The sequence below is a fragment of the Cydia strobilella genome, chromosome 11 (genome assembly GCF_947568885.1).
Source record: "Cydia strobilella chromosome 11, ilCydStro3.1, whole genome shotgun sequence".
In the NCBI taxonomy this organism is placed as follows: domain Eukaryota; kingdom Metazoa; phylum Arthropoda; class Insecta; order Lepidoptera; family Tortricidae; genus Cydia; species Cydia strobilella.
In genome coordinates, this window is record NC_086051.1 from 6,873,076 (window position 1) to 6,935,215 (window position 62,140).

Below are 62,140 nucleotides of genomic sequence, written 5' to 3' on the forward strand. Positions count from 1 at the left end.
TGGGCGATTAATCAAGTCAAGTGAAGGGGGGAGGGAGAGAGTCAGAGAGATGTGTGAAAGAAAATGTAGTGGCTGCTCGTAGTTGCGGGGATGTAGATTTTATAAAAATATAGCGTTATAGTATTGACATAATTATCAATACACAAAAAGTGAATTATAGTGTAGCATTTCACAAATATATTTACAGCAAGTGTCCCTCTTTATATTAATATTTTCGTTGATTTTCTAATACGCTTTGCCCGGGTTATTGACGTTTCAATAGAGGTATCTACTTGGAAAATTAAGCTTCGAATGCTGTTTGTGTACAATATTTGTGGGCGTGTGAGAAGTCAATAAGAAAATCGGATACCGGAGAATTATAATTTACGTTGTGATTGATTAGAGTTTATTAATTTTAAGTGAATTTAGTGTTTCTGATGTGGCAAACCGGATTACCACAGTGATGTGGTGAAAATGTGACGCTGGTATAATTTAAGGTCAGTGTTAATTACGTTAAATCTTGCGGAAAACGATATATGCAATATAAGCATATGCACTTTTAGCTTTATATTTTTAGAGGTTAAAAATGTCAATTTACATGAACTTCTCTTTAATATGTTATGGAAATATATATACAATATTCAATGCAGATTAGTAATCTGTGTCTTTATCTAGCCACCTAGAAAAAAGTTATATATTTGGAGACAGCAAAGCTACCTACCTACAGGTATGAGTGATAAGGTTTTATTACACATTTAATTGTTTACTAGCCCAGTTATTGGGTTGGTGGTACTTTATTAATGTTGTAGACACAGGAACTCTTAAAAACCACGTCTTACCTATTTAGGGCCTCCATACTGGTTTTCCCTAGTTGTCCAACTTAAGAGCCCGTCCGGGAAGCATCTGGGCAGGGATTTAAAAAGATTCAAACTAAATAAGTTTTTGGCAAAATTTTCATTTTTGGTACAAGCTTTTATCACTGTACTTTTCTTTCCACCGGCAACTAATACTCATCGAGACAATTCTAACAACCTCAAACACAATTACGTTGCATAGTTTTATCAGTCCCTATGGCCACCTCCTTTCTCCATCATCAGATCAGCTCGATGGTACCATAATATTGCATTGTCACCCAACTTATATGTATGCAAATTTTCAGCTTAATCGGAAACCGGGAAGTGGGTCAAATGTAACTTGCAAGATTTGACCCGTACAAACAAAGTTACATTGTACATACATACTTACATAGGTCAGTGAACGTAAATATACATGGGTTGGACTAAAGCAAAGGGGGTGCAGACACTTAGACTTTTTTTTGCATCGGAGTGATGTTATTATGACACCTATTTTTTATTGTGTTATCGTAGAGAATACGCTAAAATAAGCATGTTTTGTAGGAAAAACTTTTCTCTAAAATCAAAAATTGCCGAGATATTTGACCCGCAAGTTGAAACCACTACTTGACAAATTAAAATCAATCATTTGGAACAGTAAATTTAAGTAACAGAGACAAGATAGGTGCGATGACGAGCGAAGCGAGGAGGTGTGTGTTAGGTTGACCGCGATGATCGCCAGAACAGACATGTTATTGTACCTACTAAAAAAAATCTGTCTTTTTTTGCACCCCCTTTGCTTTAGGCCAACCCACTATTGTATACAGCTAAGTGTAGATGAAATGCATATAATGTCAATAACTACCAATCAGCGACATTAATCCGCTAATAACCTTCTTGCTGTACATACTGGCAGCTAAGACTTTGCGGTTCATAACATGTTCATAAGTATTTATTTTGATTAAAATATGACTTGGACAGGGATAGGTTTATGCCATAAAGAACCAGTCAAATAATCCATGTATAAGAATATAATTATAAACTGAAATAATAACTGTAATATTTTCATAGAAAATAAATTAATTTGTTCTTAGAAGAATATAATTGTGCAGATTAAAAGATAACTAGTTAACATGTTGTTATGGAATGGCAAACTATCCCAACATAAGTAAATATTAAATATTCATTGTTGTGTAAAAACATTTTCCGCTATAATAAGTATTTTTTATGGCTAGATTTTATAAATCTGTATAGTAGTGACATTCAGGTACAGCCAGCAAAATTTACAAGGGTACATGAATCGGGTCAAAAATATTTGAACAGGCGGACTCACAATTAAGGCTCATCCCCACTTTCAGCTGCAACGGAAATATTTTCGTTGGAAATGGTGACCTCTGCGTGCACTGTGTAAATGCAAGACGGAGGAAAGATTTCTGGACAACTATAAGTGAAAATGCAGTGAAGAAAGATTCTACAAAAAGTTTGCCATACAGGGATATATATATAATATGTATGTATGTATGTGTATGTATGATTGGGATATGTATATAAAATAATAAATAATAAAATAGCCTTTATTTGCTGAACAAGGAATAGTTGCACATTATCTCTATTATCTCCCATCTTTTGAATTCCCTGCCTGCTTGCCCTTCGGCAAAGGCCTCCTCCAACCTTCTCCACTCTCTCCGGTCCGTTGCCACTCTGCTCCAGGTACGGCGAGCTACCTGCGCGATGTCGTCGCCCCATCTCATTATAGGTTTCTTCGCCTTTCTTTTACCTTCTCTTGGGTACCATTGGGTGACTCGCTTGCTCCATTTGTCTGTGCCTCGGATGATATGGCCAGCCCACCCTTCTATACATAGGGATATGTATAGAAGGTGGATTCAAATCAAACATTTTAAGATAATGTGTGTATTTGTGAAATTTATTAAGCTGCGTGAACCCTTTTTTTGACAAGTGGAAATCTTCATCTTTGAAATGAATAGAGCATATTCTAGATCACCTGCCAGGCATCCAATCAGTTTCTTGTCTCTCTAATTGAACAGCTTTTTTCCATAGTTCTCTGCGAATAAGATCTTGTGGGAATCTGAATGGAAAGAATAACAAATACTACAATGTAAAATGACAATACCAAATTTGATTGTTTATTTGAAATAACTAGGTAGTTTTTTATAGCTCCATCCCATGAAAGAGAAAAGAAAAATACAAATCTGTAAGAAGGAATTTATTACAATATAGAAAATATCTAAATCAAATATAAGTTAATAAAATAGTCTGCTTCATTTGGCATAATATCATTCCTATTATTCTCGTAATCTAAAAAGTCTTATGTTGTTATGAAAGTCATATGCAGTTACGACGTTTTAGCTTAGCACGGTACTCACGGTAGTATTGAAAACATGTCGGCATATTTATTTAAAATTTTACTGAAGTTATCTGTTTACTTACACGTGAAAAGTGCTTCCACTGTCCTTGGTATGAACAAAATAACTTCTGCACCACTTCACGACCCATGAAGACATTTTTAATTATAAACAAACGTTGTTTTTATAAACTGATTTAGCCATCCGTCACTAAGGTTGTCAATTGGATAGTTTGTAAGTACCACCCACCTTAGGGTAGCTTATTGGGCTACAATTGAGCGGGCAGAATGTTTCCATGTATATTTACGTTCAATGTTGTTTACATTTTTGTCTTATTACAAAGGAGTAAGAGTAAGATGCAAAAGGGTAAACATGTTTTTGATGTTGACTGTGCATCAAAAGTCAAACATTGTTAAACTAATTATCTAAATTCTAATGCAACAAAATAAAAAAAACCGGCCAAGTGCGAGTCGGACTCGCGCACCGAGGGTTCTGTACATTACACAATTTAAACAATGTATTTTTTATGTGAAACGTGAGTGCAAGGCAAATTGCGGTTTACGATTTATGACATATTAAAAAAAAACTACTTACTAGATCTCGTTCAAACCAATTTTCGGTGGAAGTTTGCATTGTAATGTATATTATATATTTTTTCAGTTTTATCTTTCTCTTATTTTAGAAGTTACAGGGGGACACACACACACACACACACACACACACACACATTTTACCACTTTGGAAGTGTCTCTCTCGCAAACTATTCAGTTTAGAAAAAAAAATATATTAGAAACCTCAATATCATTTTTGAAGACCTATCCATAGATATAGATACCCCACACGTATGGGTCTGATGAAAAAAAAATGAGTTTCAGTTCCAAGCATGGGGAACCCCCAGAATTTATTGTTTTTTTTGCTATTTTTGTATGAAAATCTTAATGCGGTTCACAGAATACATCTACTTACCAAGTTTCAACAGTATAGTTCTTATAGTTTCAGAGAAAAGTGGCTGTAACATACAGACGGACAGACAGACAGACATGAGGAATCTATAAGGGTTCCGTTTTTTGCCATTTGACTACGGAACCCTAAAAACCAACAATAACGACGTCGCACGCAATACAAAGGTAATCTCTATTTTCGTTAATTCCCCACCCCTAAGCGCGCATACAATTTAAGTGTCACGCCTATAAATATCGTTGCATTGCATGGGTCCACTAGGGTAAACGTTAGTAGGGTTACCACCCGTAGGCACTACAGACAGAGTTGTGTCTCGGCTCGCGTGAGAGGGGCCCGTGACGTGTCTAAGTGTAGGGCTGGGGAAGCCGCCCCTTCAATGGCCCTCGAGCGATCCACTAGTAGCCTCGTTAGCTTACTCAGCATCGAGCTTCGGTAATGTTGACGACCACTAAAAAGTTAGTTCTATTCTACAGTTCTACAGTTAGTTCTAGCACGTTCTAGTTAGTTGTATAGTGGCTACTCCGCACTTGTTCTATGGAACTGTAAAATTAACGTAGTACGAATAGTCGCATCTCCAAGGTCTGAATAATCAGCTGATCATTTTAGTGATTTGTTCAATTTTGTTGTTATAAATACTTAATTAAATTAAAACGTGCACTAATTACTAATTGCAAATTTACAATTTATCTTATTTTTTTTATCTAAGTACCTAGGATATCATGTAACATCAGCAAAAGAGGTAATAATTAAATAAATGAACTGTTCTCGTTGATCATATTCCGTTTCACTTATTCTGGTGTTTATCTAAGTATGTCATTTAATAAAGCCTAACAAGTTGAATTTAGGCAAATTGGCATTTCGCTGGGCTTTCGCTATGAGCTGCAAGCTATGTATTATTGTCATAGAGCTGGCCTGATGATGCTGTTAAAGCTGAATTGTGACTCCAGGAATTCCGTAATAAACCAATGGCACCCAATGATGCATTCACACTTGGTCGTTCGCCGGATCCATATAATGCCCGTTCGCATCGTCTGGATAAATTATCTATGATCAAGATTGAGGAGTAAAGAGAAATACGTCGGTTATAAACCTTATCTCATATAAAAGGTAATAAAAATGCTAAATCTGTTAGCAAATAATTTGCTAACCTTACTTTTCGTACAAAATGAACTCTTCTAGCGAGTTGTTGGCAGCAAAAATGTTAATATGCACTTTTTCAACTTACCTTGTGTGAAATTGCTTGGCGCCAATGGCCGAAAACTGCTGAATTGATAAAGGTAACCTATATCTTCGAGCGTCATACGATCTGCTTGAACAATACCGATGACTACAGATTTTTGTAGGTAGTTCAATACTCGAATAATACAGCCTGTTTGTAAACTGGGTAATCTAATGGGCTCCACAGACGTGCTGGATATTGCATGTGATTTTTGATCATTGGGGCATTTGATCGTTCAATTAAATCCATTGCACCTCACAGCCGGCCTCACCTGTAGCCGGCAATGTACCCATCGATGCGATATCGGTGAGGTTTAAAGAGAGTCCATAAGAGTTGCGACTTAAAAAAAAAACATTAATCTGTTTATTTCATTAAAAAGACATGCAATATTTACAGAACTTATATTAACAACGTACAAGCTAGTATTGTAGGAATCACGTGTTCACTTATAATTTTCCGATCAAATGTCTAGTGCCATTTGAATGACGAACCTTATTCGAGAAGCCGAAAAAAACCAAACCGAATCATCTACAATAGGCGTGTCTTGCTCGTGTACTACCCACGCAAATTAAATATCATTATATCCATATTCTATTCTAACAAATTTACAAGGTAAAGTATACCTATACTTATGATATGTCTATATTTTGTGGTCAACCAAGTAGTCCAGCAGAGGCCCTTTATATTGAGATTTATAATATTTAATTTATAGTGCGGATACTGCAGATAGGTAACCTGAAGCTACTTATTACGACGTAACAAATCATGAGGACTACATACTTATTTAAAATAATACCTAGACGTACATTCCATTCCATCACATCTCGCAAAAGTGTACCTACAAGTGTTTTGATTATATGAATGGCTACAATAAGGCTAAGTACATTTTTGAAAAAAAAAACCTTTAATCGAGTTAACTCGGTCACGCAGTCTCAGTACCTCGGTATTATGAAAACGAGTCACTCTATGCAATTTTTTTCTTCGGTTTTTATTATTGAAAAGTGTCAATGTGTACAGTAAATAAATATATATACATTTCCAGTTTCAAAAATATGTGTATGCTCTTACACCTTAGATAATAAAGTCGTGTTCACATTTTTGAACCATTTGTCTGGATCGATATTTTTGCCTTCGACTGTACCTACAGGTGGGTAGGCAAAGTCTAGATTATTTATTAGTTTCCACTAGGTATATCTTGTCAGATAACCTTGCGATTGAGGTTGTAACGGGTATATGTAATCACTGAATTGTTTTAGCGCTTACTGAGAATATCGCCAACAGAAAACCATTGTAATTGACAGCTGACACAACCTTTCAGTACTTCAATAGAACTGCTGGTGGTAGTGGGACTCATTTCCAGCATACATGTTCCCTGTAGGCTATAACTATTTTTATTAAGAGAGAACAGGCAGTAAGCAATGTATTGTAAGATTTGCCACATCTCGACCACATCGTCAGGCAAGATTATGGTAAAAGTGGTCATGTTTTAACTCAAGGAAACATTTATACTGGTTCACAAAGCGATACACTCAACAAGCGTCGGCAACAATGCCGTGCAGAGTGGTTAGTCGCTGTGGCAATGCCGCGACACTGGTAACACGAGCTAGTTGTTCCAGATGGGCGAACGCGCGCGGCGAGCGGGCGGCGCGCCCGCGTCGGGTGACACGGCGCTTGCATCCAACGAGCTCCCTGTTGACCGGTGAGTACCAACGAAACACGAGGTTCAGTGAAACTACAGCCAAAAGGCTTATATAAAGAAAACAACAGGCTTTACTTTATATTAGGAGGCAATGCAATGTATGGATGGTACCATCGAAGATGGAAGATGGCCGTAACGATTGCATTTTGTTATTCTTGAAATTGCCCCGATAGTTATTGACTGCAAGGAAATTCGATATTTTAACCCCGAATTGCATGATGTATATTTTTGAAAAAAATCCCCACTTTACTTGTTGATTTTACTTTTGATTTGATTTGCTCCATCTTGAGTTGATCTAATAGCATATTCTTGTTTGTAGAATATGTTTGAAGAACAATGCATGCGTGTAAAACTGCACAATATCGTCATGATCAAAAAATAAACATCTAAAGAGACGAGCACGAACTAAACATTAGAAATGCAATAAATAACGTTGATTCGATGCTTATTACAAGGCTGTTTTTATTGACATTGATAATATTTCGAAAATCGTTCATCTTTCCATGATTTGGAATACTTACCAAAAATTTGACATCGCTGGAGAAGGCAGAGTTGCGAGCGATTTCGCGAACTCCGATGACTCCGATGAGCAGTTTTTTTATTTTTATTGAACGCATGATCATGATCGCAAGTTTACCTAAATCGCAATGAATCCTATGCCAACATTATTTATGGAGTGCAATCGAGCGGGTAGCCGTCTGAGTCCACGCAGTACCGGTAGTCGCCGATGTTCTGCTGCGTCCTGTAGTTGCCGTTACTCTCGCACGTCTCCGCCACCGCCATCCCTGCGCCCGGGAAATATATGGACGTGTCGCGAGCACAATCTGAAATTGAAACATGTATGCGATCAAGTTTGATTACTAAGAAACTTCGTACGTTCGGGATGATACACCTACATATAATCCTAAATTCTTGATGTTATTTAATTACATAAAAGGCGGTAAATCAGGCACCTAATTAGATAGTGCACTTACTTATATTTTTTGGCCTTAATATGCTAAATGAGCTTAACCCTTTACCAGGCTAAGGGATATATATTTCCCACATACGGCACTTCAAACATGTGTCCTATTTTCGATAAGTAAGACTGACATTCGATTGTCATTTTTGAAATGTCATCCTGGTAAAGGGTTAACTATGAAATAGCAAAAAATACAGTTCCACGCAAAGCGTCAAAGGCCTAAAAATATTTTTTAAATATAATATTAATAAATCATGTCAATTCCTTCCTTCCTTTCTTACCTTAGCCGATTAGAAATAATGTTGTCGCGTGCTACCACTAGCACGCGTGCCATTGTTGGTTTGCCATCAAGCCTTTACTGACCTACATATATAATTCAAAAAATATTTGTATAGTAGCCATCATATATCGTACCGGCCAAGGTGCTCAAAAATATCTCAACATTAACTTAAACGTTTTGATAATAATAATTGTTAAAATGTTTTTACACCTGACGGCCGGATTATATATTAAAAAAATATAATAATAAATAAATATTTGGGGACAATCTTACACAGATCGACCTAGCCCCACACTAAGCAAAGCTTGTACTGTGGGTACTAGGCGACGATATACATACTTATATACATAAATACATACTTATATACATAGAAACTACCCATGAATCACGAAAAAATATCCGTGCTCATCACACAAATAAATAATCGAGAATCGAACCCGGGACCATCGGCTTCCCAGGCAGCCTGACGGCGATATCTGACGGCGACTTGACTAATATAATTATGTTTGAATGCACCTAATCTTACCACTTTAATACTAGAGCATTTTATAGTTGATCGTGCATTTGGCGTTACATATGTGGCTGTTGAGTGAGACCATAGAGTAACTTATACTAGACTAGAGCGGTACTGTCATAGTAAATTTTGTAACCCCAGTAAATTCACTGCCATCTGTCGACACACTTTAAAACTAAAAATGAAGATTTATAAAAATACGATAAAATGTATTTAAATATGGATAAATGATTTTTTTTATTTGCATTAATTATTTTTATGATTTTGACCCATGTTCTTTCACTGATATGCGTTTAAATTGTTAAATAACAAACGAAACCGTCAACGCCATCTATACGACAGTAAGCTAAAGCTAGTAGCGCCCTCTGAACGAGAATCAAATTTTCTTGATTTTCGAGGCGCGTTTTTTCCTTAGACTATCCATCTATTACGGAGTTATATCTATCTTATCTAAGTGGTCTAACGTTAATGTTTTTTCTTTAGCGTCACGGTAATCGTTTTACGTAGTGTTGTACATACTTACACTTGAATGATTCTAAACCTAGGGTGTTTATATTAGTCGCACCGACTTAGGAGCACAGATTCGGTTAGGTTAATAAATAGTACCATTTCACGAGGCTTGCGAATTGTGAAATCTGTGTTTCATAGAAATCTAATCTGCACTGCATAAAACCTGTGTCGAGTAAGACGATAACGTGGTGACTCATTTATTTCCTGCCTTTAAAATGTCATTGCACTAGTGCAATCACAGCTAGATTATCTGGAAATAAAATCTGGCTTGCCTAACAAACCGTGTCACCAAAGCGTTCCAATTTCCAATATTATTCACTGTTGACTTCTCCTACGAGGTAAACGTTCATCTAGCAAGACTATCATCTACAATCTACAGTATTCTAACTGTAACAGTATTTAATTGTCACTGTCATGTCATCTCGTGAAGTTCTGTAGCAGTAATAAGTTTCCGATGCGATTTAATACCGTTGCAGACCCGTCAACTACTTTAATAAGAAACTGGTGCACCCCAGGAGTTCCGAACCGAACGCTGTCCTACGCTTTTAGTGGCAGATATCTATTCGTCATATACCATATAGGCCCGGTTCACTGAATTCCATCCATCTAATAGCATCCATCGAATAGCATTTACCAAACAAAGATTTTCTCAAAAAAGTACGAATGTCCTCTTTTCGGCCGATCTAGCCCACAGTGCGGTTGGTTAGTCGTCTAGCGTATAGTGCGACATAAAATAGTAGAAATGAAATAAAATGGAACTAAAAAAAAACCATACTAAATTGTTGACATGTTTAAGCATTTTACGTCAAAAATGTGACAGTTACGTAGGAAGTGGCGCCCTCAATAATTTTCTACAATTTCTTGTCGGACTATATAAGTGTCCCTAGTGGGATGAAATTGAGTAAGCTCTGCAAGGACTAATAGTGCCGGGACTATAGTCAAGTAATTCGTACGGCGCCACCTCCGTATTCCGTCCGCGGGATGGGTGGAGGGTGGAGAACCGTACCACGGATTGGGGACAGGGTCACGGCCGACCGGTCGCCGCGCGCCCGGCGACGTCACGCCCCGGTCTAAGTTGAACCAGATCATTTATGCAAAAGCTTCCAATTGAACCTCGATAATACGGAATGTGGAATTGCTGCAGTGCGCCGCCGCGCTAATACGCACTTTCTTGTTAAACATACGTATCGTAACATCATTGGTTGAAAAATAACAAAACCAAAGTGTTACCCGGACTTCTGAATCTATCTTTATTTTTCCGGCATGGCAGTCGGTTAAGAAATAGGTTCTCCAAGATACTTTCCGCATTGGATGCGTTCCTTGTTGTTTATTAATGGCATTGTCTACATTATTTACTTAAGTATAGGCAATGAACATGCAATCCTGTCATAAATATCAACTACACGTGGTTTGTATGATGACATTACCCGACATATAAATGTTCATAACCTGAATGCCTAGAAACCTGAACTTAACATACTATAACAAAAAACTATAACTCACTACAATTCATTCCGGCTACCTTGCTTGATTCGACCGACCATGCTCCTAGAATGGCACCGTCTCGGCCCGTACAGTAAGCACTGAAAACAAAGGTAGCAATTAAGAAAATATATAAGAATAATAATTATTTGTATAAAACAAGTTACGTAACTTCGATAGTGGATAAGGGTTAAGATTTTGGTTTCACTGAGGTAAGAATCAAGAATCAACCAATTAGGTAATTTTGTTGTGATTGGCCGATTCCTGATTTTTAGGGTTCCGTACCCAAAGGGTAAAAACGGGACCCTATTACTAAGACTCCGCTGTCCGTCTGTCCGTCTGTCTGTCCGTCTGTCCGTCTGTCTGTCCGTCTGTCTGTCTGTCACCAGGCTGTATCTCATGAACGGTGATAGCTAGACAGTTGAAATTTTCACAGATGATGTATATATCTGTTGCCGCTATAACAACAAATACTAAAAACAGAATAATATAGATATTTAAATGGGGCTCCCATACAACAAACGTGATTTTTTTGCTGTTTTTTTCCGTAATGGTACCCTTCGTGCGCGAGTCCGACTCGCACTTGGCCGGTGTTTTTTTACAATGTTTAGTTCTTTAGTGGAACTAACTTTTGTCCGTTCAACTAAGGAGCGCGGTATGCATCTCTCCATCTTGATGGACTCGATGAAATAATGCTACGTATGGAAAATTGAACTTTACCTTGTGCCTTGAATTTTATAAGCCCCATAAGTTCCGTCGTAATCGCAGTGTTAAGGACTTGGTCAAGTATTTAGTTCCATGTTCTGATTGCTCCTTGTGTATCTCATTCAAAGCTTGAACCGCGCTTTCACATCTTCTTAGGTAACTTTCACCCATGCCGACTGCATTGTCTGAATTAAATAATTTTGAATTAAAAAAGGAGCTTCATAGCATTTTGTAACAATCGGTATTTTTTTTACACTTTTCCCTGGTTTTTAGGGTGCCGTACCCAAAGGGCAAAAACGGGACCCTATTACTAAGAACACTGTCCGTCTGTCACCAGGCTGTATCTCATAAACCGTGATAGCTAGACAGTTGAAATTTTCACAGATGATGTATTTCTGTTGCCGCTATAACAAACAAATACTAAAAACAAAATAAAATAAATATTTTAGTGGGGCTCCCATACAAGAAACGTGATTTTTTTACCGTTTTTTTTGCGTAATGGTACGGAACCATTCGTGCGCAAGTCCGACTCGCACTTGGCCGGTTTTTTATATGTATAACTTATTTATATTATACATACTTATTGTAGTTCAATAACATTCAGAACAATAAGAGCTATGTACCAACTACTATCATAATGACTGTATCTATATATGCGTGTCGAGTCAAGAAAAAGAATCCTTGAAGTTTGGTCGTGCATATGATATGACAAAGACAGTATTATTTGAACAAGTGCATAGCGCTCTTTGTCACGATTGTAAGATTTGTTACATCTTATGAACTAAATTAGAATTCGGGAGTTTTTTATCTCAAGTGCCATAATAGATTACAACATACAACGCTACTAATTCTACTCTATGGTGTATGTGAGGTTGTATTCCTGGTAGTAACAAATTTCACCAGATATCCGAAGGATGCAGTGTGCTGTGTCATTACTCATTGGTTCTTAAGCTGAGCTTAGTGTGATTGCTAATAAAAGAAGGCAGCAATGTAATGCAAGCGCCATTACTCTATTACGATGGCCGCTTTCTACCACTCGGGTCAACATTTAGAAATGAAAAAAAAAAACTAGGTAGATGCTAACGTACAGCACTGAAGCAGTTTTATGATCTCCCGAAGCAAAGGTTAAACTGTAGGTTGGTCAGTACGTGATTACGCATACGTTTTAGACCCAGAAACCTCACAAAGCACTGGCGGTCCCAGACAGCATCGCCATGGGGCCAATTTGCGAAAGGTATTAGAATGGTATTTAGACTAATATTATGTATGGGTTACCGTGGCAACACACTAACAATAGTCTAGTATACCGTTCGAGAAACGGGCCCCATACAGGGGCCTATCTCTCGAACGGTAGGTATTATTAGTCTAATATTATTAGTGTGATGCCATGGTAAGCCATACGACTTGACAGTTCGTAGACTAGTAATAACAGTCTAATACCTTATATTGTCTTCGGTTACCGCGATAGTTACTCATGAAATAAAACTATAAAAACGGATTATATCGCGTATATTGAATTTATAATCAGTGATTATACAAATTGAACCGTAAACTGTAACCGTCCGTTACAGTTTACGGTTCAATTTGTACTGGTTAGTTAATTGCAATTAACGTTTTGCCAACACTGTTTATAATACATCCCGACTGACCCGACTGACCCGAATATTATTAGTGCGTCGCCATGGCAACCCATACGATTTGACAGTTCGTGGACTAATAATATTAGTCTGATGCCGTTCGATAAATAGGCCCCTGGCGTCCTTTATTACACACTAGTAGCAGAGTAGGGGTACCGGCTTACAGTTGCTCGCTTTTGCTTAAATTCTCGGTCGCTTCCATTTCGGTTGCTTTCCTAATAAAATAACAACTGAAATAAAATAAGTAATTTGTGACGTACAGCAAGGAAGCAGTTTCATGTTTGCCCGAAGCACAGGTACAACCGTGGGTTGGCCACTCTTCAGTTGCGCACACCAGCAGAGTCCGTTGTCGCACTGTAGCGGCTCGTAGTCGCCAGTGGGTGTGCAGTGGAGCGTAACAGCTCGTTTCTTGGATGCTTCCAATTCTGCTCTTCGCCTACTACACGCTAGAAAAAGTAAATAATAATTCAGCCTATATACGTCCCACTGCAGGGCACAGGCCTCCTCATGCGCGAGAAGAGTTGGGCTATAGTCCCCACGCTAGCCCAATGCGAATTGGGGACTTCACATACACCTTTGAATTTCTTCGCAGATGCATGTAGGTTTCCTCACGATGAAAAAGTAATCCATTTAAATAGATACAACATCTGCACTTGCTATCGATGCATGATATCATTCCAAATTCAATTCCAGTTGGCTGTTAATGTCAAAAAAGGAACGCTCAGTTGAGAACCTGGCAAGTCAGTTATGCGAACACGAAAGAGTTCTAGCTGCAAGTACTTACACCTACTCTATTAGGTACTATCTTGTATACCAATTTGAAAGAAATAAATTCTTTTAAAACATGTTCTACATAATATTTTTTTGTTTGATTTCTTGTAACCAGAAAGTTTCTTTTTACAAGAAACCAAACAAAAAGTTAACTTATAAACCGACCAAGTATTAGACCTAATATTATGTAAGACGAAAGTACACGTACGGATGCATATGTAGATGTGCACGCACACAAATACATACTTAGTTTCCGAATAAAATCAAAGATGGCGCTTTCAAATTAGTTTCTATAAAATGCTTCAAGAGGGCTCTCTTTACCTAATATACTTAATTTACTCTTTGCTGCAAGTTTTAAAAAAGTTTGTATAAGTGGTATTGTATAAAAAGATAAGATTTCTCTTTGGAAATACTGTCTCATACATATGTATACGGAATAGTAGATTGTGTCACAAGGGAGCAAAATGACATATTTACGGCGAGGGCGTACAATTGAATCCTAAACGAAGCGAAGGATTCTATAATAGAATCCTGAGCGTAGCGAGGGATTCTAACATAGAATCCTGAGCGTAGTGAGGGATTCAAGTGTTAACGCCCAAGGTGAAAATGATTTTGCTACCATGTGACACATACTGCTTTTCACATCACCTATGAGGAAATTACATACTAACATTAGGTTTCAAAACATTATTATTTTAAGCAAAGATCGATACGGACAAAGTGCCAAAAATATGTGTACACGACCTTAGTATAGGTACATACTTCTGGCACTTTGTCCGTATCTATATTTTCAGACGTGACTATAGTGACAAATTAAAAGTACCTACAGCTCATAATGATGTACCTAATATCTTTTCAAAAACAGCAACATACAACTAAAATGATACAATGAAAATCAAGTACATTATTTTTGTAGATTTTTCTGATAACAAATTAGCTCTTACCCCTTTGAACCAAATCTTCGGAAGAACACTATGAAGACTGATATCACTTATATTTATTATTAAATATTAGTGTCGTTACCGGGATGCTGCTTAAAACATCTGACACAGATGAAAAGGCCTATTATTATTGATTTAAACTAAGTATTTACAAATTTATACAGAATACAGAACCGCATAATGCTTTGTGAAATATTTGTACAATTTTTTTTTAATATAAACTTTTTAAATTGCATAGACAAGTATGGCTGCGTTTAAGGAGACCTAAAATGTCAATGTGAAAATTAAATTATTAAACTAAAGTTTTTTTACGTTTCTTTGTAAATATTACGCTAATTAATTAATTTACTTAATTTAAATATGATATTAATTAATTTAAAATACGTTAATTACATAATTACATTTTTTGTTTACAATTACGTTTGTAATAATTGAACCATAATTTACTTTCTGTTCATAGTGTTCGTTTGTCTATCTTGATCTGTTTATTGTTTCATTCTCAATTGCTCAAAGGTTGACTGGAAGAGATCCCTTATAGGGATAAGTCCGCCTTTGTACATTGTATATATTTATGTTCTTTTATTGTGTTTGTAATCTGTCTTATGTACAATAAAGTGTTTACATACATACATACATACATACATACAACAAAATATTATTTAAGTTAGAAAAATTGTATGCACGTAATCGATTATAAAGAAATTGTAATCGATTATCTGCATACTAATTTCATATGTCTTTGTGTCAATATTTCATACTGGCAACAAAATGTCCTTGAACAGAAAAGTGCCACTTTGATCCCTCCTAGCAGGGAAGAAAAGTTCCCTTTTCGAATAGGTGATGTGAAAAAAATAAGCTCATGTATCTCTTTACGAAGTTTACGACATTTATAGTCATTTTTTTTATTCCGTAGACTAAAATTACATTTCATGTGTTGCTAGTTTTTTACGTCTTATAAATATAATAAAAAAATAGACTACTTTGTCTGACAGTGAACAACAGTTGCTAGGTAACCAGATTATAAATAAAGAAAGGTATTGACAAACTAGGTATATGCAACCTTCTCAATGTTGTATTCATGCCTTAAAATTGTATCAATTTTATAGTGACATCGGTGACGTAGTTTGCATAATCAAAAGCATGGAGACTGTATAAAGGAGCCAAATCTCTATGTATGAAAAGTGTCCATCAAAAAACAGTAATTAGGCGGCGCCACCATACACCGAAATACTACCAAAAACAACCTACGTAATTTGGTCGGGTTATTTGTTGCCTTATATGGTTCATGTTATACTCATGTCCCAGAGCCTAACTAGCGCCACCGGAGAGATTAGGAACTATTATTTAAAGCTTAACGCGGTCACTTTTACAACAATTCTTTCTGCCATAAGAGATTGCGATCCTTTCTATACCATCCATAATCAAAAGTAAATTTTACGAAATTTTTCTTTCTTTCTTTCAAATCTATTCCATCATCCATCTGCACTGACGTTAACTATATTCCTAGTGTCCACTTGCAGTGACGAATAATGACATACGTCTGTCATATTTATTTTGACTAACGTTTACGGAATGGGTGATATTAAATTATTGTAATTTATTTTATATTTGCATGTGATTTACTTAATAGCTTTTTGTTATAAGCATACCTTTTCCGATAAATTCATTATATCCCCTTTCTAATAGATGAGTTAGAAAGGGTGACACAAAAATATTAAATAACAAAAAAATGTATACCACTGTAGTAGGAGCGCCCCCGTTTCAAAACCACACCATGGCTCAAATGAAGGTAGGAATTCTATAAAGATACTAAACGGCGATTAATAAGGATGCTTAGTCCTACCATTTCTCTCTCTTTAATATAAAGTAGCTTATGATAAGCATATCTACTTTTTAAAGAGCTTGTTTGACAAAATATTTTGAGCTAGAGAAAAGCTACCTTATTCTCGATTTGAGTCGATAGCAAACCATGCTACTTAGACCGCTATAGATACGAGCTTCTTAAAAATTCTACGCGTTTGTGTCGCTTAGTTAGTAGATATGTTTTTTTTTTTTTTTTTTTTTTTTTTTTATACCACGTCGGTGGCAATCAAGCATACGGCCCGCCTGATGGTAAGCAGTTACCGTAGCCTATGAACGCCTGCAACACCGGAGATATTACACGCGCGTTGCCGACCCTTTAAAAACCTGTACACTCCTTTTTTGAAGAACCCCATACTGTAGCCCCTCGGGAAAACCCCGGCAGGGAGCTCATTCCACAGCCGAAGCGTACGCGGGAGGAAATTCCTCTTAAACCGCACAGTACGCGACCATTTAGGTGCTAGGGTGTGAGGATGAACACCCTGCCGATGGCGAGCGGTGCGGTAATAGAAAGCGGCCGTTGGCATCATGTCAAACAATTCTTCAGAGCACAGCCCATTGTACAAGCGGTAGAACACACACAAGGAGGCGAAGTCTCTCCTTAGACTTAAAGGTTCGATACCGCTTGTGAGTAGATATGTAGTAGCTTTATGAATTAAAGTAGTGATACTAGGTAGTATTTAGAAGGGCTGGTGGCCTAGCGGTAAGAGTGTGCGACTTTCAATCCGGAGGTCGCGGGTTCGAACCCGGGCTTGTACCAATGAGTTTACTAGTCGCTTTTCGGTTAAGGAAAACATCGTGAGGAAACCCGACTAATCCCACTAAGGTCTAGTTTACCCTCTGGGTTGGAAGGTCAGATGGCAGTCGCTTTCGTAAAAACTAGTGCCTACGTCAATTCTCGGGATTAGTTGCAAGCGGACCCCAGGCTCCCATGAGCCGTGGGAAAAGCCTGGACAACGCGAGGAAGATGATACTTAGGTATTAGGTATAGTACTTAGTTTAACCTACCGCACGAAATGGTCTTTGCTTGGCATCTCCACATTTGTCCAAATATTCTGTTCCCGCTTTGGTCAGAGCAGAAACATCTGTGTAATTAATTCAAAGCGTTACAGACGCCTAACAGACGTGTCACAGAAAAATCAAACACAGAATATATACACAATTACACATCATAATATGAATATTATGATTTATAGTATTATGAATCTGACATAAAGGTTCAGCATATCCATGAAATATTCAAAGGGATTTAATTAAATAATTTTGCAAGACTAAAAATGGCCATTGTAATGTCACATTTATTAAGTAAAAATGTTAATAACGGATAACCAATAAAATACATGTGTGTACAATATCTAATGAGAAGGAAAACTTATTCGTCGTATTGTCTAATATTTAGAGTAGGTATTTCGTCCACATTCTCGTGTAGGCACTGGAGAAACAAAACCAATTGCATGCAGTATGAATTGAAATGCACCTGCAGATAGTAGGACCTGCAGGTGGTAGGATAGTAGGACCTATGAATGAATATTTTAGAGTATTCGCTTTGCACCTTTGCATACAAACTTAAGGGGCATCAGGGGGGTCACTTTTCTCTGCAGCTGACTGTACACGGCGCTCTAAAGAGGTGGGTTGAAAGCGAAAATATTGGAATCGTAATGAATCACACCTACCTCCCCGTGAACAAATCTCCCTTGCATTGCACCGGTGCGTAACTCCCGTCAGCCAGACAGCTGGCGGGGGGCCTGCACTTGCCAGGTACGGGTATGCCTATAACAGACAATGTAAAAGTTGAAGAGCAAACGGAAAACTTTATCGTTTCTATAGGTATGGTTTACGAAATACCCGTTACCGTTACTGCTTCACTATTTTTTGCACTGAAAATATTCTCTAGCTAGTTTCTACGGATCTGTTTTATTAGGGTTCCGTACCCAAAGGGTATTAAAACGGGACCCTATTACTAATACTCCTCTGTCCGTCTGTCTGTCTGTCTGTTACCAGGCTGTATCTCATGAACCGTGATAGCTAGACAGTTCAAATTTTGACAGATGATTTATTTCTGTTGCCGCTATAACAAATACTGAAAGGTACGAAAAGCTCGGTGGGCGAGTCCGACTCGCACTTGTTTTGATTATATTACCGTGATATTACCTATATCACAGGCCAAGTGATACATACTATCACTTGCCCTTTAGACGATTAGACAAATCCAAATATGTCGTAATGTTTTTGAACCATTACTACGAAAATAAAAGGCATAAAAACAATTATTTAAGTATGTAGGACCCCCGCCGCTTTCCGACAGTATCACCTATTCGTATCACAATTCACAAGGAAATTTTCCATCTACTCTTTGGTTTGTTTACATTATTATTCTAATAACCATGTTTTGTTTTTAATTTTATTTATTGTAATAATAATAGAGACAAAACATAATGCCTTGTTTTATTTATAGTTTTTTAGTGTTCTGATTGACACGCAACGAATCACATTTCATTTATTTATACCATTATCAAATGAACGAATTCACATTACATATGGCACACACCCTTGTTATGCAAACACAGCCAATCAAAGATGAATTTCAATACCGTCAAGCGGTAAGAATGTGAAATGCGAATGTTGCTTTGATATTAAATAATATTTGCTGACATGCTTCGTAGGTGACTTGTGACTTCGCAGATGTTTGCAAGTAGCCGGAAGTATTATGCTAATAAAGAAAGTAGGTAGGCGCTTCGCAGTTCTATTTGTAGATGAGACTTGTGTATTTTTGAATTCATCTTACTAACATATTTTTTATTCTTAGTAGGTAGGTGAGCGACCTCCGATAAAATGAGTTTTCCGTCAAAATTTATTGTTTCTCGTTACTTCTAACCTCTGAAGAGTCTGAACTACCTACATATTATTTAAACGTAAATTCCACATAAATATCGTTTCGTCAGAGCCGTTTTCTAAAGCGAAAGAACCGAAAGGTTACATTCGAATACAAAATAAATATCGCTTTTGAAAATTCTACATGTAGCTGGCTTTCGTCGATTACAATCGAAACTTAATTGCGACATTCGTAACCTATCTTACATTAGCGAAATAATAATGAGTACAGCCGGTTCCCCTGCGGCAATATATTGGCAGGTCCTTTCCGGGAGATTGCGTTCGGCGATCGTAATGAACAGATCGGCGAACTTCCGATGACCGTGCTATGTATTCGGAAGTATGTATAGCAATAATGTATAATTGCATGCGGGAAATATCTAGACTATACTAGACATACGCGGTAACCTGCCAAGTTCTAACAAAAAGACTGCACACGACACGAGCATTCCCGGCCACTATCATGGGCTTTGCATTTTGTAACAAAAAATTGTTTGACTGTCGTCTATTTAGTTAGTAGGTTTAATGCCTGTAACTATAGCCTTTCAGTACTTAACTTACCAATGGTAGTGCGACAAAAATATTCGTTAACAAGCTTTTTTCATGGGCCGCAGGAAACATTCTCAAATGTCTCAAAATTAGGCAAACCGGTGGGATTGATTTCTATGACGACTCCCGCTGCTTCGTCACTGTTGCGGGCCCGGATTTAGAGGCCTAGGGCCCCTAGGCACTAGGTATGACACTTAGAATTTAGGGGGCCCCTTCTCCATCTCAAAACCATTGCTAGGTTGCCTGAGGCCCTAGGCCCGGGCCTTCCGGCCCTGCACTGTTGCCTCGTAGAACTTGGCCTTTTATACACATGTTTTGTGTGGGTTTGCATTCAAACCAATCCTTATTACCGGATTAAAGAAATAATTATTCATACGTATATGAGAGCGACTAATCGGCCTAATTTATTACAAACTATCTTCTGCCCGCAACTTCGTCAGCGTATAGAATTAGTTCTTCAATAGTAAATCATACACCCCTGGCCACTCCCTTCAGGGATGTATCATTCATGGCCCTTATTTACTTATTTCCCTATGGTTATAGAGAAATAAATAAACCTAGTGTTCACGTTAATAATAAATTGTATGGGAATTGGAACGATTATAGGACTTACCTATTTCTCTATATTAACCGTAGAGAAATAAGTAGTGGACTATTTCTCTAGAATACAAATACATAAACTTAATATTATGAAATAACTATATGATTATGAATGAATGATGAGTACTGATGTTACCGGGACGACAAACTGGACAGCATCCGAATAACACTTCAGGATCGTACTGTAAAAATTCTCCTTTTGCACAATCGCTTTCCTTTAAGTCCGATACACAACCCGCGCATTTGGAATGTTGCGACGTCGTCGCCGAATTTACCAAACAAATTAGGGAAACGCTTGACAATAACAAATTAAACATGTTTTACGTTTTCAGTGTATCGGAATACACTGAATATTAACCTGAGTGCATAATTGCAAGCCGATTGAATTATATTTTATCTCAAGTGCACTGTTTGAAGTACCTCATTCGCCTATTATTATAATAATTCAGGAAACATCGCCGTAGTTTGTGTGTTTTAAATGTTAACATTCTTAAGTAGTTTTAGGGGTCGTTTTTACTTGTATTGAGATGATGAATATTTTGATTCGTAATACCACAATAATGATACAGCCAATTATCTCTTAGTTGAATAAACGAGTACAAAACCGTGTTAACTCTGAAGTCATTTCAATAAACTAAGAGTGGGGCGTTATCAGATCTGCGCTATCGCCATCCGAAGTTATTATGTAGCGAGCAATCGCGCTAGGTCGTGCGGCGAGCCTTCCACGCACCACCTGTACTCGCTTTACTATCGCATCCTCGTGCTGCGTCGTCGCGTTGCTTATCATAATTTTATCTGTTTCGGTTTATACAAACGCGGCCCAGTTGTGACTTCTTACTCCATGAGTTCTCACGAGCAACTCTTTATTTTCAGATTGGATTAAAACGAGCGTATCCGGCTAGCATGGAGGACTGCAGGAAGAGACATCAGACAGGCACTAAAGTTTCGAAAATTGCCCACTTATTTCAAGGTATGCCGTCGAGGGACGAGGAAGACATGCGCGGCGCCGAGATGACGGTCGTCCGGACCGAGAGCCATCTGTCTCGGTTCAATACCGCGCGAGCTCTTTTTGAAAAACTGGGCGAAGAGAACCGCGGCTTCCGCATCGAGAAGTCGCCATCGGCCGCAGCCAGTTTTGCTGGCACGCGCGGCGGAGCACCCTCACTGCCCTCGCGCTCACGCTCCAGCTCCGCGGGCTCCGTCAGCCCGCCGCGGCGCACTATCACGCCTTCGCCCGTCGCGCCTCCCGCACTTAACGGCGACCGCCTCCCCAATGGCTCCTCGCAGCCCGTACCCCCGCCGAAACCGGCCAAGCCCAGTGTTTTGCCAAAACCTGAGAAACCTGATAGGCGTTTTAATAAAGAACTCATAGAGAAACAAAGAAACTGGACTTCTCATTTTAGTAAACCGCGTCCGTCGTCGCGGTATGAGACACATGAACCTAGTGCGCGAGTGGACTCTAAATATCCTAGTGGTGTACCGGAAACAAAGTCACCGGAAGTTACCGAAAGAAGTGTTATTCCCTCTCGTGTATACTCGCCCCCTCTATCGCCATGCACCGGGGACTCTCAAGCGGAGCGTCCTACGACTCTCCCTTCTAGTTTAGTTCATAGAGGTGCGTCAGGTGTGAAATCTCCTAGTCCTGTGAAAACGATTGCGCCCGTATCGCCATCTACTATATCCAATAATATTATGTCTCCCACCTTTAGATCAGATGTAAGAAGTGATAATTTAAGTTCTTCCTCTAAAGAAAGTGTTGACGCAGGTTCTCAGCAAATAGGTTCGTCTGAAATTGTTTATCCTAAAACTCGTTCGACGCGAACTTCGGTATCTGCCAGTGATGAGGCTATCGCGGATAAGGATTCCGCGTCAGACAGAAGTCCTAGTTTGCAATCTTCTGATTCGTCATCGAGGTCCGCGCAAAGATCGTCCCACTCGCCTTCGAAATCCGCCGAGAGGTCATCCCATTCACCCGTCTCTCCGTCTGCAAGCCCTGCCGCAACAGCCCCGGCTTATTCTCCTAGGTATCCAAAATCGCCCCCTTCACCACCCATTCGATCTCCGAAATCACCTCCTCCATTGCCACACGAAAATGCTAAAATCACAGCGAGTGATCTAACAGAAAATCGAGTATCCGAAGAAAGAGAAGAATTTAAACAGGAAGATAGAACTGATGGAGAAGTTCCTGATATCTTATCACGAGCGCCTTCTTTGCCGAGCCTTAGATTACCGGTTTCACCTCCCCCTCAAGAAGACGATGAAAAGTTAAAGTACGAAAGAGACTCGACCGCTCCACAAAGTCCGGAACCCTACGATAGCGTAGCAGATTCACCAAAGTTACTTGATAAAAGCCTGGACGAGGATGGCTACGAGCACATAGAGTACAGTGTCATGAGGGACGAGAAGAGCAACCGGCGCTCGTCGACGCCGGAGTCGCCGGCGGGCGCTCCCCCCGCGACCGCGGCGCGCTCCCCGCTGGCGTCACCGCTCGCCTCGCCGATGCATCGGGAGTACTCTTCGCCCACCGTGTTGTCTTCACCCGTACCCCGTGAGTACTCTTTTATTTCGAAATAATAGGAATGGTTAACAATAGTTCAATAAGACACGAAGCTCCGGACTATATCCGATTTAATTAGTAATCATCTTTATAAGTAATTAGACAACAGTTGTTTAATATCAGTTACTGATAATGTGGTAATTTTTGCCTGATTATGGCTTACATATTTTGAACAGCTATGCGTGTCATTAGTACCAGCGTAGAGAAAACACCAATGGAAGTGAATATTTGGGACCGTTGTAGTTAATTGGTTTTGCCAAAATATGTTCTCGTAACATTAATTCGCATTAAAACTACAGGGGAGTTCTTACGTTGTTTTATAAATAAATAGGCTTGTGTTGTGGTTACAAGACGAATTATGTGGGTGTACCTATATTATAAAGGAAAAGAATTTGGTAAATGAATTCCAATCATAAATTGGGTAATATCTTTTGCAGCTTGACGTACATAAGAAAGAATTGTTTGAATACAAATTATTAACATTTATGACTCTCAGGTATAAAAATCCATGCTCATCACTCAAATAAATGCCTAAAGCAGGTAAAATACCGAGTTTCGATCCCAGGACCTTCAGCTTTGTAGGCAATTTAGAAGAGTAACCGATACACCGATAGTAACGACTAGGAGCTATGGAAGCCGTTTTATAATGATTTAATGATATAGAAAGTATTAGAAAGTTATTTCAATACATAATTTTTGTAGGTATCGATTTAAGATCTAGGATCAAGTTAAAGGTTTTCATCGTCGTGGGAAGTAAATATCCTTTATCATTAGTTAGTATAGTTCCGTAGGCGGCGATTGATGTACGTTTGGCGGTCTCGTGCGTCGTGGGTTCAATGTAATATTGAGGAAGTCAAGGTATTTGAGTCGTTCGAGTCAATCCCGATTTAGATGCTCCGGCGCCGCCTCCGCCGCGACGCGTCGCAGTTACCCGAGCGACGTCGGTCTGCGCGCTCGATCGTTCCCTTCACATCTTGCACGGGAACATCCGTTTTCCAATGCATTGTCTTATCTAGACCACCCTATTGCACTTACTGTGATTGTGACTAATGTGACTTTGTGACAACATGTTTATAACTTTGACTGTTCTTACTCATATAAACATTGTGATTGTTAACTAACATCAAAATAAACGTGCGATTACGTTGAAACTTTCTTGTTATCGGATATGTTGCATTTCGCCTTCAACGCGGTTTCGACTTGATATTCAGTTTACGATAAAGTTGCTCAGGAACTTCCCAGAAGCCTTAAAAGTTTTTATTGATTCCGTAGTCGTAAGTTCGCACAGTTACACAGACTCGGTTTTTGCTCGGCTCATTCGCGCCGCCTTGCCAGGAAATGTTCGAGCCCATCTTAATATTACATTCATTGAGGAACGTCTCGGACGCTGCGCTAAATATTAACTACACACATTACCTACACTTCTCCTTTTTTATTCAACGCGCTCCAAGATAAGTTATTGTTGTTGTTTGATTGTCTTCTCGCTTAATATTTAAGTAGATCTGTTATTAACTAACTAATACTACATACAAATAATGAACTGATTGATATGCTAGAAGTATGAACTTAGTACCTATTCTAGATAGGTACCTAAGTACTTACGGAAAAAGATACACGATGTGTATAGTTGTGAATCGAGCAAAAACTGAGCATGGGGCCACTTAGATACTAAATAAAAATAGTTATTTATTTACTACCTACTCAACATTTGAACTGAGGTCTTAAAAGTCATTTATTTTAAGATTTTTAAGATAACGCGCCAAGAATATTTATAATGTCTCCAACTCAGACCTTATTTCTCGAACTCGAAACTCATTTAAAATATATCTAATCCAATTTGAGGCCAGACGCAACAAAGTGACGTCTACACATATAATATATGATTGTTTGTATATAAAACAGTCTGGTCGTTGGGTACATTATGTCATTTTAATGTTGCCATTTCTTTGACCCTTGTATGTTTGCTAACTTTATTCGCCCTTTAGTAGTATCGCGGTTGACGGTTGCCAAAGCTTGTGCTTATCGGAGGTGGTGTTTGTTTACAAACCTGGGCGCCCCCGGTGTTCAATAACAGCAGCTCGTAAACTGCACGTTACTCGTCGTTAAGATCTTTTATCGTTCTCTTTGTCGTAATCTTCACCAACGTTTACTTTTCAAACAGACATGGCACTTTTACAGGAATACAGAATTTCGTTAAATAGATCTATCTCTATCATTTCCTTTACGATGAGCTCTAATAAAGCGAGCGAAGGACACTAAACTTCCACCTGCGAATGAGTTTTCGAGTATTAGTGCAGCACCTTAGCCAAAATACGGCGTATAGAGTTGAAAGTGCGCGTGAGTGTGCACGGCTTGGCTAGAGACCGCAAGACATGGCGCAGTGATGTTGCGGGCGGCGCGCGCGCTCGTCGCATGCGCCTCAATATGCGCCTATGCGGCTGCTGCCTCGGTTAGTCCTTCTTTCTCAACTGCTTCTACTACTATGCAGCCTAACATTTCATTACAACCTAAAAGTTCATCATCTTCAGCTTACTGCTCTGTTCTTCAAAAGTAATACGTTTCAGTTAACCTAACGTATATGCAAGCAAATTGCCTCAGGGACTGTTTGCAAAGTATTAACCTAATTGCATTGTCTATTAAGTTGCTTGACTAAACACGCAAAGAACTGGTCATATGACTATTCATAATATCTTACATGTGCAAACTGAGACATATAATTTTGACTAATGTTTAACAAATAAAACTGGAATAATATATATAGATTAGGCTAAGGATAGGCATTTTAAAAGCAGTTTTCCATTTTCGATTGTATCGTCATAAAATTTGGTAATTGGCATACCCGTGTCCTTGAGGCGGATTACTCGGAATATGGTATTTCTTTATAAGTAGAAGCAGCTAAGAGTGTGGGCGGCAGCCACTCTATAAGTTGTTGCATTTTATGCTGAGACGATCTTGTAACCTTTTAAGGAACTTTTTTAAACTTGTTTTGTTCATTTTAAGGCATATAATAACCATGTTGTTTTAAGGCATACAATAATCATGTTGACAATTCGATACCTGACGTTCCTTGAATTCATTTAAGTTATACAAACGCATAGAACGGCCCCATAAGTGAAAAACGTAGGTAAATAAATGTACATATATAAGTTATCGTACTGAGATATCAAAGAGGCGCTCATTGTTGATAATGATAACCGCGGGTCGCGGAAAATAAAAACCAATACCTAATTGTTCGCGTTCAGTTATGAAGATATCGTCCTGAGTGTTTCCGTATGTGCATGACGTTTTATTTATGCAGTAGCTCGGCGGCGGCGCGAACCTAATTTCGAATAACGTTCCAGCTGAATGTAGCCAGTTTAATTAGTAAATTGATCATGAGCATGAGCTCTCGCTGTCTCGTCGGCTACGGCTCGCGTGCCGGCTTATCGTTACCTCGCTTTCGCAATGTCGTATCTGGCTAGATTGTTTAATCACAAACGCGACCTTGCTGTGTGCGAAATAAAGTTTGCATTAAGAACTATTGCTAATCCATGATATGAGACTAAAAGTTGAAAGACTGCTGTAAACCACTCTGTTTTTATTTGTTCATCTCCTTGCATGTTAATTTACTACTTGATGATAAAATATCATCACTCCACTTCGTTGGCTTCAATGCTCTTATTGTGTCGTCTTTTTGCGTACGTTTAGCATCCGTGTGAAGGCTGAATGACCATTTGATAGAATAATTAAACACATAACAACCACTACTAACATTCATCTTATACCTATTACAAAATAAAGTTAGCTCATCAACCTCAAAATTAAATTGAACTCTGAATTAAACTTGTGGAAATCTCCCATTGTACAGTAAAGTTATCGTACCGTGTAATGTGAGATAAAATCATGTTATATTTTGCCTAGAGTACCGCCAGGCCCAGATTTTATGAAGGCGGAAAGAACCATTGTATCCATTGGGCCAACCATATATTTTTTATGGAAGACCCAAATCTACACGCGAATAGTTGTCCCACTTTAGTTCAGTATTCGCGGGTTCCTAGTCAATATGAATGAACTGTGTTTAGTGTGGCGTTTACTAGTGCCGTAGTTTGTTTGGGCTGTGACCTAGTTTCTATCGGCTAGGTATACTTACCTGCGGCGAACACCTGCGATCTGTGGAGCGGTAAAAATAGTTTCATTTCCTGACATAATTTATAAACTTCTCAACCTAAACGTATGTAGCCCGAAAATACAGACCTAATTGTATACGGAATAAAGGTTAATTAATTTTCTTTCGCTTGCTGTAGGTGCCTATTCAATTTCTGTCGATAGCAGTGATGAATTACTTAGGTTAGGTTAGTTAGGTATAGATATGCTCCTAAAAATATGTACTTATGCTATGGATTATTTGGGAAGGTAGGTACATTTTTAAGTAAAAATTTGTTTCCGATTTCGTGTCACGCTGGTTTTATTTTTAGTTCTTAACAATGAGATCTGATGTGGCGTTTTATCTTAACTTTACGTGTAGGTACAATTATTGCCAGAGATTTTTCCGATTTATTTAAAAATATGAATAACATAAATGTCACATATATCATTAAATCCAATTAAATTATAGAACAAGTGAAGTGCTTAATATATATGTTTTTAATTAAAACAATAATATTGCTTTTCTAGTCTGCAATGTGCATGTTTTAAATCTGATTGCTGATATAAATATGTAGTTTCATAACGAAGATTACCTATATAGTTACAGATCCTATATAAAACTTGTCCCAGAAAAAAGTGTCGTTTGTATTCGCACCGGTTGCACATCAGACTTCTGACCAAAAGGCTTAAGGAAACTGTTATATGTAAAAAAAGCCGGACAAGTGCGAGTCGGACTCGCCCACCGAGGGTTCCGTACTTTTTAGTATTTGTTGTTGTAGCGGCAACAGAAATACATCATCTGTGAAAATTTCAACTGTATAGCTATCATGGTTCATGAGATACAGCCTGGTGACAGACAGACGGACAGATGGACAGCGGAGTCTTAGTAATAGGGTCCCGTTTTTACCCTTTGGGTACGGAACCCCAAAAAAATACCTGTTTTCTTATTCTTTATAAAAATAAATCTCTTTCGTTTACATTTTCGAAGATATCGCTATCACAGAAAAGACTACATGAAAAAATGTTGTACAAACACAAAATCGAGGCATTTCCACGAAAAATTTGCAGGGAAGTTAATCTATGTAGTTAGTAAAACCTGTTCAAAGGGTGTTAAAACAATTCTAAGAAACTGATGGTAGACAATGGCGGACTGGAAATAGTCATGAGCCCGGGTTTTCTAATAAATAATATAATACAGAGAAGAACATGGCAGGCATTACAACAAAATTACGAAATTTCTGGATTTATAAAGTCAAAAATTTAAAACATGCGTACATACATGTTGAAAATTGTAACAAGAATTTACCATAAAACAGTTGGTTTTTAACTGTTGTGTCAGATATTCTGAATATTAAAATGCGTAATTTTTTTCTGGGACAAGCTTTAGATTCAACTCTGTTTAGTCGTTTATTAGGCAATCTTATTACTTAAAAACTATACTTAATTCTTATTGACATCGTGTTTAGGTAGATAAATGATTATAACTGACAATATACTAAAAATTAAGGTAAAGGGCCCGAGGCACAAGCCCAAGCAAGTGGTGTGTAATAGGTTATAACAATTCTAAGTAAAGATTAAAAAGGTAAAGATACAGTACTTAAGTCACAGATTTAAGGGTTACTTAGATGCTTCTACAAACTCCGCGCGGGGTAAATTTAGCTCCTTGTATTATCTGAGACTGATATTTGTTATACATATAGCCACATATGAGATAAGAGTCAATCTAATTGTAAGCACAGTAGTTATTGCGGGCCGACTAATATACCTAGACATAATAAGCATTTATCTGGATGTAAATCCCAGGACACCTAGCTCATTAGTCGCAAATGTTATTGTATTTGTAACTGTGAACACTGTGTTGAAAGCATTAAAATGAGCTGCTGTTGCATTCCAATTTGTAGTGTAGTTACCTACATTTTTAGAATAAGTTTGTTATCCAAACTGTCACGAACTTTTACGCAACATGGACATTTTCTGTAATAGCGGTCGGAGATCGCAAGTCATCGGAAGCGGAGGAAAGCGGGCGGCGCGGCGGCTCGCGCGCGTCCAGCGTGTCGGACGAAGGCGGCTTCAACGAGCCCTCGCCGGAGGTGGTGGCGCGTCTGCGCCCTGCCGACTACCGCGAGCCGTCCGCGCCCGCGCCCACGCCGCTCACGAGCGACCACCGCGACGCCGAGCGTGCGCGCTCCGACCCCGACACGCTGTCGGTACTGCAGCAGGTAATATCTACATCACATACTCGACTCTAACCCGAGGGGCCTATACTTATACCGCATGCTCCGAGCGCGTACGCTCAATGATGCAGACCGGCACTGGTTCGAATGACCAATTAAATGTAAGGCGGCCGTCGTCAGCATCAAGCGCGCTTTTCCTGACCGAGACAAATGCTAGTCCAAGTGTTATAGGTCCGAGCTTCAGAGTCGGTCGGGACGGTCGAACCTAAATGCGCTACTAATTTGGCTGCTACTATATAAACTCTAACGCGGCTTATACCGACCTAACTTTAGACAATAACTTAGATCAAATATAATAGCCTTATGCGTTACAATATATATTTTTCTTGTATACTTTTCAGGATTCGGGAGTAGTAGTGAGTGAAGCTAGTCAAGGCTCCATAGAAGTGCTCGACAAATCGACCACTAGCCAATGGAGCGTATCGGAAACGGAGCCGTCGGGTGACCGCGTCGCTGAAGCGGGCGCGGAGGCGGAGGCGGAGGCGGACGGCCGCTGGGATGACCCCGACGCGGGCAAGCAGCCCGACAGTATGACGCCCGACGAGGCTGAAATCTTGCTTAGCTCTAGGTAAATTGTCATGCACTTTACGCACTTTGTCGATGTCGTAGTAATTTCGAAATTTCTTGTACGCAATAGCTATTTAAAAAATCTATATACATAAATAAAGTATGGCTGACGAAAAACATGAAATTAGAATTTACAATGAATTACACGGCATACATTTTTATCAACAGTCTTGGCGCATATAGAATCAGGAATCTGCAACTCGATCAATAAAATATTAAATGTGATTATGACACCGTTAGCTGTCATTTCATAAATTATCACGTGTTGTTGTCCTAGGGCACCCCGGAGATGCATAGGGCTATCAAACTTAGTGTATGGTAAAAACATTAAGACAAAAAACTAACTTTAAATTATTTAAAAAAAAAGTTTTTTCTGGCCTACGACAACTGAACATTGAATACTCAAAAATATTACCGAGAGGGAAACCATCGGGGTCAGGTTACGGGAAAGTGGTACTACATTGTTCACTTTTATTTTGAAACTTCGGGAAAAGTGCGTATCAACCTTCTTTGAAGTGTAAAGTTTACTTTGATACATATAAGGTAAGGTGGGGTAAGACTAGCATAGTTTATTTTGCTCGTGACAAGACAAACAGTATGATGATTTCATACAAGTGAAGTGAAGTCCTTACCCCACCTTACCTTATGCCACTTCTGCTGATACATACATACATACTAATAACTTACAAAAGATATTAAGCTCCGATGGAATTCTTTATAAAAATGCATTATCAAACCTCAGCGACGCTATCGATTTGACTGAGTAAATCCAAGATGGCGCATCTGTCATGCGCTAGTGATGTGCGTATACTTCGGAGAATAGGGCTTGCCGTTGAATCGTTTTTCAATAGTTAACAATACATACATTACATATACATTTCTGCTGATATCTTAATGTATCAGCTATTATTCCATGTTTAAAGGACCCTATATATTAAGCTTGCGCAGCATTGCCAAGCCAAAAAAATGTTCTGTATTTCCCGGCGCTATGATCACAACTCGCAACGCCTTGAAGCATAATTGACGATGAAAGGGTTTGCATACGGGTCCGTTTCAGCCGTTATCGAGCGGGCTCGACACGCTTCACGCGAGTAACGGAATGCATACACAAACAGTTTCCAACTTCGTCCGTCACACTTCATTACTCATTCACGTGCACCACACGATCAATCATTATATAACACCTTTTTCAACGCCAGTAGCAGGGTTTATTTTTGTAAGCTAAGAAAATCGTATGTAATTGCTATTAAAAGTGCAGATAGATCTCGGTATTCCATAGGGATGGTCAATTTCTTCAGAACATGCCAGACATTTGGGGAGCTAGTCTGAATCTCTTAAAGTTTAGTTTTTCAATACAACACCTGTTATTGTAGCTACATACATGACCTCTTATGTTCTAACATCATATTATTATTAATGATCATTGTTTGCTACTGCGTAGTTACATTACAAGTAAAGTTACAAACACAATCTTTCTAAAGAAATTATACGCTGACGCGGCATTTACCCCAAACGGTATTAGCAAAGTTCTTTCGCGACCATTTTGCCGATAGTATAAAGGCACAGTCATACATTAAAGAGAGTTCTCTAGAATGGGATGATGAAGGGAATGACCATACCGACGGTTGACTACTCGTTCAACAAAATTTTGTTACAAGCGAAGGCTCGCAAGTCTGTCTGCACCTTAAAACTGTGGAATGTGTATGTTTCTGTTTATAATGAATCTTGATATATAGCACCACCATTTACTGAAAATGTCGACAGCTGCAATTCTCTATCTTTGCATGATGGCACTTTTCAGTTTCACTCTTTCTTATACTCCTTGCAATATGAATTGTGCTAATGTATTTTCATATTTATAACTTAGTTACACTGTTTATATTTCCTTGATGCAAAATTATATTTCGGGTGTTTCTGTTTTGCACTCTTTAAAAGTAATCGTTATTAAACGCGAGTCTTGTCTTGTTCACGAACCCTTGATTTGATTTAGTACCTCTGTAAAAGCTTTACGTAAAAAAACATTGATTCCTGCGAATTATGGAATACTTAGTAACTAAAGCGCGCGGTTGTTTTATGCGATAAATGCAATGCGTTTGCCGCACACCCATTTTACATCACATAATTTAATGATACTACATTGTTTTACGCGGTAAACGCAGAAGTAGTGCTTACTACTGACACTGCGCATTGTCGTTTTTCCAACATTCCGTTGACGCATGCGTTCAACGCTGCGTTTATCGCATAAAACAACCGCGCGGTTTAGTTTTTGTCAACCGGTATAATTTGACGGCACTGGTTTTCAGCCGCCTACTTTCATAATATTGAATCAGGGAAATAAAAACAGAGATAGGATGGATAGGCCAGTCAAATCCAAATTAGATCCAAAAAAGCGTTTTGAGCAATTAATTTCCAGCAAGCTGGATATAATTTAAATACTTTCATTTGGTTCTTAATGCGTATAATCCGAGTTTGCTCCATCCCATCCCAGGAGGTGTGGATAGATTTTGCGATGTAGAAGGAACCCACCATCAATTACAATGTCACTACTAGCAAGGTTGTTGTAGATCAGACACTGGTGAAAATATTTTTGTAATACAAAAAAAAAGTTCAAAGTGCCGGCCATTTTTTACAACCTTTGACTATGAATTCATATTAAGGTACCTTTCGGATCCTCAGATGTAAATTTTTATCATGATTAGAGCAAATTTTCCGTCGGACGTACCGTTTTTGAACTACGAACAAAAAGCTGAAAAAGGGCCAAAAATTTGCCACAACTCCTGGAATGGAGCAAACTCGGATTACACTTATTTAGAACCAAATTAACACGATTTCCAACTTGCTGGGAATTAATTCTTGGAAAAAATCTAATTTGAGTGGCCTACGGGTTGCCCTGTCGATCGGTACGACGGTACTATTTTGTTTATCTTCGCGTCTGATGTAGCGTGACATGCTTGAGTAATTAAATGTTGTATTTTTATTATTTGCATGCTGCCTGTGCGCACAACGCTTCTATTGCCTGATCAAATTCGCAGTATTCTGGAGAAAAAACTTAGGTAAGCGTGCCGTATTTGTATTGTTTTTATGTCCTTCTCTATATCTTATAGAATTATGTTTCTTCTTACTTGAAGTCTGATAGTTTTTTACTCGATGAAAGGTTTAGTGCATTCCAATTACCCTTTTCTGATGGAAAGGTCGTTATGCATATAAAGCATAAAGACCCTTCTCTGATGGAAAGCCACAATTTGTTGGAGAGATCGATGCAAGTTAGTCAACTACAACGTTGCGTACGAGTTCGTATTGAGTACAGATGTACAGAATTCATTGATAAAGTTTTGCAGCTAGGTGTGCAGTAGGTAGAGCTCAGAAATCAAAGTAAAAATTGTGTCATGAAAACGACAATTTTGCTAGATGACAATCTCAATACGCATTTCTATTCGCTGATGTGTATATTGTACACAAAGACGCCATTTATTGGCTAAGATTGTACATCCTTTATATATCATAGCTGTGTGCGTTTGGATGATTAGATTATGGGTTATATTACACCTACCTACCTACGTAGGTACCTTACGATTTAATCCGTTTTTCTGGACGAGATTCACATTCCTACGGCGGGATTCACATTGGATGCAGATCCTCATGCTACTCCGGTCTACTATATACGTGCATAGCGCTGTCTCGTTCACATACCTAAACGGCGTGTGGATCCGCATCAGTGTGATAATCGCTAAACGGAGTGTAACTTACCTTGTGTGGCACAGACAAGAGGCGCTGCTGTCGGACGAGCAGGCGCAGGAGATCGTGGCGATGCTGTCGCCGCACCCGCCGCAGGACAACGGCGTCTCGCTCAACGACAGCTACCAGTCCGTGCTCTCGTACGAGAGGTAACTTGATAGTTACTGTGTTACTATATAGGTTTACCTTTTAACTGAAACAGTTGGTAACAAGTTGTTATGGTCAGCTACGAACTGATTGAATAAAGTAATTTTATTCCCAAAATTTAGCTAGCTATATAATTTATCTAGTATCATAATTTCTTAAAAATAGGCAAATTAATGATGAAATGTGATGACATAGGATACACATAGTTATTTGGGATTTCTCAGACGTTTATGCTGACTTTGGAAGCCAATACCCCGTATTATGAAGTTGCTCGTCTTATTAATCTTCATCAATATATAATTGCAGCATGCAGTCAGTGGACGAGAGTTACGAGTTCGTGTCGCTAGAGGGCGAGGCAGCCTTAGCCGGCGGCGACCGCAAGACCTCCCCGCCGGAGCCCACCGTGTTCGACCACTACCCGCCGCAGGCGCTGCGCGAGCTGGGCGAGGACAACGGCATACACTACTTCGAGGACGGACACTTTTATACAGAGGTGAGGCCTCTACTACGGTATCGAGTTTTACCGCAATAGGACCGTAAATGGACCACAGTTCAATATGGTGTCAGCGTTTTTAAATCACATATATGAAATGACTTAGTGAAGCGGATATCGGACGGTTACATATGAAGATAGGTTTCGGTTTAAAGAATTTTATTACTCATAAGAATATTACAATTCACTTACACGAGTACTTTTTTTTTTCATAGCCTATATTGTGTCCCACTGCTGGGCAAAGGCCTCCCCTGTCTTCCGCCACTCATCACGGCTTTGTGCATGCTCCCGCCAGTCGCCACAAAAAGAGTCCAGGTCGTCTCGCCATCTCCTTTTTGGCCTGCCTCTGCCTCGGGTTATCTGTGGTGCCCATTCGGTCGCTATTTTGGCCCATCTGTCCGTGTGCATCCTACAGATGTGTCCCGCCCAATCCCACTTGAGCTTGGCGGCCTTCACACCCACATCCGCGATATCAGTTTAGGAGCGCAGCTCTGTGTTCCTTATCCGATCGGTTCTACGGACTCCGAGTATACTGCGCTCCATTGCTCGCTGGCAAATCTTGAGTCGGGACTTTTGGGCTTCTGTTAATGACCACGTTTGGGCGCCGTAGGTTAGGATAGGCAGGATACACATATCGACGAGTTTGCGTTTTAGTGCCAGTGGAAGATTGCCCTTCATTAAAGCCTTCATGGACCAGAAGCTCTTCCAGGCGTTTTCGATGCGTCGATCGATTTCCTTGGACTGCCTGTTATCGAAGGATGCTATCTGGCCCAGATAGGTGTACTCGTCAACATATTGTATGTCCTGCCCATCTACCGTGACCCCACGTTTCGCGCCATTAGTCATTAACTGTGTTTTTGTCCTGTTCATTTCTGTTCATGAGTACTTATACTAATAATTAATTATCTTGACGAGTACACTTTTATTTGCTATATTATATAATATTAAGTGCAAAATTAAGTTTTTGCAAAATAAACATTGAGACTTCTAGTATCCAAGTACAGGTTGATTCACGAAAGCTGGTATGAGTGACACCTGTATCGGTATACAGTCAGAGCCACCACTTTATTGCTTAATGTTATACACACCTAGATATTTTCATTCACTTATTCATTCCATTCGTGCCAGCTCTTGTGAATTGACCTGTAGTAATAGTGGTTGGGGTGAGAGTTGTTGTAAGTCGCCAAAAGATAACGTTAATCCGGCGACTTATTGATGTGAGTTATAAATTTATAATACAAAGAAACCTTTCAACTTAACAACAAATTTTCGGTTTTCCTATTTATAAGTTGACAGTTTTTCGTGATATTTTATACTACTGTTGTGAATGAAATACTCCAACAATTAATTGCCATATATTTCAGGTGGCTGGTCTTCCGCCTATGGAAGAAGATGAGGACGATGAATATTACACACCGCCTGTATTTGTTAAGATGAATAGAAAAGTTAAATTCAGGTAAAACACTTTTTTCTTTAATCTTTACCGATTTTTTTTTTGAAATTTCAAAATCTATGTGGTAATATGGTTGTGAACGGCTGTTGGTACAACTTTTTTTTATACGAAATTTTATATTTTTATTTGATCGGGATGTAAACATAGATCTTATTCCCACTGACGCTTTTAACCACACTCGGGCAGATAGTGTTCCCCTGCGCACGTAATTCTGATTAACGGGACTACGGTTGACTTTTACTATAGATATTGTCTAAAACTAGCGTATTTATATTCCAGTACGAACCCGATGCAAGTGTTCTCCACGCACTCGGTGCGCGAGTACGACCGCCGCAACGAGGACGTGGACCCGGTGGCCGCGTCCGCCGAGTACGAGCTCGAGAAACGCGTAGAGAAGATGCACGTGTTCCCGGTCGACCTGCTGAAGGGGGCTGACGGGCTGGGCCTCTCAATCATTGGTAATTTGAACCTTATCTCTTGTAACACAAGGTTGAAATCGCAATGAGGACGTATCTCTCTCGAGAATGACTGCAAGGAGGACGTGTGGTTTTCTACATTTGTATATTTAATTAATACTGATGTTTACAGGAATGGGTGTCGGCGCCGATGCGGGCTTAGAAAAATTGGGCATATTCGTTAAAACTATCACTGAGAGCGGAGCCGCCGCACGCGACGGACGCATACAAGTCAACGACCAGATCATCGAGGTCGACGGCAAGAGTCTGGTAATTAACATCACTATTCCTAAATTTACGACCTGACTGTCTAGCCTTAGGATACATTTACATGTGTTGAACATAAACGCCACCCGACTCGCCCCAGTGTTAGCCGCACGTCTGCTGATTCCAGACTTATATTTTGATAACACCTAATTGTGCCTTCCTGAATCCGAATTTACTAGTTGGCCACGCGAATTCTTGAAGTGAGATATTTACATAGCCGAAATTGGTCACTTAAAACTTATGGCCCGTTATTTGCCTCTTTCCGAGACGTAGCATTCGCCTCTTTCCGACACTATTTGTTGAGGGAGATGAATGTGTTTTTATAACCTAAACACAATTTAAGTCACTCGTGATGAAGTAAAAAAAACTATAGTAATGTTGATCGATTTACAGGTAGGTGTGACCCAAGCCTACGCCGCGTCAGTGCTACGAAATACGTCCGGACCAGTGAAGTTCCTCATCGGTCGCGAGAAGGACCCTGAAAACAGCGAAGTGGCCCATCTCATACGGCAATCTTTGGCAGCCGATAAAGAGAGGGAGGACAGGTATATTTTTGGTCCTCATTGGACCTTTTTGAGTTGGGTATGTGCGATTGTGCGCGGACGGGGCTTCGTTCAGGCCGCGTATATTGCTGGCACGCTGAACAAGCGAGCTGTGTCGCGTCGTGTGTCGTGTGAATCGTGTCCAGTCTCTACGGATGATCCGGCGCGGCGCGACCAGAGGGCATACACTCAACATCGATAAACGTTATCCACCTCTCTGTCGCTCGAATATGCAAGAGGTATAGATAATAGATAGCGGATCACGATTTTCGATGTCGGCGGGAGGGCCTCAGGTCCGAATTTTTCACGGGCCGTTTATCTCGGGCTCGTTTGTTTGGCGCGCCGGTCGAATATCTTCATGTGGACTATTCAATATTCATTATGGTTTTCTGAATGTTAGGTAGGGTAGTAATACGAGTATTGTGTATGTTGTCAGGGCGGGTCGCGAGCGTGCGCGGCGGCAGGCGGAGCGCGAGTCGCCGCCGCCCGCGCCGCCCGCCGAGCCGCCCGCGCCCGTCACCAGCATCCCGGAAGTGTCCGAGCTGCGCGCCCTGCTGCAAGAGGTATGTACCTACACTACAGGCGCCGGAGCGCGACTCGCCGCCCGCCGAGCCGCCCGCGCCCGTCACCAGCATCCCGGAAGTGTCCGAGCTGCGCGCCCTGCTGCAAGAGGTATGTACCTACACTACAGGCGCCGGAGCGCGACTCGCCGCCCGCCGAGCCGCCCGCGCCCGTCACCAGCATCCCGGAAGTGTCCGAGCTGCGCGCCCTGCTGCAAGAGGTATGTACCTACACTACAGGCGCCGGAGCGCGACTCGCCGCCCGCCGAGCCGCCCGCGCCCGTCACCAGCATCCCGGAAGTGTCCGAGCTGCGCGCCCTGCTGCAAGAGGTATGTACCTACACTACAGGCGCCGGAGCGCGACTCGCCGCCCGCCGAGCCGCCCGCGCCCGTCACCAGCATCCCGGAAGTGTCCGAGCTGCGCGCCCTGCTGCAAGAGGTATGTACCTACACTACAGGCGCCGGAGCGCGACTCGCCGCCCGCCGAGCCGCCCGCGCCCGTCACCAGCATCCCGGAAGTGTCCGAGCTGCGCGCCCTGCTGCAAGAGGTATGTACCTACACTACAGGCGCCGGAGCGCGACTCGCCGCCCGCCGAGCCGCCCGCGCCCGTCACCAGCATCCCGGAAGTGTCCGAGCTGCGCGCCCTGCTGCAAGAGGTATGTACCTACACTACAGGCGCCGGAGCGCGACTCGCCGCCCGCCGAGCCGCCCGCGCCCGTCACCAGCATCCCGGAAGTGTCCGAGCTGCGCGCCCTGCTGCAAGAGGTATGTACCTACACTACAGGCGCCGGAGCGCGACTCGCCGCCCGCCGAGCCACCCGCGCCCGTCACCAGCATCCCGGAAGTGTCCGAGCTGCGCGCCCTGCTGCAAGAGGTATGTACCTACACTACAGGCGCCGGAGCGCGACTCGCCGCCCGCCGAGCCGCCCGCGCCCGTCACCAGCATCCCGGAAGTGTCCGAGCTGCGCGCCCTGCTGCAAGAGGTATGTACCTACACTACAGGCGCCGGAGCGCGACTCGCCGCCCGCCGAGCCGCCCGCGCCCGTCACCAGCATCCCGGAAGTGTCCGAGCTGCGCGCCCTGCTGCAAGAGGTATGTACCTACACTACAGGCGCCGGAGCGCGACTCGCCGCCCGCCGAGCCGCCCGCGCCCGTCACCAGCATCCCGGAAGTGTCCGAGCTGCGCGCCCTGCTGCAAGAGGTATGTACCTACACTACAGGCGCCGGAGCGCGACTCGCCGCCCGCCGAGCCGCCCGCGCCCGTCACCAGCATCCCGGAAGTGTCCGAGCTGCGCGCCCTGCTGCAAGAGGTATGTACCTACACTACAGGCGCCGGAGCGCGACTCGCCGCCCGCCGAGCCGCCCGCGCCCGTCACCAGCATCCCGGAAGTGTCCGAGCTGCGCGCCCTGCTGCAAGAGGTATGTACCTACACTACAGGCGCCGGAGCGCGACTCGCCGCCCGCCGAGCCGCCCGCGCCCGTCACCAGCATCCCGGAAGTGTCCGAGCTGCGCGCCCTGCTGCAAGAGGTATGTACCTACACTACAGGCGCCGGAGCGCGACTCGCCGCCCGCCGAGCCGCCCGCGCCCGTCACGAGCATCCCGGAAGTGTCCGAGCTGCGCGCCCTGCTGCAAGAGGTATGTACCTACACTACAGGCGCCGGAGCGCGACTCGCCGCCCGCCGAGCCGCCCGCGCCCGTCACCAGCATCCCCGAGGTGTCCGAGCTGCGCGCCCTGCTGCAAGAGGTATGTACCTACACTACAGGCGCCGGAGCGCGACTCGCCGCCCGCCGAGCCGCCCGCGCCCGTCACCAGCATCCCGGAAGTGTCCGAGCTGCGCGCCCTGCTGCAAGAGGTATGTACGATACCTCATTTATACTAAATTATAGTAGGTTCTGAAAGGTAACGCCATTCTATAAAGGACCATGATGACTACACGCGAGCGTCTAATTGACCGAGTGAAGCAAAAGTCTCCGTTTCGGCTTGGGCAAAAATGTTTTCGTATGTCCGTTCTTCTCTATGGCATTGCTCGACTGATTTTTGTGAAATTTTGTGAGCGGGTTCAATAATTTTTTTTTTTTTTGTCAATTCGGTTGATGGATTTTTTGAAACGGCAGAGCGGCGAGGGGGTTTCGCGAAGTCTACAGCTCATAGAGCTCTAGTAGATAATAGATATATAGAATACTCTCTATTGACACACCTCAGTAAAAGATACAAATTGTGGAAAAAACACAATTGATTAAAGATAGAGGCGGACAACAGGCGATTGTTTTATTAGTATTAGAGGAGTCACGAATAATACCTTGCGAGCGAATAAAATAAGATTATCGTTATAAAAGCTACGAAGTCGCGCTGCAGCCTGTATTTTTTAATTCGTTCGAGCGTTTTTTTGTGGCCGAGACGTTTTCGTTTAGATTACTTACAACTTAGCAGATATTTGTTCAGTTTCGTGACTTATGATTCATACCAGAAATGTATCCAAAACCGTTGTGGATATCCTGTGATGTTTATTAGAAGTGCGTGTTTCCCAGGTGGTGGGCATGGAGGCGGGCGGCGCGCCGACGGCGGCGGTGGCGGCGCGCGTGCGCGAGTGGTGCGCGGCGCGCGCGCCCGACGACGCGCTGCGGGACGACCTCGCGCTCGCCGCCGACACCGCGCAGCGCGCGCAGCGCAAGTACGACAAGGTCGGTTACCTTTTTAGGGTTCCGTACTCAAAGGGTAAAACGGGACCCTATTACTACTACTACTCCACTGAACCGGAACCCTCGGTGGGCGAGTCCGACTCGCCCTTGTCCGGTTTTTTTTATTCTCTCTTAATCGATTGAAAGCCTTCGAAGTATGTCACTTTATTGCACAATAACAAGTTAACACTAAATAAACATAACAAAGTAAAAGATGCAAGTAGTATGTACGAAGGCGAACTTATCCCTAATAGAGATATCTTCCAGCTAACTTTTGAGAAAATGAGAGAGAAACAAACACTAATAGGTGAAACACGACTAAATATGAACATATAACAATATTAAAATGTTGTACCTACACATACCCGGTATCATAACTGAAAAGAGTGATCACGTTACAGGCCCGGCGAGCGCTCCGCGAGTGGCGGCGCACGCGCGCCATGGTGCGCGCGCGCGAGGAGTGGTGGAGCAGCAACGCGCGCGACGCGCACCGCGAGTATGCGTGCGCGCTGTCCGTGCTGCACGAGCGCGTCGCGCGCCTCGAGGTGCTGCTGCTGGTGAGTCCGCTACACGACCACTACAGACAATATCTGTAGCCTAAAAACCGATGTTTCATTTACACAATGCAAAAACTGTCATAATATTGAGGTACCACAAATTCAATCGATGTTCTAAACACCTCCCTCGTTTTTTGCACCATCTACTTGAGTCTCACGCTTGTACGTCCGGTAACGCACTTTTCGCGAATCGCTACTTGCGTGCATATAGTACTACGTAGTGCACATGGACATGAGTTAGCGAGCCTTTCGAGGCACATTGGCTGGATTAGGACACACCGTTACTTGCAAGTTCGACCCCTTTCTTCTAAATGTAAGGCCTGAGTGGACGCTCGAGTTGGGCGTGCAGCGGGGCGGGGCGTGCGGCGTGCATATTAAACAAATGCAAACGTATAGGAGCGGCCTTAGTGCACGCTGCTCAAATCACTTGTGAGCCCGACGCCACGCTGCACGCCCCGCCGAACGCTCCGCTTCGAGCGTCCACTCAGGCCTTACACTAAAGGCTAAAAACGGGACTCTATTACTAAGACTCCCCTGTTCGTCTGTTTGTCTGTTACCAGGCTGTATCTCATAAACCATAGCTAGGCAGTTGAATTTTTCACAGATGATGTATTTCTGTTGCCGCTATAACAAGAAATACTAAAATTTAAATTTGTACGAAACCCTCGGTGGGCGAGTCCGACTCGCACTAGTCCGGTTTTTTTAGGCTAACGAATATCATAACGTGATTTATATCGTGATTTATATGTTATAGATTTTTTCAAACGGTACAATTACTATCCCATAAGTAGACATGTAAGAATACTAGTATAAGGTACAATGGGGCTGGCATAATCATGTAACTGGTTTAAGTCCCTAAATAATAAATAGAAAAAAAAACATAAAAGTGTATTATTAATTGTAATATGGTCTGTCACTGTCAGGAAACGCAGAAGAAAGCCGGGCTACCGGTGATGCTGCCGCACGAGCCGTCCGCGCGCCGCGAGACGCCGCCCCTGCCGCGCCGCCCCGACCCCGACCCGCTGCTCATCAACGGTTATAATACTTTACTCATAGCCTCATAGCTCACTCACTCACACCACCACTTATACAATTACATCTGTCATATTAATATAAACGTGTATTTACAAAACAATTATGATGTTACTTATGATCTATGAATAAGTGACAATAGGTAGTTGTTTTTTGTTTTTAGGTAATTATTTTTTAAGTATTCTTTCCCTAAGATACACTTGTAAGTTTTACGAACGGGACAATTTGTTAGAATGAGATAATGATATTCATCTCTCATTCTGTAGTATAGCTAAACTTTTCAAATGTTGCTGCAGTGCCAGACAATTACACGACATGTTTTATGAATATTTAACTTGATAATCGATCTACGACGATTAACGTTACGTTAATTGTTTGTTAGACCCCTGGAGCTCCGACAGCGACCTGTCCGACTTGTCGCCCATAGAGGACGAGTACGCGAAGGTGGACAAGTCCGCGCGGCGGGAGCGAGAGGCGCGCGAGCGGGAAGCGCCGGACCTCGGTGACGTCACCGTGTCGGAACCTGAGGCTAAGGTCAGTTACTCTACTCGTCTCACTCAGATTGAGCACTACTCAATACACTCGTAAAATTAAAGTGCGTATAGATTGCTGAATGCCATTCACGGCCGGGTCGTTGAGGGCCCATATGCACTGGCTGCTTAAGTACACACCACACGCGTACCGCGAGGTTAGCCGCAACTAAATTATAGTGTGCAACTGCGCAGTGTCGTATGCGCTTAACCGCCAACTTACAGTATGAAATGGTTACTCGCAGGCGGCGTTACAACTAAGTGCTTACGTTACCTCGCTACAGCTCGCGCGGATTTGGTATTTCGATTCGTCGTGACGTCGTTAGCTTATAACGTACAAAAGAAGCAATCATTAAATCTAGTCACGTTAATATTTTCAATACCATCTGGGTAGGTCGTGGACGCCCGGCCGGTGAACAGCGTGGCTCCGACAGTGCAGCCCGCAGTCCCGGCGCCCGTGCCGATCTACGCCACGCCGCCGCACACGCCGCACATGACGCCGCCCGCGCTCCAGGCCCCGCCCGTCACCACCGCGGATACGACGTGAGTACAGACTGTACGTGAACGCCTGGCTGGTGAACAGCGTGGCTCCGACAGTGCAGCCCGCAGTCCCGGCGCCCGTGCCGATCTACGCCACGCCGCCGCACACGCCGCACATGACGCCGCCCGCGCTCCAGGCCCCGCCCGTCACCACCGCGGATACGACGTGAGTACAGACTGTACGTGAACGCCTGGCTGGTGAACAGCGTGGCTCCCACAGTGCAGCCCGCAGTCCCGGCGCCCGTGCCGATCTACGCCACGCCGCCGCACACGCCGCACATGACGCCGCCCGCGCTCCAGGCCCCGCCCGTCACCACCGCGGATACGACGTGAGTACAGACTGTACGTGAACGCCTGGCTGGTGAACAGCGTGGCTCCCACAGTGCAGCCCGCAGTCCCGGCGCCCGTGCCGATCTACGCCACGCCGCCGCACACGCCGCACATGACGCCGCCCGCGCTCCAGGCCCCGCCCGTCACCACCGCGGATACGACGTGAGTACAGACTGTACGTGAACGCCTGGCTGGTGAACAGCGTGGCTCCCACAGTGCAGCCCGCAGTCCCGGCGCCCGTGCCGATCTACGCCACGCCGCCGCACACGCCGCACATGACGCCGCCCGCGCTCCAGGCCCCGCCCGTCACCACCGCGGATACGACGTGAGTACAGACTGTACGTGAACGCCTGGCTGGTGAACAGCGTGGCTCCCACAGTGCAGCCCGCAGTCCCGGCGCCCGTGCCGATCTACGCCACGCCGCCGCACACGCCGCACATGACGCCGCCCGCGCTCCAGGCCCCGCCCGTCACCACCGCGGATACGACGTGAGTACAGACTGTACGTGAACGCCTGGCTGGTGAACAGCGTGGCTCCCACAGTGCAGCCCGCAGTCCCGGCGCCCGTGCCGATCTACGCCACGCCGCCGCACACGCCGCACATGACGCCGCCCGCGCTCCAGGCCCCGCCCGTCACCACCGCGGATACGACGTGAGTACAGACTGTACGTGAACGCCTGGCTGGTGAACAGCGTGGCTCCCACAGTGCAGCCCGCAGTCCCGGCGCCCGTGCCGATCTACGCCACGCCGCCGCACACGCCGCACATGACGCCGCCCGCGCTCCAGGCCCCGCCCGTCACCACCGCGGATACGACGTGAGTACAGACTGTACGTGAACGCCTGGCTGGTGAACAGCGTGGCTCCCACAGTGCAGCCCGCAGTCCCGGCGCCCGTGCCGATCTACGCCACGCCGCCGCACACGCCGCACATGACGCCGCCCGCGCTCCAGGCCCCGCCCGTCACCACCGCGGATACGACGTGAGTACAGACTGTACGTGAACGCCTGGCTGGTGAACAGCGTGGCTCCCACAGTGCAGCCCGCAGTCCCGGCGCCCGTGCCGATCTACGCCACGCCGCCGCACACGCCGCACATGACGCCGCCCGCGCTCCAGGCCCCGCCCGTCACCACCGCGGATACGACGTGAGTACAGACTGTACGTGAACGCCTGGCTGGTGAACAGCGTGGCTCCGACAGTGCAGCCCGCAGTCCCGGCGCCCGTGCCGATCTACGCCACGCCGCCGCACACGCCGCACATGACGCCGCCCGCGCTCCAGGCCCCGCCCGTCACCACCGCGGATACGACGTGAGTACAGACTGTACGTGAACGCCTGGCTGGTGAACAGCGTGGCTCCCACAGTGCAGCCCGCAGTCCCGGCGCCCGTGCCGATCTACGCCACGCCGCCGCACACGCCGCACATGACGCCGCCCGCGCTCCAGGCCCCGCCCGTCACCACCGCGGATACGACGTGAGTACAGACTGTACGTGAACGCCTGGCTGGTGAACAGCGTGGCTCCCACAGTGCAGCCCGCAGTCCCGGCGCCCGTGCCGATCTACGCCACGCCGCCGCACACGCCGCATAATTATGACGCCGTTGACCCCACTCGTCACCACAGCGGATACGTCTTGAGTACAGACTGTACGTGAACGCCTGGCTGGTGAACAGCATGGCGTGTGCAGCGCAGGCCGCGGTGGCGCCCGAGCCGATCTACACTACACCGCCGTACATGCCACATATTTATGACGCCGCCGGCCCACGCGGCCCCGCCCTCCACCACATGGTATAGACGGCGTCTTTGCACTATATTTGACGTTCAGAGTCTGCAGTATTTCGGCGTTGTTCTGTGTTTTTATAGCAAGAAAAACTCGTATCCTTTTGGCAAACCTGTAAACATAATAATAAAGGCGTATATTTGCAGCGCTCCCACACCAGCTGCACCGGCACCGGCACCGGTGGCGTTGGCGAGCGGTGGCGCATCCCTGGAGCTGGACGCGGCCGTGCCCCGCGGGGGGCCGCTGCTGGACACGTCGGCGCACCGCGCGCGCACCGACCTGGCGCGCCACCGCCACCACGCGCCACACTCGCCGCACTCGCTCAGCAACGCCAGCTCCGTTAGTATATACACATACACACACAAACACACACACACACACACTTACCCGAGGACCACGGAACGCACGCTCCGAACGGGCATGCTCAAAGCTGACGCCGACCGTCACTTGTTTTGACCTATGTATGGCAGTCGGCGTTAGCGTCGAGCGTGCAACGGCGATAGGCGGGCCGTTATTATATACGTCGGGATCGGCACATCGCGCGCCATCGCATCGCCACCACACGTCGCACCCGCTCAGCGACGAACAGCTCCATTAATATACACGCGTACTCTTGAGACCAATCAAAACGGGCCGCTTATTAATAGAGACAAAGAGTGTACATTTTCTATTGCAACATAATTAAGTTTTTGGTAAAAAAAAACATTTTTGGTACAAGCTTTTGTCGACTAATTTTCTTTCCACAGGCAACTAATACGGCTAACAACCCAAAACACAATTAGTTTGCGTTAAATTGTTTTATCACAGAGTTCCCATGGCCATGTCTCTATGTCTCCATCTTCAGATCAGCTCCATGTCATCATAATATTTCATTGTCATACGATTTACATATGTAGGAATGGAACGTAAGAGGATAGCGTGAAACGGAACGTAAGGGAGAGAGAAGGATGACAAGAGGTGCGAAAGGGACGGGGAAAACGATTTGAATGGTGAGCGAGCGAACGTGCCTAGTGTTAAAATATTTCTTAAAATTAGTTTATCTTATTTAAATAAAACAAGTCAAGTGTTACTTTGGTTTTTATTAAGAGGCCTAACATAATCCCACATAATTTTGGGGGCTCGTCCGGGATTGCCTCTAAAAACCAAATAGTTGAACGACGGTGGCACGTGGTCGCGCACAACGTACCGGCGAAAGACGGCGGCGGTACAGCAAAGACGGCAAAAAGAAGATCGTTCTCCATTCCAACACACGAAAGAAGACGAAAAACGAAGTTGATGTACGACGATCAAGAAGAAGTAAGCATTTTGAATATTCTACAGGCGGAAATTCAAGACGAGAAAATGGCGGCCGAAACAATTAGTCTTTTAAATCTCGCTGCCATGACGGACAGCATTACGAAGTTCAGCGGCGACGATAAGGCGCACACGGCGTCGAAATGGGCGCAAGATATAGAAGACAATGCAGAAATTTTCAGTTGGACGGAGGCTCAGAAGCTCGTGGTGGCGCGAAGATCCTTGGTGGGCACGGCGGCGTTATGGTTACAATCCGAGAAAACCTTTAAGAAATATGACGAACTCAAGGCGGCATTGCTTAAAGAGTTCCCGGACTCCATTAACTCCAAAGAGATGCACGAGCTAATGGGCAACAGAAAAAAGAGGAGAGAAGAGACCTTCTACCAATATATGCTCATCATGAAGGAGCTCGGCAAGCGAGCTAGGTTTCCGGATTACGTCGCGATACAATACATCGTTGACGGCATTACGGACTACGAACCTAATAAAGCTATATTATACGGGGCAACTACTTATCCCGTACTCAAGGAGAAGTTGCTTTTATATGAAAAAATGAAGACTAAAACGAAGAAAGAAGACAAAGAAGCTAAACCTAACAAGATAGAAAAAGACACGAAGCATAGTTCATCGTCATCGTCATCGTCAGGTCGAAAAAGGTGCTATAAATGTGGTGAAGAAAATCATCTGGCGGTAACATGTACTAGCGGCGTGAAATGTTTTTTTTTGTATAAAAGACGGACCTTCTGCATATAGACTTGATCTCATTGAAGAAATTCTTGGTTCCTAAATGTTAAGTTAAGATGCATATTTTGCTATGTTATGTTGTGTTTGATTAAAGTTTAAAGGCAGCTAAAATGTTCAAGTTGTAAAATGTTTCTATGTTACTTATGCTGTCAGCTGTTTCCAATATGTTTCAAATGTACCATGAGAGTTAAAAATATTAACAGTGTTTTCTAGATTTCCTATATTTCAGTAAATGTTTAATGTGCCATGTTAAGATGCTGAAGTTCCTTAGATGTGTAATTTACAGCAGATGTGATTAAATTAATTGTAACTTTTTATATGAGAGCATGGTACAAAGCAGATGTACAATAGAGTTAAGATACTTACCATGTACTTACCTTTATGATGTTGAATGAATGATGCGTAGATGAATGAACGTGTGAAGTTTATCTGAGGGCAGATAATGATGCGCAGGACAGCCGAGAATGTAGGAATGGAACGTAAGAGGATAGCGTGAAACGGAACGTAAGGGAGAGAGAAGGATGACAAGAGGTGCGAAAGGGACGGGGAAAACGATTTGAATGGTGAGCGAGCGAACGTGCCTAAAGTGTTAAAATATTTCTTAAAATTAGTTTATCTTATTTAAATAAAACAAGTCAAATGTTACTTTGGTTTTTATTAAGAGGCCTAACATAATCCCACACATATGTATGCAAAATTTCAGCTCAATCGGAAATCAGGAAGTGGGTAAAATTTAGCTTCCAAAATATGACCCACACTAACTTACATACTAACAGAGCAAGTTAAATAAAAGCTTGTGTAAAAAGGGAAATTGATCGCATTAAACCATCCAAGAGCCTGAAGAACCCCTGGAACTGAAAAATATAAGTTTTCAATATTCTTTTACAGTATGACGGATTAGACGACTCGTATAACGACTCCGCGGACGAATCTCTTAGTGAATCCACATCGGGAGCGCCTACACACACAGGAGCACCCTCTGTAAGTAACTTTGTACCTTATCCGCTGACTTTAAGAGTTAATAATCGAATACCAACTAAACGCATCTTTATTTAAATAGCAACGAGAGAGGCAAAGCTGTGGTAGCTCTGTGGGGAGCGCGACTGACGACGCGGTATATTCAAGAGACCACCGGCATCACCAACTGACAGGTATGTAATATGTAATTATGTTTCTTTTTTTTGCTAAGAAAGGCTGGCAGCAAAAAGTAAAGTCAAGCGTGATTTACTGCTTGCTTTTTATGTTGTGCTCGTATAATCATATTGACATTCAAAGATATTACAATCTATACTTAAATAAAAAAACCTTTACGATATGATACCTACACCAACATAACATATACTGTATACTATACACGTTTGAAAGATTTGCACATGAAATACGCATGTGCACAAGCATACTGAATGAAAACCCCTGTGATTGTGTTTAACGCATCTTCACCATTGCCACAGCATTACCTCATTTTACTGTCGCCATACCACGACTAAACCTTACACATTCGACATACTCAAACGAGATATACATAATACCGTGATTTAAGACATTCTATGTCGTAAATATGGCGCTTGATTTGATTAACTATATAATCATATTCATGGTAAACTGGATGTTCTAACATTATTATACTCTCCAGTATAGAGTCGTATTTAGATCATAGTTGTCAATTTCATTTACAATTATCAGCATACTGTTGATTCCGAATACATAATTTCATTCATTTAAGTTGAGTTTATATGAAATTGTATGTCGGAATGCCTTTAATAGCTGATTAAACAAAGCGCCGTAGCGTCTACATTAGAAAGTATTAGGTTGGGTTTAGTCGTAAAGTGTAGATAAGGAATGTTCCACGGGGCTGTCCTGTACAAACGCATGTTATTATGTCTATTCGCGTTAGTTTTAATCGATGTTTCATTTTTCTAAGCATTTTTGAGCTCCTATATCATAGAAAAATAAAATTTGTATGCCTAAAATGATCATAAATGACGTCTGTACGGGACATTCCCACGATTCCTTGGTACGGTCCTAAGTGATCCCGGGTGAAGGTCCGGCCGCGTCGCTGGCGGAGCAGCTGAAGCAGGTGCTGGCGGAGCGCGAGCGACGCCTCGCCACCGCGGGCCCCGCGCCGCCGCCCGACCCCGTGCAGCTCACCAACGACCTCGTCGACGAGATCCGCCAGGCCGTCAGCGAGGCCAACGCCAGAGGTTTGTGTCCGTGTCCGACGGTTGATACAGCGGTACTTATTATCTATTCAGTTGCTTGTTTCTTACGAGATCCTTGGTTGTAGATATCTGCAGGATGCTGTATATAGTCAGTTAGTCACAGCTTGTTGAACCTCTCGTATGGCGAATGTAGAACCGTGAAGTAGGTATTGAATTCTTATCTAATTTTAATTAGACGCCGAATCATATGTAACACGATATAGTTTAAAAAAACTTATTTTTTTAATTTTCTCATTTACCCCCCAAAAATGGCCCCTATGTTTAAAATTCATTTGTTTAAGTTACGTTACATGTCCGTCTTTGGGTCACAAACTTACATGTGTGTACATAATTTTAACTTAGTTGGTCCAGTAGTTTTGGAGAACATGGGCTGTGACAGACGCACGAGTGTTCTACAAGGGTTTCGTTTTGAGGTACGGAACCCTAAAAATCGACAACAAATAAAAAATCGGCCTAATACCTACTTACAAACGCGGATTTAGCTTCTGGTTTCTGTAACGCTAATTCCTCATTTATAAAGTGTAGGATCGCGATTTTCTAAAAGTATATTTATTTTATTTAACCTTTTGACCGCCAAAGACGGTAAATCACGTCGTCGACATTTTGTGCCACTCACGCCGCCGACGTCATTTGCCGTCCAAACTTAATTTATCAAAGACTCTTTAATAAATAACTATATTTCTTTGTTTGTATTTGCATTATTTTATTTTGCCCTGCTACTTTATTGTATAACTTTATTACAATTCAACTATGAATAGAAAGTTAAAAAAAAACAACATTATGTTATAATACGACTTACCCGGTAAATAGCATAGCTAGCCACGCCAAAAACGGCACTTGACGTCGCCTAGTGATGTGACCGAGTCATGGAGGAATAATATTATTATATGAAAGTAACAATCTCCTAATAGAAATCGTTTCGCGCAGTTCCGACAAACACGCTAGCGCCATCAATCATAGATATGGCTTAATCCCATACATTTTGTAATAGGAGTTGTTTTTGCTAAAATAACTGCTATTTGTGCTGTTACGGTACTTGTTTTCGTGCTTAATTTAAACAACTTGGTTTGAAAGACGGTACTGACCTTTTGTGATAATGTAACCCCTTATGCATTTATTTTATTGTAACGATACTGCAGTTTGCTAATTAGTAGGTAATAATAATCGACAACGGGTTTGCACATCTCTGAGTAACGCGCGCTTATCAGTGTTCCGTGCGCCCATGACGGCACTTCACGTCCGATGCCTGACGTCACCACCAAGTAGTGATGTGGCATTATTGAGAGATTTGAGTGGAAGTTACAAGTACATTTTGATATTTAAATACGTTATTTAAAGGTTTTTAGTAGAGCTAAAAGCCAGAATTATCTAATATTATATTGTAAAACACCTGTGTAGTGGTTCTTCTAATCTAAGTATGTCAAAAACGAAATCAGTGAAAATATCGATATCCTGTTTTGTAATCACTATTGTTCTCTAAGGTTTTATTTTGCTTCATTGCGGTGTCACGTCGAGTTACGTCAATGCTTGGCGTTCAAAAGGTTAAATATGGTTGGCATCTTTTTGGGACGGAAGTAAAATCGTCCCGCTTGATATCCAAAACCTGTAGTCATTTGGACCATATCCAACTTACAACCTAACCTTTGAATTCCCATTATGAACGCTGTGGTATTCTTGAATAGATTTGGTTATTATTCTAAAGTCTTAGGGACAGTTTCACCAACCACAGTTAACAGACTGATCAACGTCACGCAGCAGAGATCTATGAAACTTCCCATACAATAAAAATTAGCGAACGCTTTAACGGTGGCAGACGGTTTGGTGCAATCGAGCCTTAGTATACCTTTGCTGTGTATTATTCGACATGCTTCTGTCTATTACCGCCTTCCGCTACTGACCGCTAGATATACGTTATAATCCATAATTCACCTTTATTTATTCTGGTAAACTATCAGTGGTAGGTTAAATGGTAAAAGCTGTCGAGAGTTTTTATTTTTGATTCCGCATTTTCCTTTTTCGCACGCTTTTGCCATGCACAAATCACTTCACTCTCATAATCTTGCTCATTCTTCGCAAAACGTTTTGTGTTACGCCTGGGTGGTGGAATCTTTTTCTTGAAGACTTATTTTGAGCTCTACAAGACTGTAGACAGTGATTAAATTACTACACTGATTTTCTTAGTGTCATAATTAAGGTTGACTGGTAGAGAATGCCTTATGGCATTAAGTCCGCCTTTTGTACTGTAAGGTTTTTTCTTTTGTGCAATAAAGATTAAATAAATAAATAACTGTCATCGCGCCAGCACAGAAATATTTTCATTATGAGATAAAATCTTATATCTTTTACGATCGGTGGCTAATTAATTGTGACACCCCTTACAGCGTGATAATTATTTTGTGAGTAGGAGAGCTTTAGTGGTATGTACTTACTCATTGTACATTTAGCGGTGTAATCGCTAACCGTTCTATACCTAGTACCTATGAACTAAAACATCTATTTTAACCACGTTTTATTTTTGTACGAGGAGTCACATTTATATAAGTCACGCTTAAATAAGTAGTGCTAGAATTATGTAGAATCTGTTTTCTCTCGTACAACGAGCAGTATACAACAAGTTCTAGATCATTTACTATTAATTACCTTCCTGACCTTTTTCGTTTAATACCGTCACTGAGGATTTAATTTAATGGTATATAGTCAGTACATAATTTGTTCGTTTTATTACTAAAGCGCTTAATACCTATAAAAACTTAACTATTCCAATAAAGTGGCTGCTATTTGGGCGGACAGGGGCCCAAGTCTCGACTCCGTCTGAGAGTTGGGTCCCAATCTATAGCCGCGTGTTGACAATGAAATGGGCATGTTATAGTGAAGAAAGCTCCGGCTTGCGTAGTCGGCGGCGAGGTGCCGTGGCAGCCGCTGTCCAGCGCCGTGTCCGAGGCGAGCCTGTCGCCCGCGCCGCTGTCGCCGCACCCCGTCACGCACTGGAGCAAGCAGCAGGTAAGTTGCTGATTTAAACTTTCACGATTTTTACTCATTATTATTCACAACGACTTAAAACTTATTTTACGCGATTAAGTCCCGACGTTTTGAATAATAATGTGGTAAGTTGCCGACATCTATTTAACCTTTTGGACGCCAATTACCGATATATACGCACCGTAGGTTCAACGCCAAAGACAGATTAATCGGTCATAGACCACAAAGCAACATAGACCTACATGCATATGCATAAAGTTCAATTTCAGTTACACTTCGGTGACGGTGGCGTCTGGATGATTGTTTTTGTTTGACACGGCGTCGAAAAGGTTAAGGACTGCCATGTTACAGGCCGACCTACACACGTACAGGAGTATGACGGAAGTCGTGTGCTAATAATTTTCGTCTACAGACTATTATTCTCCATCTGTATCCTTTGACATCGTGAGGAAATCTGACTAATCTCAATAAAGCCTAGCTTTATCTCTGGGTTGGAAGGTCAGATAGCAGTCGCTTTCGTAAAAATGCCTCCGCAAATTCTTGCGATTCGTTGCCGAGCGGACCCCGGGCTCCCATTGAAACGTGGCAAAAAGCCGGGAGACGCTAGGAAGATGATGACGAGAAGGAACGTCTGGTTAATATTTAATGCTTTATATACTTGGTCCGCGGCGATACATCAGCTTTTGAATAACATATTTAGAAATGCTGTAACATTGAATATCGTGTACAGGTATGGCAGTGGGTGTCGGGCCTAGGCGAGGGCCTGGAGCGGCACGCGAGCGCGTTCGCGGCGCGCGGCGTGGACGGCGCGCTGCTGCTGGCGCTCAGCTCCGCCGACCTCAAGCTGCTCGGGCTCGGCGGCGACGACCGCCGCCGCATGAAGCGCCGCCTCAAGGAGCTGCGCCAGGCGCACGAGAAACACCTCAAGGCCCTCAAGAAGGCGGAGAAGAAGGCCAAGAAGAAATAGGCCAGTCGTCCAGGGTCAGTCGCGTACACGCTTTAACACTCTTCTACTGTAATGGTTGCATTTATTGCGAGGCACACAAAAGGTATAGTATTTGTCTCTTTCTCACATGGATGCTTTATGTTTTATGATGTAATAAATGTGACCGTAATATGTCTTCTGTTATAGTAAATAAACCACTAATATAAGTTACTTGAGCAGTAGATAATCTTACGTCGAAAGTAAGATCGGCTGTTCACTTGATTAGGAATAACGTCGTTGTAACTTAAAAAAGTGGTACTAGATCTCTTATATTTTCTCTCTTCAATTCCATTGGTTAAAAATGAAGAAGTATTACGTTTACTTAGTGGATTCTTGTTAACGCTATTAAACCTTAGTGCATCTGCTGTGAACATAAAGACTTATTGTTAAAAACAACGAACACTTATGCGCACGAGATAACATCATAAAAACAACATTACGACAAATGTAATTCTTCTTTAGCTCTATTTACTGTATGATTTTCTTTTACTGAACTAATTTATTGTGGCAACTGGGCGACTGGCTCTGAAGACTGGCGGGTCGGGGTGAAGCAAAAGCTGTGTCCGATAGCATAGAGAGTGCCATCTGACTTATAGCTTAGAGTTTAATGAGGGTAGGGTAGAGTCGAACGAAGAAATACTAATAATCGAAATTTAGATGTAAGTGAATACGAAACAGGACAAGTAGAAAGCATTTATCTAGACTGTCTAACCTAACTTATCTCTGTATGTTTTTATTCAACGTCAGTTCTTTCCTACAACTTAATTCTTTTATCGTTCCTACGCGGTATTATTTGTGTCAGTTTTCTTCAAGTTTGTTGTGAAGTATGGAAATGCTGGAAATCACTGGCTCAATCTAGTCATAAGATCAATCGTAAACTGCTCGAAAGTCTGCTAATTTTCTTCTAAGATTTTTGAAATACATGTATAAGATAAACTATGTAATGTTCAATTTGTATCTATTCATGAATTGTCAATGAAATTGTATATTATCGCAGTAACAACTATAGGTTTGTAATCTTTGCAAGGTTCTATTTTTCAGACAGAAACTGGTTATTTTCGGCATGAATTTGAAAATAAATAACTTTGCACAAAATGTACTTAGTATTGTATAGCGACTGGTCGTTAGAGCGACGTTGCTGCTGTGTTAGTAAGATATTTAAATTACATAGATTACATTTGACATTCATCGAGCATGTGATCTCATCTCATTCAAGTTGTTACTTATGTCTTTCAACCACACTGCATTTTTTTATTCATTGCGCAATCAAATAAAATGATTATCATATGAAATCGTAATGATGATTATTATAACTTATATTCATTGAAATAAATACATTCCAGTGAAATTTTCTCTTGATATTTCTGTACGAGTTATCAAAATATAAGTCTGGCTTTATAGTTTTCTTAGGCAAGTTTAATAATGGCTGAGACTGCATCCACTCACAACAACTGTTTATAGGAGCTTGTACAAATGTGAAAACTTGCCCACGGTGAGGGAGCAGCCTCGGCCGCATAGTGTATTCAATTATTCACGTGTGTATGTTCGGTTCTGTAGCCACCTGTATCGTTCGTGTAAATAAGCCGGGTGCGAGCGCGGCGACTGGCGGCGTGCTTCATAACTGTATGACTGAATGTACATTGTGCATTTAGGATATTTATTTTAATTAAGAAATAACGAATAATATAAGTAGGAAGTCCATTAACAATTGCCAAAATTGATCAGTACTGTTTATAATTGTTGATTTTTTTAATTTAAATTTTCCTTAAATTATTTAATATTTATTTTGGGACCAAATTAATTTATTGTGTCTTACAGTTTATTATTTATGTATTTGGGTGTGCGGTTGGGAGAGATTTTTTTATTTATAATTAAATAAACAAACCAAAGTCTACATCATATTGTTTTTTACTATCAATTATGATCAATGTGAACATCATGTACATTTCCTAAAATGATGGTGAAAATATAGTCTGCAGTGGTAATGTGTGTTTTCTTTTTTTCTTATTTTGCATGTTGTAACTCGTTCATCAACATACCTGATAATAAATAATCTTTAGCTACAAGGGTACCTACAACCCTTAATGAAGTTTATCCTCATGACGATTTTAGATCTTGTTGTTGAAAGGGTTACTACCTCTTAACCTGGCTATTAACTTTCATCTAAATTATTTTTAGTATATTTATTTTACTCAAACTTTATTATTTATATTTTTATTGGTAAATTCAATTAACAAACAAAGTACATTAATTATTCAACTACTTTATTTTTCTTGTTTTTATTTTTATTTCTTTTCTTTTTCTTAAACTTCTTCTTAGGTGGGGCACCTCCATCTTTTTTATCTTCATCATTTCCATAACTGATAGTTACAAAGGCTCCTGGTTTCCTCTTTGATGGTGGTGATGGAGCTTTAGGTCCATCCTCATCAGAAACATCGCTTTCATCTTTTTCCTCTGTCCGCTCAATACTCTCCTCTGCTTCAACGTGTTCATCTAATTTCTCCTCCTTCTTAATAAGTTGGCTTTGCCTGTTCAATGTCACACAGGTGACTCTACAAGCAGCATTATGTGAGCTTAATTCACTTAATTTGGAATCATTCTCTGACCAAACTTTAATTTCTCCTGAACTAGATAATGAATATAATACATCATTATTGTAATGAAGACACTTCACTCTTTGTTTGTGGGCTTTGTAAGTTTGAGCTTGAGTATCGGAGACAGTAAAGGATATAATATTTCCATTGTCCAATCCTACATACATCCTTTCATCAGATACCCATTGTACTGATGTTGGTTTAGTGGTGCATTTTATTTGTTTCTCAATTCCCGCTTTACTTATAGTCCACACATCTACATTTTGTTCATGAATTAGGGAGAATCTGTCACCAGTGGGTGAAAACTTAATTTCAGTAGGCAAAGTTACACCCTTGCTGGAAAGATTTATAGTGAAAGCAGGACGACCCTTTACTAAGTTCCAAGTTCTTAGTGTCTTGTCACCTCCTATACTAAGAGCTAGTTTGTCAGATGGGTGTACTGCTAAATCAGTAACAGGAAATCCTGAAAGAAAAGCATATGGTCACTGATGGTTCATAATAACATGAGCTATTAATATTAACAAACTTATAATGTGCTATGTTGATTGAAAATGATAAATAGGTATACTTGAAAGAATGAAGGTGATGCCATAATACTTATAAGCACTCTCAATGCTGTTGGTATGATACCTCGCAACTCTTAAACCAGGTCTCTAATAGTGGGGCTTGCATACCCCAGGTTTTGTAAAGGGGTTGTGATAATATAGTATGAGACCAGATAACTGGTGCATTTAAAAAATAGCTTGAGAAAGAGATTAATGTTGTATAGAGAATTTAATAGGTTCTAAGTTTAAGAAGTCCTGTCTTAAGTGGTTAAGGAACTAAGCCAAGGCATTCAAATGGTATAATGTTGACACCATTAATATGCTTAGCCTAAAAAACAAACGGGCAGTATTAATTTACCTTGGTGAGCTTTCTTCCATATTTTCTCAATTTGCCAATTGCCAGTTCTCGTCACAATAATTGATCCATCGTCGCTCCCAGTAAGGAGGTGTGTCCCATTGTGTGTGAAAGCAGCAGTATTTACAGTACCATCGTGATTCATGAGGACAGTGTGCTCTTTTCGGGACTTCATATCAATGACCACTACTTTGTCATCAGTGCCACCAGAAGCTAAAAATTTGCCAGCTATGGACACACATCGCACTGAAGCAGTATGTGAATGTGTCGCGAAGGTTTGTTTAATTTTGCTTCTCTGCAAGAAATTGTATTATTCTATTATATGCTTTGAAAAACCAGAAAATATTGACATGACATTGCTGATGCTCCAACTAGCTTACTTACCTCATCTTCATAACTAAGTGAATATCCTAGCAAAAAACCTTCATAGGTGCCGACTACTATTTCGTCCATTATAAAATACAAGACAGTATATTTTATAAGAAAAAGAACATCGCAACTAATCGCAAATCGCAACCTCAACAGTGCACGTTTCTTTTGACATTGACAGACTGACAGGACGATGACGAAAAGTGTCAAAGCTTCATTTGACGTTTTCGTTCAGAAGTAAATATGAAACAAAGACTAACCCATATAACATATATTATACTACTCTTTGCATAACCCAAGAGCTAGACAGTTTTTTATTTATAGTTTTAGTTGTAGTTTTATGTAATTTTTAAGTTTAGTTTATATAGTTGGTCAAGTAAATCTTGTCAGTAGAAAAAGGCGCGAAATTCAAATTTTCTATGGGACGATATCCTTTTGCGCCTATATTTTTTTTCTACTGACAAGAGTGACAAGATTTGCTTGGCCAACTATAATTTTTACTTTAAGGATTTATTTATTTTTTGGTATTTTTTTGTATTAATTAAATTAAATTTCTAATTAGGTATAAGTATGTATGTGGGCAAAATAAATAATAGTCGACCCATATATATTATACTACTCTTTGGACTAACCTGACGATAATACATTTCTAAAATCTTGCAAATTTAAAGTATAATATATTTATTTCAATAAGTGATTAAGTGTATATAAAAAGTAATTTAAATCATGGAATAAAATACTATAGTTGGTAAAAAAAAACTATATTCATCCTTTTCTATTGGGTGCTAGTCAAAGAGTAGTATAATATATAGTGCTAGTACTAATCTAAGATAGTATGATTCTCTCTGTCTATGGTTGAAATGAGACAGTCCTTTGACAAACTATATTTGTTATTTTTTTAATTTGTATATACCATTGTTATTTATATTGTTCGGAACATAGACCTAGCATTACATAGACCAGCTATACGCGTGCGCCCGTAAGGGATAGACATAGATGACGTCATAAACGTGGGGATACCATATTGGTAAAAATTACCCCAATATTTGATATTACGTTGGGGCGATTACCCTGGAGGCAAAGTTAGCTAGTTTGACGGTATTAAATTTTTTTTAAATAAAATGTCAATGGGCCGTTCTTTTTAGGCGTATAAACAATGAAATACCTCCTATAATTCGCGCAGGTAGTACAAAACTAAACATGTTTAGTAAATAAAACGTAAAATAAAATGTATTATGGGTTTTAATTTAAAGAAATCACAAATCACAATCACACCAATTAATGTACACCACATTTAATCTTCACAACATTTGTTTATTTATTTTTTGGAATTAGAAGTACGACAAAACTTCGAGGTCAAAATTACCCATAAAATTATGATATTTTCATTTGGTATCCCTAACATGATTGTTATGCAGCTAAATTAAGAGGAAGTTTAAGAATGGTTGACCTCAGACTCCTACCTACCTACGTAATTTGGGCGGATAATTTTACAAATAATGTTTTGTTAATTTGCGTAAATAATTGTGATATTTTTATTGAAATCGTTTGATTCTACATTGCTTTGAGTGTAACGTAATTTTACGATGTTATTCTCACATATTGCGTTAAGAGGAAGGTGTAAAATACCGTACTTACGTGTGAAAGGTTATGATCTCATATTTTTGCTCAGAGCGGCTATTACAGCCGATTACAGAACAATTCACCAGTATTTTATCAAATAGACCTGTACCGCTGGCTATATTTTGACCCCTAGGTTATAAAAATATTAAAGTCAATTCTGTTTTCGCTTATGAATACTTTGTTAAGATGTAAATCTTACATTTTGTTTTGTGTCATATATATAATTTGCTTTTCTAGTAATTTGTTATTTTGTGGTAATTATTTTTTATTTTGAATTATCTTGGAGAAAAAAATATTCGAGAGAAAACATGTAACTGTGTTGCATTTAGGATAGTGTTTTTAGTGTGAAAACATAGTTTGTGTCAATTACGTCCACTGCAATCTGATACTATGTCATAATATTCTAAATGACACAAAAAAAAATTAGAGTTAAAAAAAATTACTTAGGTCGAATTTAATCGTTTAAATAGGTCCATTACATGATTTTGTGTCTTATTAAGGCATAGCTTCATAAGATATTTGATGATTTTGTTGTAACAGGCTGTCACCGTTACAAAAGAATATTAAAGATATTAGAGTTTACATCTTATTAATTTGAAATGCGGGATAAATAAGATGTATGAATTTGTGTCACTTGCATCCACTGCATAAACAAATATTACAAAAATATTATTTGCGTTCAAACGAAGCTAGCGGGCGGTCTGAATGGGCAACGGAGGCCGTGCAGGGTGGGGCCGCAGCGTGACCTTGCCGTACGCAACGCATGTTTACTTCGCCTGTGCGCCAAATTAACGCAACTTATTCAAAGAAGTTACGCAAACAACACAACAACAAGCAAGCAAAGAATGCGTCGAATTATCTTTTACCTATTTAAAACTCATAGATATTGTACAATGTCACCATTATGCAAAAGAACTGTAAGTACATGTTTGATTTGCGAGCGAGCTGGCAACATTGCGCAGGGAAATCTTAAAAATATCGCGTTTACGTGAACGCCACATACATTTGTGACAGTGATAGGGAAAAGGTACCACCATAGAGTAACTTATAATAGAGCGGTACTGTCATAGTAAATTTTGTAACCCCAGTAAATTCACTGCCATCTGTCGACACACTTTAAAACTAAAAATAAATATTTATAAAAATACGATAAAATGTATGGATAAATGATTTTTTTATTTGCAATAATTATTTTTATATGATTTTGACCCATGTTCTTCCACTGGTATGCGTTAAAATTATAAATAACAAACGAAACAGTCAACGCCCTCTATACGAGTGTAGGCCAAAACTAGTGGCACCATCTGATCGAGAATCAAATTTTCGTGATTTTCGAGGCACGTTTTTTCCTTAGACTGTATCCATCTATTACGGAGTTATATCTATCTTTGGTACCACTAAAGTAAAATTTGGTTATTAATACCGTAACTTTCTTTCATTCTTTGATAAAAAAAAATGCTATTTATGCAACAAGTGCGGAATCATCTTTACGCACGTGTATCATACAATGTTTTACTATGCATTGTGCGAGTAAATAAAAAAACATGTCATGGCAAATAAGTTTAATTATTAAAAGGAGTGTTTTAAATCGACACGAGTTGCGAATTACCTATTCGCACGTGTATCGTACGTTTTACAGTACATATGGCCCTTTAAACTTTCGACATATGCACGGTAAGTGCTCTTTTCCGCACTAGTGCGAGAAAGTAGCACCATATGTACTGTAAAAAAAAATTGAAAACATAAAGCACTAGTGCGGAAAAGCAGTACTTTCCGCACGATATGGCTCCGTAGGAAACGCACTTTTCGAGCACATGCATTGTAAAAAAATATATAGGACTGTATCTCCTAAACCATGCGTCGTAGCGCAAAAATAATAAAATTTTCGTTCCCCTTTATGTAACCCAAAAGTAATACATGAAAAATACAATGAAAAAAAAAAGAAACAAAATCTTTATAGGGCTGTATTAGCTGTATCTCCTATATCGTGCATCGTAGCGCAAAAATAATCAAATTTTCGCTCCCCTTTAAGAAGCCCCTAATTAAGATTTAAAAACGCAAAAAAGAAAAAAAAGAGGAAAAAATCTTTATAGGGCTGCATCTCCTAAACCGTGCATCGTAGCACAAAAATAATCAAATTTTCGTTCCCCTTAAGAAACCCTTAATTAAAACTTTTAAAAAAACCAGGAAAAAACTTTATAGAGCTATTATAGCTATATATATATATATAGATATAATATCTCCTAAACCGTGCGTGGTGGCGCAAAAATAATAAAAATTTCGTTCCCCTTTATGAAGCCCCAAAGTAATATACTAAAAACACAATGAAAAAAAAAGAAAAAAATAACAAAAAAACTTTATAGGGCTGTATCTCCTACACCGTGCATCGTAGCGCAAAAATAATTTAAAAAATCCCTTTAAGAAACCCCTAATTAAGATTGAAAAACGCAAAAAAGAAAAAGTGGAAAAAAAATCATTTTAGGGCTGTATCTCCTAAACCGTGCGTCGTAGCGCAAAAATAATAAAATTTTCGTTCCCCTTTACGGAACCCCAAAGTAATATACAAAAAACACAATGAAAAAAAAACAAAAAAAACTTTATAGGGCTGTATCTCCTAAATCGTCGTAGCGCAAAAATAATCAAAATTTCGTTCCCCTTTGTGGAACCCCAAACTAATATACAAAAAACACAATGAAAAAAAAAACAAAAAAAAATCTTTATAGGGCTGCATATCCTAAATCGTGCATCGTAGCGCAAAAATAATCAATTTTTCGTTCCCCTTTAAGGATCCCTTAATTAATACTTAAAAAAAAAAACAAAAAAAAACAGGAAAAAATCTTTATAGAGCTATATCTCCTAAACCGTGCGTGGTAGCGCAAAAAGAACAAAATTTTCGTTCCCCTTTACGGAACCCCAAAATAATATACAAAAAACACAATGAAAAAAAAAAACAAAAAAAATCTTTATAGGGCTGCATCTCCTAAACCGTGCATCGTAGCATAAAAATAATCAAATTTTCGTTCCCCTTTAAGAAACCCTTAATTAAAACTTAAAAAAAAAACCAGGAAAAAAAACTTTATAGAGCTATTATAGCTATATATATATAGATATAATATCTCCTAA

The 62,140-nt window shown here is 41.2% G+C and overlaps 2 protein-coding genes across 2 annotated transcripts; one reads left to right on the forward strand and one right to left on the reverse strand.

The window, feature by feature from the left end:
* Positions 1–16,411: 16,411 nt before the first annotated feature.
* On the forward strand, positions 16,412–55,516 carry LOC134745677 (uncharacterized). Its single transcript, XM_063679795.1, has 35 exons — positions 16,412–16,643; positions 21,608–23,282; positions 23,994–24,064; positions 25,584–25,740; positions 29,400–29,635; positions 29,992–30,218; positions 33,250–33,270; positions 33,979–34,101; positions 34,406–34,592; positions 35,957–36,048; positions 36,325–36,503; positions 36,634–36,770; positions 37,161–37,312; positions 37,746–37,872; positions 40,402–40,554; positions 40,953–41,108; positions 42,032–42,143; positions 42,523–42,674; positions 43,065–43,213; positions 43,254–43,376; positions 43,417–43,539; positions 43,580–43,702; positions 43,743–43,865; positions 43,906–44,028; positions 44,069–44,191; positions 44,232–44,354; positions 44,395–44,517; positions 44,558–44,680; positions 44,854–45,006; positions 45,458–45,650; positions 48,237–48,329; positions 48,409–48,499; positions 49,391–49,549; positions 52,437–52,567; positions 53,277–55,516. The coding sequence occupies exons 1-35, from the start codon at positions 16,584–16,586 to the stop codon at positions 53,511–53,513; spliced, it is 6,330 nt and encodes a 2,109-aa protein (XP_063535865.1). The 5' UTR covers positions 16,412–16,583; the 3' UTR covers positions 53,514–55,516.
* LOC134745453 (p21-activated protein kinase-interacting protein 1-like) lies at positions 55,422–57,561 on the reverse strand. The gene is made up of 3 exons (XM_063679495.1): positions 57,410–57,561; positions 57,029–57,320; positions 55,422–56,588 (listed from the first exon to the last, which is right to left on the reverse strand). The coding sequence occupies exons 1-3, from the start codon at positions 57,476–57,478 to the stop codon at positions 55,783–55,785; spliced, it is 1,167 nt and encodes a 388-aa protein (XP_063535565.1). The 5' UTR covers positions 57,479–57,561; the 3' UTR covers positions 55,422–55,782.
* Positions 57,562–62,140: the final 4,579 nt, after the last annotated feature.

What these genes read in the sequence shown, in the direction of transcription:
- LOC134745677 (XM_063679795.1), top strand. Translation starts at nt 16,584, where the DNA reads ATGTATACCACTGTAGTAGGAGCGCCCCCGTTTCAAAACCACACCATG. An exon ending in GCTGGGCCTCTCAATCATTG is followed by an intron (nt 36,504 to 36,633) that starts GTAATTTGAACC and finishes TGATGTTTACAG; the next exon opens with GAATGGGTGTCGGCGCCGAT. An exon ending in GTCACCACCGCGGATACGAC is followed by an intron (nt 43,214 to 43,253) that starts GTGAGTACAGAC and finishes GCTGGTGAACAG; the next exon opens with CGTGGCTCCGACAGTGCAGC.
- LOC134745453 (XM_063679495.1), bottom strand. Translation starts at nt 57,478, where the DNA reads ATGGACGAAATAGTAGTCGGCACCTATGAAGGTTTTTTGCTAGGATAT. An exon ending in CACTTAGTTATGAAGATGAG is followed by an intron (nt 57,321 to 57,409) that starts GTAAGTAAGCTA and finishes AATTTCTTGCAG; the next exon opens with AGAAGCAAAATTAAACAAAC. An exon ending in ATGGAAGAAAGCTCACCAAG is followed by an intron (nt 56,589 to 57,028) that starts GTAAATTAATAC and finishes CTTTTCTTTCAG; the next exon opens with GATTTCCTGTTACTGATTTA.